Source organism: Mytilus edulis, chromosome 5, assembly GCF_963676685.1.
Source record: "Mytilus edulis chromosome 5, xbMytEdul2.2, whole genome shotgun sequence".
Classification (NCBI taxonomy): Eukaryota; Metazoa; Mollusca; class Bivalvia; order Mytilida; family Mytilidae; genus Mytilus; species Mytilus edulis.
Genome location: NC_092348.1, coordinates 54,677,850 through 54,749,938, shown reverse-complemented (window position 1 = coordinate 54,749,938; position 72,089 = coordinate 54,677,850). Strand labels below are relative to the sequence as shown.

Genomic DNA, 72,089 nt, shown 5'->3' with positions numbered 1-72,089 from the left:
ATCATTTTACAAAATATCCGAATTCGTATTAAAGATGTCATCCTGGAATAATAAAAAAAACTTAATAGGTAAACTTTGTCATATTATAATTTATAATAAAGAAATTTAATTCTATGCAGACTGGTCAAATTTCAAACCCATCTCATAATTTGGGTAAATAATATCTGAATTAAAACATATTTAAGTTTCCCTGTAAGACATAGTTCAGGTTAAAGGTTTCTCAGGTATGGGGTTGATCGCTTATAGAAATATATACAAAAAATCTCGTGCAGGGTAAAATATATATTTGTAATATGACTGAGCAAACACAAAATGCCCCCATTGAGCTAGTTTGTTATATCAAATTTTGAGCAGTTGTCACAAAAGCCCACCAAAGAAGCGAATTGATGCAATATCAATAATGTTAGTAACACTTTCACTGCATGTTTACAATAGCATAACTAATATGACATTTCTGAATGGGGACATTCTCCTCGTATACGTCTTCAAATAAATTGGGAATTATTATTATAACGAGAATGAATGTATGATATTGTGGGCGTTGCAGACAAATACAAACTTGGTATCAAAATATGTGTTTATAAATATTCTACCTAACTATATCTTTTTATTAAACTTTATTGATTCTATTTTGATCAAATATGAACAAAAATGTATACATTGTATCAGATTTCACAGAGAAAAGAAAACAAAACGTAATCCCTCAACCCTACAAAACATATACACACGCTTTAATTGAGATATGGTTTATTTATAAATGTAGATAGTGTTTTACTTAGGAACAAACTGCATCACTGATCTTCATTTTGGTTTAACTGTGGCTGTCTAAGCGAGTCGCTTCTACGGTAATACCATCTAATGATTTACAACAGCCTTATCCTCTTCATCTAAATCAAAATCAATTCGAAAGTATTTCCATATTTTGTCTTTAAGATACACATTCTTTTTGAGATTGTAATATGATTGGATGACCACTACGTCACTGCCTTCTGAAAAATGTGTTATCATTACGCATATAATCTTGTGTCTCCTGTTTTCGCATACATTGTACTGCTTTCACCAAACTTATCATTTTGATCGTTTTATAATTTAATATTTTACTGGCAAACCACAAATATTCTTTTTTTTTAAAGTGATTATTTACATTTCTTGAAATATGCATGGCCTCTTTGTGTTTTTTTTTCAGCTTTTCTTATTATTTTCTCTTCCATAACTGTTTTGTATAAGAATTAAAGTCGCAGTAGTTTAGGGTGTTCAAATCTAATCGATCAAAAACAATTCAAAGTTACAAGAATACGTAAGAATAGCCCTGCTTCTTTCAGAAGGCAGCGGGGTATTGGACAGAAATCGGACTTGCTCGGTTTAATCAAAACACTGTCAGCGATTTCATTCCCCGATTACCATGCAGTCGACACCATAACAAATAATGTTTTCAATGAGCGAGAAGAACAATAACGACTTATAACTGTTTTAACGAAGTCCCTTAACAGACCATTGCATGTTAAAGCCGTTTATAAAGTGAGCATTTAACGAGTGCGCTTTTTCATCACTCAAAGGACACAAGCAACAAGTTTCTCCATCAACAAAATTCACAACTTTGACATATATAAATTTGAATGGCAGCGTCTACTGTACTTGAGAAAGATTTTTCTTTAATCAAAAGAGACTTCAGCAAAGAAATTGCTATTTGGTACATTATATTTTTGGATATTTTGGGTCTTCAATGCTCTTCAACTTTGTACTTGTTTGGCTGTATAACTATTTTGATTTGAGCGTCACTGATGAGTCTTATGTAGACGAAACGCGCGTCTGGCGTACTAAATTATAATCCTTGTACATATGAGAACTATAGCACCTTCTATAAGTATGCTGAATTTTCAGTGGTTGATAGCCACTGCATTTTCGTGTATTTTCCTTTATCGTACGAATACTATTCATATTTTATATGAGGTTTATACACAACGATAGGACTTTGTAATCATCTCTGCCGGGGTATTTATCAAAACGTATATGTGTCCATCTTTAGCCTTTCACGGAGTCGCATCATAATTTGTGTGCTTAGTTAATTGGTGTTCAGTGTAAATTAACAGACATCATGTTCTGGAGTAATGTGTTGAAAAAATAAGAATATAATAAAGCAATTTTCACCGCTTAGTTGCTGAGGAAATATCACCTGATTCGACTGGTATTATTTTGTTACCCCTCATGAACATGAGACTTTGTATCTGTTTAAAACCATTTTAGTGCACTCGATATTTGTTCTATGAATAATTAAGATTGAGACTAAATGTTTCAAAAACTAACTACTCAAAATGGAACGTTCATGATCAAATGTTTGGAAACTGTGAACATTTATATCAAAAGAACAAAGATCAAGTTTGCTAGAGGGAGTTGCAATCTTAGTACAATTACATAATTTACAAACTGAAAATTTACATCCAAAATATATAACTTTTAAAACATACCAACATTACACAAATTGAGTTTTATCAATTTTTACATACAGTAGTTTCACTAAATTGTATGTTATTGTGAATTTAACAGAATATGATAAGGATGTTGAAATTTCGATTGTTATTTTTCTTTAGCCGTTGAATGCATTATTACAATTGTGATGTTCGTTGTGGATCTGCATGCAGTTTGCATGAATTGTCGACTTTTATATTATTATAATTCAACGTAGTGTTGACATATCAGCGATATTTTTTTTCAACATGTCATAAAGCGAGAGGTTTTGCTAGCCATTTTACAACTTTTATCTTAAAATGTCCTGTACCAAGTCCTGAATATAACAGTTGTTTATCAAATAGTTCGTTTCTATGTATGTTGGCAATTGTGTTTGTTGGATCTCAGTGATCCTGCTGTTCCTTTGTTTTCCTCTCATACTAGTAGTTGATGTGTTTCCCTCGGTTTTAGTTTTTAACCCGGATTTTTGTTATCTCAATCGACTTATAACTTTTGAACACCGGTATAATTCTGTTGTCTTTATTTGACTGAATATTGATACACTATATTGTATCTTCATATTTACCCTGTGACTTGTACTAGCATCGGTAAATCACACTGTATCTTTAAATTTAACCAGTGACTTCTACTGGCATTGCTAAACTACATTGTATCTTTATATTTACCCAGTGACGTGTACAGAACATCGGTATACTACATTGTGCCTTTGTGTCAGACCACCAATTACTCCCTCCAATTTAGAACGTATGTGAAAGTAGGCCTACTCGGACAAAAAATAGTGCGTTTGATGTCATTGTTTACTTAAACTAACCAACAAATTTGCAGAAATGAAACTTTTGGTGAAAGGGAGATATATTTAGACCATTTTGAGCCAAAATTCACTTGTCTAGGACTTTGCATTAACAATTCAGGATTAATGCTCTGCATAGTACATCAATTTAAGATTTCCAGAAAACCGGGAGCTATTTTGGTAGTACCTGTGTTTTCAAGATCAGAAATTTCTTATAAGACTTTAACCATTGGTTAAAAATTGGCATGTAGAAAGGTGGTACATGTTCAATTACGGATATACCTGGTTAACTTGAAGTTAAACTTACGGTAAAATATTTAGAAAGCTGTGAAAATTGCAAAAGGAGTAGGTCCAGTAAGACCTTTTTTTGGCCCTAAAATATAGCAGTTTTACAAAATTGTTAAAATGTAAACTTTTAGTTTATTATTGGACAGTAGAATGCTTCTGCTATATAAATATGGGCTGTTTTTTTTACAATACAACGCATAAATATCGGGTACTAACACCATCAAGTCATGCTAAACTACTAAAATCTTCACAATTCTAGCATTTTAGTCAAATTTTAGACGGTTTTCGTGTAAAACGAAATTGGCCGCATTAGTGTTCATCCTTTATATTGAAATGTAAGTTGTATTTTATGATAATTCATAACATATATAATGATTGAGGATGAACACGGATGCGGCCACTTTCATTTTTGACAAAAACCATATGAAAAGCGACATTTTTCGGCATATTTGGTAGATTTTTCATATTTGAGCTTGAATCGGATCGTTTTTAATGACTAAATCAGTTAAAATCTTTCACAAAAACTAATTGATTCAAATAAAATAGACACTTAAGTGTTTAAAAAGTGGTCAAAATCTTTCGTCAGATGAACCTGAAATTTGAGGCCAAAATCGGTCCTTACCGGACCTACTTCTTTGGTTAAACAGATAAGAATTTTTAATTGGTGGTCCGACACCTTAATGTTTACACTGTGACTTGTACTGAACATCGGTAAACTACATTGTATGTATCTTTATTTACTAATACAAGCATATTTTATTGATTGTATCCTATTCACGATTGCAATATTTTAACTGAGTGTGAATTCGCATGGTGGGTGGTGCAAACATAGCAGGAGAAGATTACTGTGCCAACGTACCGATCGCGCTCCTTTTGGAGTTCGTGCTATTCTGTTGTTGTTTGCTACCTTGGTTGTCTCTTTTTTATTTTTATCGATGTACAAGATTTGAACATCAGTTAACTACTTTCGCCTTGACTTGTACTAAACATCTATATTCTACATTGTATTATTAACTTGCTCAGTGACTTGTACACTACATCGTATGTTTATTACCTGTTCAACTTGTATAGATCCTTATATTTCAAAATCAGCGTCTTAACTCAAAAGAATCATTTTATGATTAAAAAAAAGTATCTCCATTTATCGTAGTTTTTGGTTTGTCAAAAAGGGGAGTTGTAGATTTAATCAAACTCGTTAAAATCTTAGTTGTTCAAAATTAAATCTTATCTAATCTCATTCTGCAGTCAAATTGTTACTTATACTTATTTTGTATTTAATTTCGATCAGTAATTGTATTGTCTCACAGGTCACAATAATGAACCTGGAAAGAATACAGACTAAACAAAATCAACTGTATGTCTTCATTTTTATGCAATACTAGTAATTGGTTTACCCAAGCTCAAAATATTCTTCTGTGTTAGTACGTACTGAAATATACACACAACCTTACCTACTGTGTGTCTTTCATTCACTGATAATAGTCAAAACGGTCTCCTTTCGACTTATTTCATTTGCAAAGAAAGCCCTTTCTTCATATGATTGGCATTCCAGTACTTTTTAAGCTGAAAATAGCTTTACCTCTATTCTAGAATCAATATATAATTTTTAATAAACAATATTTAGATATCTTTCTCTTGTTTAGCCCCTTTGTATCAAATTCAATAAAGGATCAAAATCCTATGTTCTTTCAGACTCCTAAAAGAGTTTGGTTGTAGAAAAGGCTTCAAAAGGGATTGTTTTTCCTAAGCCGTAGTTGGCACAACTTTTGGAATTTTGGGTCCTCAATGCTCTTCAACTTAAGTCTTGTTTGGCTTTCTAATTATTTTGATCTGAGCGTCACTGCTGAGTCTTATACAGACGAAACACGCGTCTGGCGCATCAAATCATAAGCCTGGTATCTTTGATAACTATTTTGTAGTGTTGTGTCGTTGTTCTCCTCTTATGTTTGGTGCGTTTCCCTCAGTTCTAGTTTGTTACCCCGATTTTGTTTTTTGTCCATGGATTTTTGAGTTTGAACAGCGGTATACTACTGTTGCCTTTATTTTCCAACTAAATCATGTGTAGTAAAGGTTTTGATTGTATGATTCAAAACGATTTACCTCCTTTGTCTTACACACAGACGAGATATTAAAATATATATTGCTGATGACATTTATTAAAACTGTCTAAGTACTTTAAAGGTAAAACAATCAACAAAAAGTTCAAATTTAATTTATAATTCTAGAACATAAATGAAGAAATTCATCCCACTCATATTCAACATCCCTGTAGTGTAATATAAAACATATGAAACTGATACTTTACATCTTTAATCTTTTTGTACTGAGTATACCAACTTATACATAAAAAAAGGTATATATTGATGTTTTAGCATGTCTGCTAATCGTTGTTTTGTGACTTTCGGTCTCATTGTCATGTTCTTATTATCAAGCAATATCTGATAAGTACCGAAGTACGGGCTACTGTACTCCTCATACATGTAGATCTAACAGTCCCTCAGCAAAGTATCGGTCCAGTGGTAGTAACAACAATAACGGTATCCATTGTATTGCATCAGATGCGCCTTTTTGCGATTTCTTTTCGGTGATGCTCTAAATCTTCCTCAGTCTAAAGAAGCTGTGAGTAGATTAAAAAGAAGCCATCAAAGATCAGCAATTAACACCAAAATCAAAAATAAAAACCACAATTATACTAATACATTGTACTTTACAAAAATCCTTTGACGAGGATCCTAACTTGGGCTTGAACCATGACTATTGGATGGTTAAAACTATTTTTTTAGCCACCATCGGCATCCTCTCCCGTTGACTCTCAAAGTTGACAATGGAAGTATAAAAGACCAGTTCAAGAAGAGCACATAATTTCTAAAATAACGGTAAAATAAATAACTTAAACACAGTCAAGTACAAACAAAACATAAATAAAATATATCATACCGTTTTAAAAAATACTCGCCAATAACTGAAAGCTAATTAAGATAACTTAAACTGCTTATATAAAATATACCCTCCCACACCTTTACATCAGTTCATAGTTGTATTTCAGAGAAGATTGCTTACAGCATAGCCATACCTTAGAGCATTAATATAAATATAAATATAATATGTTCATAGACATACACAATACACAGCACATAATGACATGATCTTGTTCAATGCCTAGAATAAACTACATAAAACTTCAATACAGTAGAACAAAATAAACATTCAATCTAAATCCAGAACGTATTTGGTAAGTGGTATGATGTATTCAGCAATAGTCTATTAACCTCGTTTTGATACTCGCAGCGACGCTGAAGTGGTCAGATTATTATGTTTTCATTAGGTCCGTGATTCTTTTTGCATATTTTGCGTAACTATGCAATTCTTTGATATGTTTACATACTTGTCTGACATATGTAATATTTACTTAATTACATTATTTCATAATACAGTGTTCGGAGGTAGTTTTGGATTATATTTAAGTATGATATGTCTGCCAATCTTTACATGTGCATTCTCTACAACATTTATTTGTCTCTCTATAATTTTTTGTGTGTGTTTGTGGATTTTGGAATAACCTTCACCAATCGAATGGGACTGAGTATTTATTCCACCATGAATAGCCGCATTATCACTCCTTTACTTTATAAAGATGTGGTAAAGGTTCTTATACGTTACAACAAGAAGGTATACTCAGCAAGGGCTTTTGGAAGTCCAATTGGAAACTTCGTATCATAGATTTTACTATGTCCAAGGGTGCAGCATAAGGTATGGTCCTTGTGTCTTGTTCCTCTTCGAAGCAGAACACATGATTGTAATTTGAAAGAATGCCAACATGGTGGTGCACTGGAGCGGTTGAAATGTGGTTTTATATACACTTGCAAGGAATGATGATTGAATTGCATGCATTTCACCAAAGTGTCTGAAAAGAAAACCCGGAAAAAATAATAACTTGTATAAATTGAAAAAGAAAAGTGGACATCAATGTATGCTTATCATATTTTCAGCCTCAGAAGGGAAACAACTGCTGCTGATAAATTCCATTTGCCAATTATGTATAGATACTATTATACCAAAACCTTTATAATAATTATGGTCGTGATTTCGGTATTTTCCAATAAAACTGAATGTTAAATGATGAACGACAAGTTCTGATGACAAAGTAAATTGATGTGATCAAGCAATTATTTCATTTTCATAAAACATTTTCTGTCCATTAATAGAAAGACATTTTGTCAATTTAAGTCGTTGTCAAGTAATCTTTGATCTGAAGCTGGTAGAAACACGAGTAACGAGTTATAGTATGATGTATGAAGCTCTTTACGTGCTTTTATTGGAATTTCCTTAAAATTATTGCAATATCATAAAAACCTTATGGAGACAACCGGAAAGTCGCTTCTTGATTTTATTACACAAAATAAAGATAATTCAACTTTTTCCAGAGATGAAGCAAATTCTTTCTTCGTTCTGCGAGTAATTTCATATTGGGCCATTTCCCGTCGAGTATAAAGTGTCATTAAATATGGGGGAATAAATACTGTTTGTGATGACTTCTCTTATTCAAGAAAAAGGCATATATTGTAGTTTCAATTTTAGTTTGTCACAAACTTGTTTTGAGGTCGCATATAAAATTACTTAAACCTATCATTTTATAAAAGCATTTCTATATACAAAAGAATACAAATATATAGCACTTCAAATACATGATAATAAATTAGTACGAAAACTCTATATTATAGTTCTCATAAGAAAATAGGTGGAATTAGATATACATAAATCACAAGAAAATCCGATGATGTTACACTCATATATAACATTAAAGAAGTTTATATTATATGAAGCTTAATGATAAATGGTTCAGGTGCATAAATATCGTTTTTATACTTAGTTTCTTATTTAATTTGTACCCTCTGTTGCAGTATTCCTGTTGCAAACAGCATCTTGTGTCTATCTGCTTGAACAATATATCATTTGAAATTATGATTTGAATGATAAGATGAAAGAGAACTTTTTTGTAAAGCACTGCAATATTTTTCGGTTTTATTGTTAAGGCTTTGCAGTTAGTATCGCTGGACGAATCTTAATAACAGTTTGACATCATCATCATCATCATCATCATCATCTTAACGTTTTGCAACTTTGTATATGGTAAATGGTTAAAGCTTACTCCTTTCAAAATTCTGGCAGGGCATTTTTCATAATAGCATCAGCATTGTAAAATCACAACTCTGGCATGTCTTTGAATATCATATACATTTCAAACAATTTGATTTACATGAATGTATAGCCATTCTATATATAGATAGCTACAGTTAATGTTGTTTGAAGGACGTTAACAAACACAATGGAACATTGCATTATAGATGCAGCATGATTTCCATCCAAATACCAAAATATACCTTTTACCTTGACACAAGCATTATACATATTTAAAATGTGGTTTTGCCTAATTTTGTCTCCATGATAGTTATTTAGCTAAGAATAAAAAGATACAGATCCCCGTACTGCTTTTAACAATGAAGAACCTCTCTTTTGTCAAAAGGTAATCCAGGACCCCCCTTAGATGCATATTTCATAATTATTTATTTTATCTTCATTGATGCTCGAGGCTAAAATATTTGGGGTTCAAAATCGAAAGCAAACTTTGAAGGCCCATTATAAGAAATTTTGAAGGAGGGAAAGTGTTATCCAAAGAGAAATAAAAAAAAGATAATCAATTGTAACTTAGCGTGGGCACATTTGAAACTGATTAACCGTATTTTACCAACTAGAAAACTATAATAAATGATTGATTTTTATGGATTGGAAACTGAAGTTAAAGCATTATCTGTTTGAACTAATATCATTTTAGCACGAAACTGGTAACTGGTCGAGTGATATTACTCCAAAGCACTTAGCCTTCTATAAGGCAGAGCCAGTGATAAAAACCAAAGGAAGGGTGAACATCATTCTATTTTTAATGTAAAATGAACAGACAGATTCAGTTGAATTCGTGTTTGTTGAAATTTTTTATTTCCGTCGTTTTTCGTACTTTTTCGTGGCCTTTGTCCGTTGGTTTCCGACTTATGCGTTCGAATATGCCGTTGTTATATTCGTCTCTCTTTTTCTATCGAATATTTTACTTTCTTTTATGATATATTCGTAATGACATAGACCCGGCACTTGCGCTGTCTTGACGCCAGTATATATATTTAAACGTTGAAACCCAGTTTATATTTTGCCTCCCCTGTCCAATTGAGAAAATAGTTTGTAGAGTTGTCGCGAGTAACACATATGCATAAAAAATTTAACGAAAGATTAATGAGAAATAAAGTGAAATTGTAATGTAAGATTTTGTTAAAATTTGGACTGAACATGGTACTATGGAGACTGCATCACATCTCTGTTTCGTGAAACCTGCGGATCAGTAAGAAAAGAATCTATTTATGTAATATCATTCATCGGTTGGTTAGCGATCGTGTGATTAAGAAAATAAGAAAATAAAAATTGAACTCGGCCTTTTGACTCGAGCAATATTTTTTTAATCCATCAACTTCCATGAAAGGATAAGCAAAAGTATGCTTTAAAACAAATATAACACGAACCACAATTATCATGGTACGTACACGAAAGCTTGTTTCTCTGTATTACGAACGAATGTTTGATTTCCGACGTGTAGGAGCATATGCGAAATATCCTGGACTGGTAAGAGCTGAGAGTAATGATTTCCGACGTTGGTGTGAGGGTGTAGGAGCATATGAGAAATATCCTGGACTGGTAAGAGCTGAGAGTAAATATCCATACGTAGCAAAGATGAAACTGATATGGCAATCCGTTTAAAATCACCCCCAACCACCGCCCCCACCCCCGGATATCAAATGGCCATCAACTTCAGCAACTTATAAAGTTTGTTAGACAGTTTCTAGTGTTATTTTCCTTTATTCATAATCTTACAAGTAGAGGTACAGAGCATGCATACTGATGTTACTATAAGACTGGGTGACGTATTAAATAGATAACAGAAAGAAATTAAACTGAAGTCATAAACAACTTCATTAAAAAAAATCTCAGAGGATGAAAATGAGGTTTCTTGCCCCAAAAGGTCCGTATTTTTGGAAACATTTTATTATGGCCATCAGACTGTTTGGTTACATGCGTGTTTGCATATAAAAATATGGATATTCAGTCCAGGTTTGACTCCTGATTATTACAGGAATTTACTGATGCCAGTATTTTCGTTTTAACAAAAGTCTTCAAAACACTTAAATTGAAATTGTTTAGTTTTGGTATATCCAAAAATAAAACATGAAATTTAGTTTTTCCAAATCCCAATGCTTATCTATATAAATAGTTTTTTTTTCGCCCTCCCTTTTGTTTGAAAATAAGTTGGAGGGGCAAACAAATGGCGTGGCGTGGGTGGTTGCTAGCATATGTGTCCAAAAATGAAAACTGATGATAAGACACGAAAGGGACTAAAAAATTATAAATATATACGTGCATTTGCAATATCATTAATTTCATTAATTACCATCATCAACTTTATGACATCAAATATTTGCTCTGCAGTCATATAACAACGGCTGGTCCTTTTAAAACAGATGTTTTTAGATTTTGGCGTGGGTGGTTGTTAACATGTATTTTATGAAGAAATTAATGAATTTAGATTGCACGAATCTGCATCAAACGATATAATAATAATAAATTTTGTGTGAATCATATATTTTGTTATATATCCTTCTAGCAGGGGCGAAAATGTTTTATATTCATTAATAATTTCTTTTGGTTAGTTGAATATTATATAAAAAAAATAATAATCTTTATCATTGTTGTTTATGATTTGAAATTGTTGACATGAATCAAAAAGTCATTTTGTAAATTATTTTTTTGACGAAATGTTATCACAAGCGCTGAGTAATTCTTGCGAGTTGACAATCGTTGCTTGAATTGGATTAGCTGTAAAACAAACAGCTTTTTAGATTAGCGCGTTTGAGTTAATGTCATCTAAGTTAGTAATCAAATAAGAAAGGTTCTTTCACAAAACTCAATTGTTTGACATTCTTCAGAAATAATAACTAATAATTATGTCACATCCGACAATTAAAAAACATATAAACCCTGAGGATATTTTCACACTAGAATATCATTTATCTAAAAATCAATAATTGTTCATTAAATAATCATTTGTAGTCTTAAAGTCTTGGAAATGTAATTAAGGCGCATCTTTGTCGGTAAAAAGAGCTCTGCCGTTCTTTAATCTAATTATAAATAAAGTTTTAAAGATAGGCCGTTATTTTAGCACTTGCTGACAAAACATTCATATTCCACATAGCAAAGGCTAATTTCTGTAAGTTAAAATTCATTTCAATTAATTAGCAAAACCATCTGAGACCATTTTTTTTAAAAGCAAGGTGTGTTTAATGGTTAAATATGGATGAGGAAGAAAGTCCCTTTAAAAGAACAGAAATTTTATACGTAAGACATTTGATTAAACATGCAATATTAAAATTAATATCATAACTAATATTAACATTAGCTTAACATGCGATCCCCTGCACTTGCAAATAATGTAATAACTTTCGTTTAAAACTCTAGGTTAAATTGAAACTAAAACGAACAAACACACATAACATTATTAATTGCTCGGTAATAAGTTTTAATATAAAAAATAAAATTACATAATTTAAACCATTTATAGTTAGAATAATATTTATATATAAATATCATTTATTTTGTAACGACAATTCCGCTAATATGATTGTCGCTATGAAAATGCCTAAAGGTTTTAATTATACAAATTTATCATACTATCGCATGTAATTTCTTTTGTTTGTTTACTTACTTAAATATATTTAAATTATTATATAATTGTAGATTTTAAATAATGTCCAATATACCATTTGTTTATTTAAACAATCATCAGACGTTATAACGAAGAACCTGCGCATTGAAAGTCACTCAGCTATTACATTTTACTGATTTACTCATCTCATGTTCCCGAATCTCTTTATTTCAAAACCAATCAAAAACGTTGTTTCTATTTTATTATCATAATCTTCAATGTATCGATAATCATATTTTCTGACATGCGCAAATGAGATGCAGTAATCAGAAAAATAACTAGAGAAACTTTGTCATTTGTTTCTTACTTTTCTTAAAGAATGTCACGGCGTAAACAGACAAAGCCGAGACATATCGAAACGGAATCTGAAATTGCCTCCTTAATCCAGAATGGTAAGTTCATTGATAAAAAGGGAATACACACGAGAAAAGACGGAATACACAACTTGTTTCAAATGACAGGTGATCGGAGTGATTACATTTCATCCAGATTCCTTAGGGAGGTTTAAATTCAACTTGGGTCAATAATTTAATTTCATTTGGAAGCAAGCAGGCGAACGGTAATGTATTACATTTAGTTTTTCTTTATTTACAAATACTCCTTTATTGCGGCTTGTTTACCTATTTTAAAAAGTCCGCGAAATTTACACCCGACTTGGTCTTAGCACGTGGGGATTAACAGACTACATTCATCGAGAGCTCAGCGAACGGTAAAGTAGTATTTTGTTATTTCTTAATTAAAGGTGCTAAACTTAATTAATTGTGGCTAATGATTATCAGTATTATTACAATAATTATTTTAACAGGAGTGTATATATAAGGTTTCATGCATAAGTTATATTTGACAAGTACGGAAGAAAAAAATTACGGAGATTTTAGATTTAAAAAAACCCTCTTTGAATCTTAAGATGACGGGACAATGTTTATTTAATATTTGATTGAAATATATTTCGTACTTTCACTTAATATTTACTATTGACTAGGCATGCTTAGGTAACTGTTATACATGGGAATGCATTAATCTCTTTATAGAATTATACAAATTTATAAAGCAATTGTTGATAAAAGGAATATTAATATTTATTGATACAGTGTCTCGTTTAATGTAGCATATACAAACATTTGATATTAGGTACAAATATTAAGATTTTCTTTTCATTTGATAAGAAATTAAGCAAATCATGCACAATTTTGCTTTTCATCTGTTTGATATGAACGTCGTATTTATAATTACTTCAAAACCTAGACATAAAAAAGGAGTAAGTTTGCTAGTATTGAACCTGTATAAAAAAGGTACAATATTGATCTAGCTTAATACAGAACACCTGAAATATTAAAAACCTTTTGTAAAAGATTGCAAGATTTATGAAATAATAAAAAGATCGTCCCAGTGCTTAAATAAAATTTTGAGTCCTCTTTTCGTGGACTTAAGGATGAAGGAATCATGTTGTAAACAGGGTGAGAAGTATTAGAAATTTAAACAAATGGGTCCTTAAGATTATTATAAATCATAAACTAATTCATATCAATATCCGCTAGGTATGTAATATTTCTAAAGAAAACTAAGAAAATTTGATAACTTTGTATTGAAAGGGAAAATTGATAAGACTATTTAATGCCTCTTCTTAAGAAATTGTGGAGTTTTTCTCAGTGACGACACACTCAGGGTTGCTACCTGGATCAAGGAAATTGCTATTTATTTCATTTAGTTATATATTTCATGTAGTAATTGACAATTTTCAGATAAGGGTGTAATTTACCCAAAGGGAAGCATGTCAAACAAGCAAATCCAACAAATTCTTTTTGATTATTTCTGTATCTACAGTTCTGAAAGGGGGGATAAAAAATGTGAGAAAAGGCCCTGAGGATCATGTTATCTATACAAAATAATTAGATATAATTATCATCTAGATGATATTTACATTGTAATTGATCTCATACTTGTGAAATGTACAATGTACATGATCTTTAGAAATTGTCAATTTCATGAAATAAAATGAAATTGACAAATATTTATATTTTTATTGTTTTGATTTTTATCATATTTGCATTGAGCAGTGTAACATTGTTGCCAATTTTAATACAAAGATAACAATGTCATACTTTTGTCCACACAATTATTCAAAATCATGAACATTGTCATTATTTATTTACTATGTGTGCAAGAAAATTTAAGTGATTGAATCTGAAATATTTTTTTGGTAATTGGTAAGGTTGGAATTGGAGTCAATTGTTATTTTATACTTTTGATAATGGAAGTTGGATATTAACAAGTTTTCAAACCAATTTTGTTAGAAATAGATGACAAGCTAAGATAGATATTGAGATGGGCAGTCAGATATGAAATGATAGATATGCGAAATTGACATTTTAGACAGAAAGAAACTATACAAACAGCTGTTTAGCTGATGATTTTCAGAAAAATTTTGACAGACTATTTAGCAACATTTGCTAAATTGGCAGTTCTGAGTTTGTTAAGAAAATCATAACAAAAATGTTGGCATCATGACTCAAACAAATAGATATTTTTTTTTGTATGCTGATATTATCTGCATTCTTAAAATAAAAATATTTGTTATTTTAAATCAGCTGTTATGGTTCAAAATAATAAATGTACAAATTGTAAAGATATCTTATGAAGATAAGTATGAAAATTTATTGAAATGATAAATGTCACTTTGACTTTCTTTGTTTTTTTAATCACATATTTGTTTAAAAGAAATGGGAAGAATGAAATTCAAAACATGCAGGGAAAAAAAGAATAAATACTTATGTCACAAATAATGATGCAATTATCATTTTTCATATCATCTTAGCGTAAATAAATAATTTTTCAAAAGTCAGATTCACCTGTCTTTGCTTCTTCAATGGACTTCAAATGTCTGGAAATCTAGTTAAATTTTAACTCCAATTAGGTTTTGTTCAATTTAAAATTGAAGTTTAATTTATTTAAAGTCTTAAAGTGCAGAATCATTGCCAAGTGAATTTAGTGCTTCACAGACGAGTAATGATTTCATTTCTGTTGCATTTTACAAACAAAGACGCCAGCAGAAAAAGGGGTGAAAATTAGTGTTGGGATTTAGAAAACATGAGATCATTATTGCCTCATTGACTATAAGTATCCCACACAGTATATACATGTTATGACTTGGGGAAATAAAATTTTAGTTGCTATATTTTGAAATTCATCCTATAAAATCTTGGAATGATGTTTGATTTTTTGGAGATGATACCAAGAAGTATAGACTTCATCCCATTAAATAAATATTTGAAGTTATATATGTGTTTGAAGGGAAAGAATTAAAGAGAGGACATTGTATAAAAGTTTACAAAGGAAGTGTTGTAATCTAAGATTAAAAGCATTACAAGGTTGATATCAAAACTTTAATGGAAAATTGCAATATCACATTTTTGACAAATTGAAACAAACTCCAATTAACAGCTCATGGAGCAAAAATTTTGGGCAAGGCATCCGTTTATGAAAATTTATGTAAACAAATCTTAAGATCACTAGGAACAAGCTGATGAAGAAGTCGACATTAATGTACATAATTTTATCTGCCAAAATATTTTGTCTTATGACATTCTGTATATGTTTATAAGTATCGGGACAACTAGTGATAAAAGTAGAAAGTTATCCAAGCAAGTACTGTTGATATTACCTATATCGTAATGGATACAAATTAGACAATTTGTATGTAGTTTGTAATACTATGATGTTTAAAAGAGTTTTTGATAGGGTTAATTTGTAAGTAAATAGAGAGTGTTTTCTTACTAAGTTTGCATGTATCACAGCTTAGGTAGCCACTTTAATAGAAAAATATAACTATTGAAGATTATATCTTAAAGGCCCAGTGTTTTAAGTATGAAAATAGAAATAGAAAAATGAAGGTATAGCAAAACTATCTGGGTATTGATTGATTTCAAGTTGAGTAGCTTTTTTTGTTGCACATGTTTCTTTTAGAATTAATTTGTACTTGCCATATTTATTACACCATTTTTTCATGCAAGTTTTATTTTTCTGCTGTTTTTTTTTTTTTTGCAAAATCTTGGAAGTTAAGAAATTGTTTGAATGGCACTCAATTGAAACTGTCAAGTTTTGCATGGTGTTCCCAATCAAATTTGTCAGTAATTACTCAAATCTGAGATAAAATGTACTAGATAATCTTAATTTGACAATTTATAAGTAAATTTTATAGGACTAAAGTGTGCTTTATAGTCTGAGAAAAATATTTTTTTGACAGGATATTAAACTGGAAAATGTCAATGATTTTGATTCTTAACGACATATGGGTGTATGTTGATTCTTGTAGATTTTCAAACTTTTTGTTTATTTGAAGTTATGATACCAGTTGGTATTTTATACAATAACTAAAATACAATAACACAAAAACAATTAAGTCCATATTAGCAAAGTATAACTAATTCCCCTTTGAAATCATTTACTTTGAAGCAGCTGGAGTGATTTCCAGACAGAAATTAATAATTTGCTACTTTTTCATTGACAGGCCAGAGAAAAGGCATAAACTTTTGCAGGTATCCTTGTGTCTAGAAACAGGCTGATGGTCGCTGGGTAACTTATGTTTTTATAAGTTTTGATTTATGCTGACAATATTGATATTCACCAAAATAAAATAACTTTTGCATTTGGGTTAACATTTTAACTTTTGTTTGCTCATGAGTTATGTCTGAGCGATAAGATATGATGTTAAGTACATTTTCAATAGCATGGATTGAAAAAATTAATCAACTGAATTTGTCTGCATATATTCATTTAAATGATTGATAGAGAAATTTAAAAACTTTGAAATTAACACTTTAATGGTTTGATTGTTATTGGATTTTGTTGGTTTTAACTTTTTTCACCACATTTAATTTATTGCTATTTGATAATTGTTTAAAAAATTTGTTGGTTTGTTTAATATCTTCATTTGTATCAATGGCAATTTATCAGTGAACAAGATGCTAAATGGATAAACCAATATTAAATGTAATTTTTAAGTTTTAATTCATTAATTGCTATTTATATATATAATATAATATATCCTTTCAAAAAGATACATGTACACATCTCAGATTACGTTTTTTTTTTTTTTTTTGGAAATGTTTAAATATCAATTCTTTTTTTCATTCACAATTTTAGATGTATTCATTCATTCTTTGTATAGCTCTTTTAATGCTCTTAACCATCTTTCTGTCTCAGCTTGATATATATCTGCTTTAGTTGCCAATGATTTAACATGAACAGTGTGTCTTCAAATAAGAAAACATTTACCTTGAAAACTTAATTTAGCAGAATCAATTGTTTTGGGCGACATTTATACTCCCCCTTCCACAAAACTTGATTTCTTTACACACATGCTGTAAAAACAGACCAATAATTGACAAATATTCAGAAACTGATCTTCTTTAAGCAATGACTAACTATATTTTATTCTTTTCATTGAAGCATCAATTTTTCTATTGAAACTTTTTATTAAATGAGATTTTTCTGTTTACGTAAATTTCATTTAAAGTAAATAATTAAAATATTTTTATTTATTTATGTCAATTGTGGGGGCTACAGTTAAAGAATAAATGGGAAGTGCTGACCTTTTCCTGCTCAATTATGTTTCATGATTCATTGAATGAAAGGAACCCATTCCCAAAAATCTGTTTTAAATGACATTGAACATGTTTAAAATCATCTGTGTGGCCACATTGACACACCTTCATGACAGACCACAGTGACCTATGTCCACCCTGGGTAAAATAATTAATGTCTCTTTAAAATATCATTTCAAATGATTCATATTTCTTGTTTAATGCCTTCACAGACAATAAATGACCAGTTAACATGGTTAAAATGTAGGTGTTATTTAAAAATTGGATATATAAAATGACCATGATTCATCAGTTTCAATAGAAAAGGATGGCCAAAAAATAATAAGGTTCAACAATTTCAATTTTGACATCTATTATCAATTTTTAAAGTCCAAATAATTGGGGGTTCATCAAGGAGCCATGCTTCAACATTATCATTTTTTGCATACATGACTGATTAAGAAATTCATTCCTTCCTCATGTAGTAGTTTAAAAATCTTGAATGAAAGCAGTTAATTTTGTTAGTTTAGCAAATTTTCAAGAATGAGATTATAACCTTTAAATTCCTTCCATGAAAAAGTTTCAATTGTAGGTACATTACAAAGACAAAAGTATTCTAAAATCCTCTTATCCAGAATTATTTTAATTTTTCTTGAATAATAAAGGTGGTTATCTAAATTCCTTTGAAATACCAAATATTTATGTAAAACAAATTAAATGAGATATAAAATTTTTAATGTTTACCTTAGTTTAGGCCCCAGGGATAAAAAAGAATTATTACAACAGCATATAGGTGGTCATCTATAGAAATTGCCTGGACACAATGGTTTATGGTGGAATTAGCACACATCTATGACATCTTAAATTATTTCTCTGTAGGGATTCTGTCCATATTGCTTTTATATAAAAATGGTCATTAAAATGGACATGAGATATTTTGAATATAATAGCCAAAAACATCACCTTTGTCAAATTAGAGAATGGAAGACTTCCTGCTTAATTGTAAGAAACATAATTTATGCTCTGTACTAACATTGTGAAAAAAAATTGCATAATATTCTACACAATAAATTGAAAAGAAGAGAAATTATTGTGGGAGAAAATAACTGGGATTATAAATTAATGTTGGCATTGAAATCTGGACATTAAAAACTTGTCACAGTGGACAATGGTCAAATGTGTCATTTAAATAAATTAAAATTCCATTACAATGTTATCATACCCATCAAATAATAATTGCATCAAAGTTTGCTATTATTACAGGGATAATTTCTCAAATCAATTTAATTTTAAGATTTCCATGATAACTCTCTGTCTCAACCTCACAAGACGATGTAACGGGTAACCCATCTGCAGGTGCTGTGCCCCTTCAAATGCATCCTCAAGTCATTGACGTAGGATCTTGTTCATTGGTTAGTTTGAATTTATCTTAAGCATTTTATTCAAATGATAATCTTTGATACATCCAATTTACAGTGCATTGGCCTTTGATAAGGGGAATTAACTCTTAAATTGTTTTTGCTTTTTTTAAATATCTTTCAAAAATACTTTTAAAATTTGTCATACGGGATTAATTTAAGACGCATATTTTTGTATCTATGAAAACTTCAAGTACATTTTAGATATATTTTTGTAAAAGTTCAAACATTTCTGAAAGCTTGACATTTCAACAAAGACTATAATAATTTATATGGCAAGCGATTAAGTGGTGCACCTAGATGAAGGAGACAAATACCCACACCAGGAACCCTTTGTGGCCAACAATAGTGAGATTAATTTTGCAAAGCTTGAGATATGTATTATAGAAACATGAATGATATATATTGGTATATTTTAAGTATTGGCAATTTATTAGGAAAATGTAACTAGGAACGAAAGGGACGACCAGGTGAAAATATTGAATAGGTTTATCACTAATCGTCATAAATAAGTCAAGCAGAAGGATCGATGGCATTTTGAATATTTCTCCCTAAATGCTTTTGTCAACAGTTTCAATTAAATTATATATGTATGATATTGATGCAAGTTTATGAGTGGAAATATGCATGAACATGTTTCTTTCACCTCATATTTTAATGTCGCGAAGGAATAATGTGGTATATCAAACTGAAGGCAGTTAAATTGCTAATCGTTTCTTCAGTGCATGTTCATATATTATTCAACAGATTGAATTAAATATCACACGATTTAAACTTTAATATTCTAAATTACATAATGCAACAAAATTTAATCAAAATTTTATTAAACTTTGCAAATTGAGGCATGCAACAAATATCATAGAGGGATTAAAAGATATTAGATATTTTCCATATACTATTAGATTCAAATTTAATATGAGTTATGAATTATTGAATCAGAAAGTAATTAAAAACAGTAACATGAAACTCAAATTTTATGGGAAAGTTGTGAAAAGTCATGTAGTTTACAACGAAATTCTTTTCTATATTAAAACAAACATTAAAATGTTTGTAATTACGTTTTATTGATGTTTCTTTACAACATTTTAAAAATAAAGGTATGTCCTATGGGTATAGGCTTTGTCAAGTAATTGCCAAAAGTTTACATTTCTTATTAATCATGATGTAACATACCAATTTTTATTTCAAATTATGTAAGGAGAAAGCTTTATCCTTGAATATCAGACCAGAGAAAATTTTTATTATTGAAAGATTATCTGGACTTTTTGTTTACCCAAGATATCTGATAATGACAAAAATGTTTCAATTGTCAGAAATAACTTGATCAGTGACAAGGTGACAATATCATTCAGAAATAGGAGAAAAAAGAACACAGGAATTTTGTCAATTTTTTGCCAGGTAAATTAATTCAGGTGTTTATTTGACAGGTAATTTATGTGTTTTTTGACAGGTTACACTTATTCTCTACATTTTACAAAATTCTGTGACTTTTATTTGAAGGGGAGATAACTCTGAAAACTAATTGAATAGTAATTGAATTAGAAAGATGGAATTCCTACATTTTCACTTCATTAAAAATAAATTAATTCTTACACTGTTTAAATTTGCTTTTGTAATTTCAAGTTGTTAATATACAAATGTGTGCAAGCTTGCCGTTTTCATGCAAGAATGTTTGTTCTGAAAAGAATTTTGCCTTATTCTTACTGTCCGTAAGGGACATCACTCTATTTGAAAGCAATAGAAACAACAGCTATGTAAAATTGATTATTTGGAAACTTTTATGGGACAATAACTTTGTATTGTTTGTGCATCAATAAATGTGCATGAAATTTGAATTTTCAGCAAAATGACTCATTAAACAGCGATTATGAAATGTTTCTTTGATATCAAATTATGAATATAAATTGATCGATAACAGGCAAAATGAATTGGTAAGATTGATATGAAATTGCAACTTAAGGTGTATAACAATAAAATATTCAATATGGTACACTTGTTCAGACTTTTATTTGTAAATTTAGCTTACATAAACAGGCTTTATGGAGAAATTAAAATTTCATATTGTAACTTATAAACATCAAAGGGTGAGAGTTAATATAATGGCCTTAGAACTTATGCTTGATTTTCGCTAATCTAAACAAAATAAAACGATAAGTGTTAATATTTCACAATATCCACAGATATTTTACATATGTGCCATGTTTCACAGGAAGGACAATAACACTTTTTCATTTTCTTTGATTTTTGAGGAAGTAAACAATTAAAAGCTAGGGGGGAATGTTTGATTTCAGATTTCAAGGTTCTCATTTCTTTGATTTATGAATTTATTTTGACTTTAAAAATGTTTAATAGTTGAAGATTCACTTGACAAATTTTAAATATTGTTAACAGTTCTTTTTATGACATATTCAAACTATAGATTACTTTTGTACATTTTATAAATGCTTCAGGCATTTATTATTCTAATTGTATGATTCCCAGGATCTTTGAAGATCCAGGTTCTGTAGATGAAAAATTGGTAACAGGTTGCATTTGATGATGATGCATAAAATCGTATCGGAATCTTCCCACATCATAATAGGCATATATTTCATTGTTACAAGGCTATCAAAGTCATTACTAAAATTCCTTGCTTCCATATTAATTTCCTGAAATTATGTTTCAAAGACTGCCATGAAACAACTTAGATTCTTGGAGTAATTGTTGCAGTTATCTCAATATGATGATATTTAAAACAAAAATCTACCTCACAAGTAGCTTGTCATATCTTGCACATTATTAAATGCAGTGCTTGTCATGATTCATTTAAAGGGACGTTAAGTTATTCTGCAATGCATATTTTTCTCAGGGTCCGAACATTGGTCCACGTACTTGTTGACTTCAAAAATGTCTTTTGGTTTGGAAGGAATTTTATTTGCACAGAATGCGCTGATGAGTAAATGTTCTGCCTTTATTGACTTATTTTAGTTTTTTTCCCTTTCATCTGTAGTATATTATAGTTAAGACATATTGTTTGTTTTACATTTAATTTCTAAGGTCATTTTCTTCAAAATATTGTAGTAAAGTTCTTGTCTGAACCTTTAAATAAATCCTTAGTGCAGACTTCCCCATTGTTGAGTACTTTTAGACTTTGATATAGTTTATTGTATTAAAATTGTCATTTTTATTAACCTGTTTGTGTTATAAATTTCAAAAGTTCTAATAAATATAACCATACATTTGCAGTAAAATAGATTTTAGTCACACCTAAACTGATACAAGAAACCTCAGAACCCAGTGTGTGGTCTGACATTCATGTCATAATGTTCTAAACAATCAAATATAAGTATTTTAATTATTAACTTTAAATTTAAATGTGATTAACTCATAGATGATTATCTGATCTTGATAAATTTATGATTATGAGTCAAATCAGTCCCTGAGAGATTGTTTAAATAATGAATAATTCACTGATGAATTTAACTTTGTGACCCCCAATTTGTGTAAAATATCAATTATCCAGCTTTTATTTGCTTTTGTGGATGTTGGAATTTTAAAAGGATTGTGCTGTTGGAATGTTTTTATATTGAACTATTGATTGATAACATCACAGCCTTTTTTCATTTAGAATTTCATTATTTTTTCTGATATTTTGACCAGATTGTTTTTGTTCAAAGTTATTGACAAATCTGTCTCAAGTAGGCATCAAGTATCATTGTTGGAAATGGCCACAATTTAAAAATGGAATTGTTCAAGGCTAGTCTTTAATAGTTTTTTTTTCAAATCTTGGTGCAATACCATTTCATAATGTTGGTTTTTTATTTAAGGATTTTTCTTATGATTTTATTGTAAAGAATTTGATTAAAGGGAAATAACTTTCTAGAAAATAGGAGTATATTTTAAAACAAAGAGTTATTTCCCTTTTGAGCCTAATGTATCATTTTATCAAGTGATTTGTCAAAAGGGGGCACCACTCACAGCTAGAAACATAAATTCTCAGCAGGAAATGATAGTTTAACTCTGGAAATAATCATGTTTAGTAATGATTATCTGTGATTCCTGCAGACTAAACTTATCATTATAATGGTTGAAAATTTGTCATAAATTGATGTTATAGGTGTGTGGTTAGTCTGGCTTATGAAGAGAATTCACACATGGTTTACATCATATCTTAATGTTTTTGACAATTATTTTCTCAATTTTCATCTTGGAGGCAATTATATATTCTTGATTTATCCAGAATATGTAAAATCTGAAGTATTTACTTACTGATGTATACCACTGTAACCACTTTTACCTTTCTATCAGTACCGTTTTGACACAAATCATATATTATGTTGCATTTTAATCTTGCATCATATTTATATGAATTTTTAAACTATTTAATCATTTGAATCATGCATTTAGGTATTTATGAAATTATCAGTGCATAGGGTACGTCAGAAATTAGTTAAAATTTTTAGTAAGTAAATTTATTAACTGATTAAAAGGTTTACGAAAAAATCTTATCTAAAATTAAGGGGTAATAACTGTTTATCTAAATGTATATTACATTTCCAACATAGTAGAAATTGTCAACAATCGTACAGTAGTACAGAGCTATCAAAGTTTTGTGGCATTTGTCAACATCAGGTGAATGATTTTACAAGTGATCAAAGAATCTCCCAGATAAACCATATTGATACCAATGATTATTTAGAGTCTATTTATCAGCTATCAATACCAATGGAATAACTGACCCTCAACTGAAGGGTCGTACAAGCTCTTTGGTGTTATAGAAATCTAGACTGTTCAGCCATCATAGTTTATTGACAAGAGCTTTAACATTGTTGACCCCTAAGGCTAACCTGGTGTTTACCCCCACTTTACAAACATGTAGTAGGATCAAATTATTATATTTGTCAAACCAATTAAGATATGGAAGTGTGAAGCAAGTTGACAAATCAATTTGATGATTTTCTCCCCTGCACAATACATTGTATTATTTTGGGGATGGTTTTTAATTTTATTCAATATTTTTTCAAAGTTTTAGTTATGTGTTTTTTTTTTGTTTTTTTTTAAATATTCATTGAAATTTAAGAAGGCAAAATTGCAGTGTAAAAAAGAATGTATGAATAACTCTTAAATACCTTCTCGTATCTTCCTTATGACTACATGTAACTTAAACAATTCTTGTTTTATTTGCACATTTATTATATTACATGAAAAAAGTTTTCACAACTTTTTGTCGCCAAATGTTTATTATATTATTGATGAAATGCAAAAACATGCTTCATGATATGAAAAATTAACATATAATCAATTCAAAAATCGGAAAACTGAAATAAAATCTGTTCTTGAGACAAAACTGCTAAAAACTCTGTTGTAGTTTTACATTATATTCCATTATCTAAGATATTGAATTTTGCCAACAAAATGTTATTTTTCTATTGACCTGTCAAAAAACATTTTCAATTTTATAATCTTAAGTTATATCTTTATCTCCAAAGATGCTATCAACTGTGCAGTAAGTGATATTTAATAGTACAGAAATAAAAAAAGACCACATTGACTGCGGCTATGACATGTAGGGTGGTAGTTCAACATATATTGTAAATGGTAGGACTTCCACCTACCTGAGGTCAAATTAAACAAAACAGTTATTGAAATAACAACAAAAATCATGTAAATTTATATCTGACCCTGAGATTTAGTTGTGATATAGATGTTACTATTTCGTATGACACAATATGTAAGCTTTAATTACTGGCAGTGCATGAGACATTGCATTTCTTTTCTTTAAGTTTGACATGACACCTGTAACGGTCATGCAATATTTATATAGACCTAAATGTAAAAAAAATAAGACAAGGGTTTAGATTTAAATATTATGTGAGGGCTTTGACATCTGTATTAATGTCTCTAATTAAATAAACTGATAAAAGTTTACCTAAAACCCAATAAAATGATAAAAGGGAGCGCTTTTTTAAGGGGACGTAGCTTTTGGAAGTCTTTAAATAGACATCTGTCTGCTTGATTTATAGAATAAGAATAAGAATAAGAATTTTATAAATCTAATCAAGAACCCACAAAGGGCATCATTTTACAACACAATATGATTGGAAAATATATATATGTTAGTTTATCCAAAAATTCCCCAAAAAATGGATAGGAGGGAGCCCTTTAATAAGATGAGGACCTGCATTTGGGAACTATAAAAAGGCATCTGTTTGATTTCGTTTATTTCTTTTTACTATAAACTTTAAGATATATATAACTTCACTTGAAATTCTCGAACTGAGAGGATGTTTTATGTTTGCTATGTTAAGCAGCAATTAATTATCTGACGCAGTACAAAAGAACATCTATTTTGCTAACCTTAATTCATAATTCAAGTGAAAACGTACTAAAAGAAGATACAAATTTGTAATTTAATATTTTTGACACTTTCAAAGGCACGTTTTGTGTTTCAATTTAACAAAAAATTGTTTTATTGTAAATTCTTGAAAAAATAATATTTATTTTTAAAAATGATCTGATGATCTCAAATTATATTTTATTAGCTCTTCCTGCACCTGTAGAAAAGAATATGATCTTCCCCAATGTTAAGTATACCCAATCATAAAATATAAGTAAGAAATACTTTGACACTAAATTACAATGATATCATCATTAAAATATCTCATTCTATAAAACTTATATGAATATACAGTGTTAAATATAAAAGAATTTGAGGTAATAATTTATTGAAGGATTTTGGGTTTTTCAATTTCCATAAAAGTGGAACTCTTTGCAACTGCAGTTGTTTTGGAGGCAAAACCAAGGAGTTGGTCAGGATCATCTTTCATGTTTAAATTAAGTTCCTTCAAAAATGATGATAGTTCAAATCATAGGGAACAAAAAAAGAGTACTTGATTGTAATATTATGCAGGAGAAAATTGAGATGCTATACCAGGTGGTAGAAACAAATTTCAGCAATTTTTTTTCCATGACACTTTTGCCCTATACTTAAATCTCTTCATATGCGGTAATTTATCCAAATTTTGATCAGAGGGAAAATGCATCTAATCTCCTACTTCTGACAATGTCAAGTTTCCATATTAAAATTTCAAATTTGCAATTAAAGGTAAATTTATTAGTTTTACATCTGGTGATGGTAAACCCACCCAGGAACAGATAACTGTAACAAATCAGATCGTTTTTAAAATAACATGAAAATGATATGAAAATAACCCATAATAAATAAAAAGAAAATAGATTAATCATGTATTTCGATACTGTATATAAAATTTTCTATAAGGCTGGTCATTTTCATTTTATAATCTGTGAGTCACATTTTGTACCTGGACACAAAAACACCTGTCTAATATATACTTAGTTTTGAGGTGTATAATATTATGCATCAACAAGTATTATTTAGCATTAGAGGTGGTCCAAAGGTGTCTGACTTCACAAATTTATTGCATATTTATTCTTTTACACCCTTTTGTTATCCCTACTTACAAAGGGATTTGTTAGTTCATTGAAATGTCTTTTGATGTTTTACTCTGTTCTAACCAATTGCTATGCAAATTAAATTATGTATTTAATTTTTCAATGAATGTAAGGGGATGTAACTCTTTCAGTTTTGATAAATATTAAAATTTGGAATGGTATTCGGTTACATATACAGTATAAGGGTGCAAATGACATCATGAACTTCATGCTTAAAAGATTTTCCCCCCAATCCAAATTATTTTTGAAGAAGGGTGAAAACTTGAAATCAAAATGTTCAACTCAATGAACAAGAATTTTTCTATTATATACCAAAGACAGGCCATATGGCATGTGGAAATCAATTTATCATTCTCTCTCATAACTTGACAAACTGTTCTTCATTTTTTCAACATCTAATAACAGCTTTCAGACTTGACAATGATAATCCTTTTGATTTTTTTTACATCATTGCCACATTAAGTGTGTTATAATTATGTCGAAGGCCTGCATGACAAGAGTGTATTAATATCGACTTTTTGAACTTATAATTATAATCACACACATTCTGTAATCAAAATTCAAATAATGAGTTCTGAGATTTCAAAAATCATATTCATTTGAATGTTTTATCACTCCCGGAAGATGAAATTTTCACAGATCATATCAAAAAGAGTCATCAGATGTCGACAAATGTTGATGGTGTCTATTAGTTTTATATGGAATGAATTAAAACTTGCACATTTTCATCAATAAATGATAGAATCGTCAAGGCATATGGTCAAAAAGATTACAAATATTCAATATTTAAATTGTCAGTTCTCTAGTGTGTTGTTTGTAGTATTTTATGATATCTATGATCATAATTGAATCAAAACAATTTCAGAAGTATGTTTACAGGGTAGATGAACACGGAGATTAATATTGTACAAGGGTATTAATTTGAAAAATAATAATATTATGCTGAATAAATAAAAGATATTTAAGTGAAAATAAATATAGAAATGGTATTAAAATGTGCTTTAAATTTAGTCGAAGTTTTATCGGAATACCAATCTGGATTTATTTTCACTTTTAACAATTGAAATTACATTGCATTAAAAACAGCTACATTTAGTGATTTTAAAACTTTGATATTTAAAAAAAACCCATAAAAGATGGAATGAAATTATAAGGATCATCTATTTTGATGCTGAATTTAAACTCAGCAAGAAAATTATGTCCAATTATTAGCCTGAACAAGATTAACAAGGCATATCATAGACAAGATACCTGTACCAATCATCCCATGACTAAAGTGTTACCATCTGCTTGTTTTTATACCAAACATTGTCTACCAGACATCAAACTTATTATGTGGTTTCACAGTTGATTTCAAATTTGTAAATTGGTCAGAATAATAACACTGTCAAAAATTTGATTTGTCATCTTTGGAGGTCTGTGAGGGCTTTATTTAAGGAAGAAATAAAAGTACATTTAAATAAGTGAAGTAAGCTGAAATCTTGTTATAGATAACATATACCCATTTCAGGTATCCAAACTGTGAATCGCTAATGATGGTCACATTTATAATGCAGGAGAAAACTTATTGTTAGATGTTAACATTATTGATAATTCTTTCTTTCCATATAGCACTATTATTATGAATAGGGGTTGAATTCTTACTTTTCAGAATAATTATAATCTGGAAACCAAAAGGTTGTACTGCAAATAGTACAGGTATGTTTGGATATAATTGATGGTTACGTTGCTGTTATTTTAACAATATGTTTTATTGTGTTTTTCAGGTTCTGAGCTTCCAGCCCTTTCCCCTCCCTCTCCTGTCCGTGTTGATGCCCATGTTTGTGGAAAGTGTCGCGAAGAATTCCTTGAACTGCCCGACTTTATAGAACATAAAAAACAGTGTTTGAAAAACAAACCTTGTGTATTTTTTGACGCTAGTGAAAGTGAGGACTTTTCCGATAGTGGACTTGACTCTAACTGTCGAGAATCCAACTTAGACAATAGTCAAACGTTCCTGCCTGACGCAGCAGGATCTGACGGAGAAGGAAACATGGAACATTTTGAAGAAGAAGAGGAGAACAATGAAATCAGTGAAGATTTTGTAAATGACAATGTGGATGATGATGAAAACAATGTGATGATGAATGATGAAGATGATATATCTGATCATAGTGACAATGATGAGGACGATGACGAGCATAAAGATCATAATCAAAATGTTGATTATTCAAAAAAAGTCAGACACGAGGCTGACATGAATGCCACATTGTCTCAGTTAATGTTCCCATTCGGACCAGGATTCCCAAACATGGATTCCAATGTGACATTAGAACCATTGTTGGCAACCAAAGCTGCAGTGGCCCAGTTTGCAGAAAATAACAATTTGCCACCGAATGATATTGCTGTTCTTCATAGTACATTGTACAGTCTACAACAACAACAGATTTTACAGTTACAACTGATACAACAGTTACAGACACAGCTGATGATGGGAATACCACCTACTAATCTACCCATGGGACATTTCCCATTCCCTATGGGGTTACCAATGCTGCCATCAAGAGAAGACTTGAATGAGGATGATGAAGACAGTGATGATTTAGAAAGTGAAAAAGGTATGCAGATTGATAGACATTAAATTGTTGATACCGTAGTGCTATTTCATACCCAACTTATTGTAGCATATGGTTGAGTTCTGTCAAAAGATAATATGTTTGCTTTAACTAACTTCTAAGTGTGTAAGCTTTGGAAAGTTTAAAGGTTTGAAATTTGTTAAAAGTTTTGTAATGTAGGTCAGCTTATAGATGTTACAGTCATACAAGTCATTTCTACAAGAACAATTAACATCAGTTAACAAGTTGTTCATAAATTCATTGAAATTATAAAATATGATTTTTTTTTCCACCCAAAATTATTCTGATTTTTCACATAATTTTATTTTTTCAATATTTATACAAATTTAATCTAAAGGTGAAGATGAGAAACCATTAGAAAAGACAGGTGAATCTAGAAGTGCTTGTACTACACCATCACAACCACCTCCTGCTGTATCCATGGCAACATCAACAGAAACCAGTCTGCCATCATCTTTGCCGTTGCCAGGAAGTAATTCAACATCAAACAATGGTCCACCATCAGAATTTGCCAAACTTACAAAATGTACGTACCACTATATAATATTTTACACTACTGTTTAATGGCAAGATTTGCCAGTTTTTGCATGAATTAATTTTTTTATTGCATGATTTTTGGTCCAAAATTTAAAGAAACCTAATCCAAAAATGTATGGAAGACTTACACAAAAGGCAGGTGAAAAGGGAAGTGTTGATCTCTGTACTTAAGATCCCACAGAACCCAACGAGGCAGTACTGTCTCTATAACATGTAAGACATTTTCAAGTTGGTAATAAATTAGATTTTAACCACTTTTGAAAAAAATAACAAATGTGTGATTTTGTTGCTTTTGTTACGGCTGTGGGTGGTCAACAACATTAATTGTGAAAAGTTTGGTTAATCCAATTGTTAAATAATCCCACAATTCATGTGAAAATGATACCAAAATAAAGGTATAATTTTGTAATACATATAAAGATGATATTTATGCAGATTAAGGTGTACTCTACCAGGCATCTATTGTACACCTGGTTTCACCTATAATTTGTCTGTCATAAAATATGATTTATGCATGAGGTGACAAGTAAATGGCAGTATTTTGTGTAACTATATGATTAAATATAATTGACGAGTAATAAATTTATATCCTTTCTTTTTCTTACTTCATGGCAAGATGGGACAAGATTTCAATTTTAAGTATCATAACCAAGAATTATTTTTTTATTTAAAAAATTCTTTTAAGGTTAAATCATGTTCTTAAATGTCCCACATATTGGTTTAATTTAAAAAAAACCTCTAAAATATGAATCATTTTTTTTTAAAGGAGTAAAGGTACCCAAAGATACCAATGGTAAAACATCAAAAGTTCAAAAAGTTTTTTTGTAGATTTTTAAAAGTCCTATTACCTGAGATTAACTATATTCTGCTGTAGGTTTTACAACTGATTAGTAACATATTTGATGATATCATAGTTGGTTTAGAGTATTGAAGCAGTCACTAATCAAAGAAGTGTTTATATGAATCTTTTAAAAAACAATAAATTCATGTCTCACAATCAAACATCAATTCAAAATTTAAAGCTTTTAGAAAAAAAATCATAGTTTTCGTTTACTGTCATAGCATTTAACCAACATTTCTTGCTATCAGGTTTTCTGAATGATCTGAAAACTATTAGCACTGAAATGTCTGTTCTACTGAAATTCAATGACCCTTTTAACAAGTCTGTTTGGAGTTTTTGTCAAAGTTGTGAAAAAAGAGATGGAGGGCGGGGGTGGGGTTCTCATCTATGTGACAGCAACCCTACAACAGAAGTACGGTACAGGACTTAGCTAACGCTGAAGACACAAAGACATATTTATTCCAAGTAATCTCCTTATGGATCCATTTAATGCATTTTATTAAATTTAAATGAAAATAAAGTTTACTTTTTTTTATTCCTTTTTTAAACTGCGTAGGGACTGTTTTAAAGGTTAAGGTCATTAATGGCAAGTAATTAGTATTAAAGTTTAATTATAACAGAAAATTTATACCGTCTATTTTGGGTTAGTTTACAATTTATGAAATATTGATTTATGCATATCAATATTTATCTGTAATTATATATTGATAGCAGAAGATCACAACTCTTCTGGGAGTTTTATTACCGCCAGACAACTTTTAAAAGCCAAGTTTGTGATAGAGTTTAACTCAATACCACAAATCTGATAAAATATTTGTTTTTTTAATGGAAATGTACAGTTAAAATGGATTATGCTTAATTTAAAGTATTCAACCCCATGAATTTATTGGAAATCTTGATATACTAGTTTTTCGTGAATTACCTCTTTTTTAGTGGCACAAATTTAGTGTTAAAAAAATACAAATTTCCTCTCAATTTTCATTGAAAACGATAAATTTTTTTTAAGTTCTCAAAAATTTGAATATCTTTGTGATTAAATTAATTTGTTTTTGCTTTTAGAAAGATCAGATTTCAATTTTTGAGACTAATGGTTTTTTTCCAAATTAAAAATAAGGGCTCTTTCCTGGTAATAAAAGTAAAGACATATGCATCCAGTAATATATTTTTAATGGTTATATAATACAAAATCATAAAATCAAAATGATCTATTTCGCAAGAGCAGAAATAATTGACAATAAATTTTAACTGTATTCATAGAAAGTCATATTTAGTTTGTTTTTTTCAGTTTGTTACCATGGATTTTGTAATTCAAGTTTGATATGATCAAGAAAATATGCAATTATAAGTCTTTTTATTATACATGTTATATTTTATAGCTGTAGAAGATATCCATAATTTTATAAAATGAGAAACTAACAACTGCAAAAAAACGATAATGAAATTAATAAGAAAGTTTTGTGACTTGATTCTTGACATTTTTCTTTAATTGATTTGTTTTGAATACATCTTTTTCTTTGCATTTGAAAATAAGAAGGCAAATCAAAAGATCGTCAGAAAAATCTAAGTCTGTCATACCAAAAAATTGTGATTCTTGTTTTTTGTTTGTTTATAAAACAAGTTAATAATCTTATACATAATAACACATGGACCATTTGCCATAAAAGTGGAAAACATCACTCAAAGTATATTACCTTTCATTTTTCATGATGCAAGTTCTCTCATATTTTTGTGATTTATTTGATAATTACAGAATGATACATTTTCTTTTTATTAATCCGATATGGACATTAATTTTCCACGATGACTTGATCAAAGGTTTATATCTTTTTTTGCATTGTGTGTTACCCTTTTGTTAGTTACAGTATTTTTATACAAACATATTACGTATCATAAGATATAAGATGTAACACTCCATGATAAAAGTGAAAGTTACAGAAAAAAATGACAAATTACAGTATTTTTTTCTTGTGATATTGATTATAGAGTACTTCATACTCATCAAAGTATATTGACACAGTGTTGTAATCAATTAATGAAGATAAAATATGATAGATTGTAAGTATAGACAAGGGATTGTTCTCTAGATCCAAAAGAAATTTTAATGCACCATTAGTTTGGGATCCATCAGATTAAAAAATATTGACACAAAATTCCCATATTTGCCTTTAATCAAAAGATCTGTTCAGAATGAATTGTTTTAATGTCTTTTTTTTTGGAAAAAAATCTGACAAATGACTGCATGATGAATTAATATAACAAAATTGTCATTTCAAATATTGAAATTTTGTTCCGATAAAGGCCAAATTATACTGTCTGGTGATGTTAAGCAAACAAATTGTGTCTAAAAGTACCAGCCTAGATGAAGTATATTACAATGATTGGACTATCCAGTAGTAACAGAAGGTCTCTTATCTGGAATAAAGGCTTTATGCCAAAGACAGTCAATATGAATATTTCTTGTTTTCTCTTGGCCTTATAGTGGTATATTGCATGACTGAAGTTATTTTCTACTACAATTTTGTGGCAAGCTGAGTGTGTTCCTTTATATGTCAGCATTTGGTGCTATCCAACAATGCTTCATTTTAAGATCCAACAAAATTCATCATTTCTTTGAGCTGCCAGTATCAAGAGCTAAAGTTATGCTTTATATTAAGTTATCTCCCCTTTATGCGACATGTACTAAAATCAACTGAAGAATATCAGTTTGATTTAATAATCTAGAAATTGAAAGATTCATAATGATATTGGTAGATACTAAAACCCAGACAATTTGATTATGGCGGGAAGTCCTTATAAATGATGGAATTAGCACTAAAAAATAGACCTAAATTTAATTGGATATTTATATTTCTTCCCAAACAAACAATAGAATAAAATTTCAGAAAATGAACTATGTTGTTAAGAGATGGAACTAACAAGAAAATTCAATTTTATAAAAATTTGAGCAAAACATTTTTTCACGATGATTTATCAAAACATGACTGTAATCAGAAAAAGGTTTGATTGTGAAGCTATGAACATTCCAATATTCTGTAGATTAACTCAACAATTGATGCAGGTTGGAATTTTTACCAGTATTGTATGAACAATCAACCCCACTCAGACATGCTAGAATCAATATGATGATATCAAATATATATTTCAATCAAATCAGTAGGGTCAAAAGAGGCAGAATGAAGATCCCATTATAATGTGTTAGGAGTTAACCAAAGAATCACACTAACACGATTATATCATAGACTAGGCATCAGGAAAAACACAAAAATTGGTGATGATCAACATTGACATCAGAGTGCATAATAACATAACAATTTTATTTGTAAGGCGCTAGGGTCATGACAATCAATTTTGTATCAAACAGGATTCCGTGAAAGTCACGAGGAAAATTGATTTATTAAATTTGAAATGATCTATTACCAGTGGCGATACATTTCAACAACATTCATATTTTCATCAATAAAGCCGTAATCTGACGTTTGAAAGACACGACTAAATATGATTTTCTTTTCCCAACAGACCAAGTAATATTGGCAAAGTTACTGCACTTCTTGCCGACGTTGACAGGTCAGAGATGATTTATGGAAAATACATCCGATTTATGAAATTACTGTCACCGATTCGTATACCAATAATCCATGTTTTAGCTTTACAGTGCTTTGCTAACAGAATTAATGGTCTTGTTAGTGAGGTATCCAAGCACATCTTGTATATTGGTCCATTGTCCCCTACGCAATATACCATACAATAAAACAATTGTTACTTTTATGGAACTTGACAATGAGATATAAAACTAAAGTGCTGAAAGGAAATATAGGAAAATAATTTCTTATTTTTTCTACATCCGTGTAATAAAAAAAATAAGATCATCCTCTTTCATGCTTTAACTTTTGGAGATTCAAAAGTCATATAAGTGAAAAACTGTGAATAAATACATCTTATTTTATTATAAAACTTATAAAATTAAAAAAGACTTTTGAATTCACGCAGGAATGAGCTAAATAGATTCCTATGTTCAAGGGAAAGGAGAAAATTGGAAGTATTTTGTTACTCTTAATGAAATTAAGTTTAGGTATTACAATAGAATGTTAAATACCATGTGGTTTAAAAGTACAAGTGGCATTCAAGCAGAAGGTTTTAAGTATTTTGTTGAAAAAAATTGTAAATTAGCATATATCTGTTAAAATTATTAAAGACAGATTTAATATTAAAATTTCAACAAAAAACTCTTTAATGGATAAAATTAAGATGAGATACAGGACACTTTAATGTTATGTGGAAAATGACAGCTTTAGAAAGTTGTCCTATCAGAAAATCTGACAAGAGACGAATAAAGGGATCATACTGTCAGAATCATCTACAATTTAAACCATTGAAACTGCTAAGTGAAGGTCAGATTGAAGCGTGACGGAGCTCACCTCTCTAGTCAATTTGTCAGTAGGGTTTTATACAAAATCATAACCTTAAAATCTGTATTGGTTGGTAATGGCATAATGAATCATATAACGATAGCCTGTGAGTTCACAATATTGTGATTTTCTGCTCGATGGGTCAGAGATTATGAAAAATTACCCTCGACAATTAAGAACAGTAACTCACTTGTTCAGAGATAAAGATTTGATATTGATAAACTGAAATTAGAATATAATCCTCTGGTTTGACAAATACAAGGTTAGATATCATTTTCGAGATTTATTTTTTTACGCCGTTTATGAAAATCATACTTTAGTCCTGTTTGCGGCAATTTTATATCAGCAAATTGATATTTTAAAGTATAAGTATATTTATTTATTTTTTGTTTTTCTCTTAATTTGGCACTATGTTTCAAAATTGAAGTTTTTTTTAATAATTTTTGTGCTGTTGGTTGGCTGTATCAATGACCCATATCTCAAATCTCCTTTTCTTCATTTAACTAGATTAATATTTCAAATGGCATTGAAGTATATATTTACACTCATTCAAAACCTTAGTATATAAGACTAAAAACAATTATGACATGTGAGGGATGCATTAAGTTTCTTGTGCTAAAAATCCCCCATGTAGATTTTGAGAAGTGGGTATGGATCATGCTATTGTCTGAAACTCTCTTTGTTCCAAGTATGCACACACGTTTTATACCTTAAATTTAAGTAAATAGTCAATATTTTTTGGAAAACATTCTTACTGGAGATCGAAATTGATCTAGTAGAAAATTTGCCCTGTCTCTTACTAACAAGAATAATGTTGCTATCAAAGTCAGTAAAGAATTTGTGTTTATTTCTAAATATTGATTCAATATTGAACGTACAGATCAGATTTACCTCCATGTCAAAATTTCAAAATGGCATGTCATAACGATAATTAATCCATCACTTAATTAATCTAGTTATGACAAGAAACCTAAACATGGGTGGTAGTTACCCGTTTCTTTGTGGAAAAAAATATCGTGACATGTAGATCATAAGCTCGATATTTTTGATGTGTCACATTTTATGAATATATTTTTCTTATCAAATTTTATAGAATATTTGAATAAAAATACTTCATTTTTTCAAAGTACCTGACACGGCAAGGGCATTTCGGTCCTTGTTTTATGTTTGTTTAGAGGTTGGGTTATTGATTACTCGACTGATTAATTTTTTCTTTTAAATATTGCATAATCAGATATTTTTTAAAAGGATAATCTTTAAACTATCAATGCCACCTTTTTAAACATTTTTAGATTTAAATTTAAATCATTTAATCAGTTAAATTAATCATAAAGCTTAACAAGACAAGTGAAATTGTTTGCACTAAACTGCAAGTACGTTTAATTAAAAGCAGAATTCTAGTTATCTATCAAAGTGTAGTTAAGTAAAGTTCCACTTTATAACCATTTTTCTGTGATTGGAAACAAAAATCCTTAGCAACAAATGGAGAGGTGGCACTGAAAACTTGTGGGTTATCTTCCCTTATTTTTTTTTTAATTGAAAAATAGAGTTACTTCCCTTTCCTAATTTTCTAAATTCAAAGAGTTTGATGATGTAATTAAGTTTGTTATGTAATTAGCAATTGTGATCCAATTCATTTACATTTAAAATCAACAAAATGATTAATTTTGAGCAGGTTTTGAGTAATGATCTGTTGTATATCTAGACTTTGTCTAAATTGTATAGATAAATGTCTTGTCTTATATATTTACTTTCAATTCTGATGTTTGATTTTCAAACCATATGCAAGAAATTAACTTTGATATGTGGCATTTTCTGTTTATAAAAGAAAATAGGTTTTTCTTAAAATGATGTATATACATAATCTGGTGAAAGCGTGCATTCTGGAATAATTTTGGCTGACGGTATATTATTTTTTGAAGTGGAAAAGTTTGATAATTTGCAGAGATGCATAACTAAATTAAACACTTTTGAGATTTTTTGGGATTACTCCAGAAGAATGAAATGTGTGCCGGATGTTAAGTTCTGAACCTGATTATTTGTAAAAGACAATTTGCCCCAACCCACACAGCTAGCCTCATCAAAATCTAATTATCACCCAGTAGATGAAATAATTGCTTATCAATCTGAAAAATTATTTTATAAATGGTTCATACTTATCACACCTTGATTCTCTTTCTTGTCAATTTTATCATTTTTTTTGACAGTCATTTATACTCTACTGAAACACACTTTTAATATTGCCTTTGATTTATAAAAATATCATGTGACTGTTATATCAACAAGTTGCTGTGTGAATAAATTTCAAAGGAGAATTTTCTCTGTAAAACAATACAAAAAACATAACAACCCTTCAAGTGCCTCTGATGCGATTTTCTTTCTTTTAGACTTCAAAAAACAATAATATTTGCAGGTGCATGAACATTTTTATATTATACAAATATATTAAAAATATAACATGTGCAGGGAATTATTGATGTTAAAAGAGGTGCATTAACTGTCAATCATTTTAAGGCCACCCACTGAATAACGGTATCCTTGTTAGCAGTATAAAATCTTTTCTGACAATTTCTGCAATATTGAAATAACAATTGTTTTAACACCTGATTATGAATTTTGATGTTAATGTGTTGGAGAAACTGAAATAAGAAAGAATTAGAGATATTGTATTTATTGTACATGTACTATGGCCCAATCTTACAAACCCAATGATTTCAATCCTTGCATGAGAAGCCAAGGTTCGACAGACACCAGATACCAATAGTACCAAAATGTGATAGCACTCACTGGACCCTCAGTCTTTCTTACTAACAGAGTCAAAGTATTTAAATTCAAAGATACTAAAATTAGCCCAAGTGGTCTTTTTGATATATATAAAAAAGAAAATTATATTCAATAAAATACAGATTAATTCAAATAAACTTTCCCATTCATTTCTTTCCATAAAAGGACAGTTAAATATAGTTAATCTTAAGATATGAAAATTCAAGTCAATAAATCATATATCATATTATATAACATCAAGGATGTTTGAATTACATGCTAAAACTTTTTGTATCTTAGCAAAAAATCCTCTCTGTTGGTATACTGCATACAATCATTAATCTTTTAAAAAGGTTTAGTGGTCAGGGGTCATTTCATTAAAAATCATATATGGCAGATATTAACATTTAAGTACATATCAGCCCATAAATCATAAGACAATTTTCTCATAAACTGACAAAAAATATTTGATATTTCTTGAAGATGACAAATTGTCATAAAGGATTGTATGGAAGATGTTGATAATATTGTAAAATTTATTACCAAAAGTCCTAGCTAAAGACTTAACAAAACAATTCAAACGTTATAAATTAATATTTATTGATAATAATTTATTAGAAATCTGAAGTTTAGGTACTTGAATATTATATATTTTAGTCATCTTCTATATGTTGTGCATCTACTTTTTCATTTCTTCTAAAACTTTGAAGGTATTTCATATATTTTATTTTTGCTGGTTATATTTTAATTAAGTTGAAAAGCAAAAAAAACAAATGATGTTGAAATAAATGATTAAATTTGTTATTAGATATGAAAATTAAAAGATCAAAAGGACAGAAATAATAAGAGATATTTTGTAATGTTACATCAATGCCTGGATACTAAAGTCTAAAGATTAATTTAAACAAGATTAAAGTACAACAGAATATGTTTATTCATTTTATGACAAATATAATATTTTTCCAGGATGAGATGTCATTAAATACTTTCAACAAAGAATTTTTGATTAAGATTTAATGAAACACCACTGAATTAAGAGATCAAAGGTCCACCTCACATTTCAATAAATTCATGGTTAATTAAAATAACATAGAAAAGGGGACTATTATAAGTCCTTGACTTGCATGTTCTTTTAACATTTGTCAAATTTGTGATAAATGATCTGGTCATCTCAGTACCCTGTTCTTCTTTCTATCTTATGAACAATCTCTCTAACAGATTTGGCCTCTTGATCCCAAAGGACCCTGGCACCTACATCTACAACCTAACATTTTAGAAAAAGTTAAAATAGATATGTTTTAAATTAAAACAAATTTCTTTTATCATTGTCACCTAATATCAATATTATGATTGAATTATAAAGGCATTCATTCAAAATGCCATAAATTTGGATTGAATTTCAAATGTGGTGGGATCTACCTAAAACCTAGGTCATGGATCTAAACAGTTTGCACCCAAAATACCTACATCCATCAATAATATTAATAATACAGTGTCAATATTTATCATACAAATAATAATTAAATGGTAAAATGATATAAATACATCTCAATTTAAAAACTCCCATTGAGGAAACCCAGTTCAAACAGAATTTGAAATCTTTGTTAAAATCATGCTCATGTACTTGGAAGAGATTTATTAAATTTGATATAGAATTTCTTGTTCTGACATTTAGCTAGTTTATCATAGATGGATGGCAGATATTTAGCTTACTGCTGTGGCAATTTGTCATATTTCACAACCTTACAATAAACCATAGTAAATCAGGAGGCTCAAGATGCAACCCTAAATGAATGCTGTAAATAGACTTTTAATCACATATTCTTGAAGTTAGGTTATTTCCCCTTATATTCACAGCTGAGTATGGTTGAGTTAAGGAGAAGGAATGGAAACCAAGGAAAGGGGTGCACTGTGATGCTAGGGTGGGTGTAAAATTTGTACCTTCATTTTTCAATCAACGTACAACTTTGTTTCTTGAAGTCTTCTAAAAAAGAGATCTTCGACTGGTCTTTTCAAATGGTGGCTAATATTGACTTGCCTGTCCAACTCAATGAAAAGATGGTTTTGTAAAATTGACTAATGGTAATTCATTGTAAGTTTTACCTTACTAAGACTCATAATGTTTAGATAAAGTGTCCACTTGCACTTTCTAAATCATTTCTCTTCATAAAAAACTTTACTGTTTTAATTATTTTGAGCACTTTCGTGCCTCATAAAATAACTGAGGAAAAATGACATAGTTAGAACATCATTTCTTCAATTTGTAGCTCATCTGTTCCCCAGAGTCAGTAAGACAGATTCTGTGAAGAAGATTAAATGTGAATTAAATATAATAATTCACCAGAGTAGAAATGACAACACTGCTGATTCTAATAAAATTCAGGCTGGAAATTTGAAAAATATGATCTTTTTTATCAGACATTTTTGACAGAATTATATTCCTCCCTCCTGCTAAACAGCTGCACTTCAATTTTCATAGATATATAGTTTTTGGAAAATGGCCATTTTAAACAAACACATGGATGAATTCACTTTTATAACTTTCTATACTAAAATTATTATTTTAGAAATGGCAATAACTCTGACAGTGGCACATTCCTGCCAGCCCGATCCATTTGTCATTTCTTACAATACTGATGGGCTCCCACAATACGATAAAAGATGAAAATTAGCTGAGATTTTTTTATTTCATTTTTTGGCAGTTGGAACACGTACATCATGATTCTAGTTAACAATCTGCTAAACATTCATAAAACTGTTGATATGATAGAACATGTGGGAACAATCATACACATTTTGTTTAAATATATATTTTCCTTTGATTTTTATAGAAAAGGTTGTCTTTAAAAAGAGATGGAAAACATCTGTAGAAGCCAAAAAAATCAAATATGATATCTGGCATGATTTAATGTTGTATTAAAAGAAATGATGTGAGATTTATTTCCTTTGCTCAAAATATTTGAAAAAACTTGATTTCTTGTGCTTTTAACAAATTCTTGGTTTCTGTGTTAGCATTTCCAAACAGGTGTAAATAATTCGCACACTTGATAATCACCGTAACTTAAATCTTGCAATGTTTTTTGAAAATTTACCTTGATAGGGTCGTTCACATTTTCCGACCACTGTATAGACAATGGGCCATTGAAACAACATTGGTGCAGAAAAAAGCTCTTGGTCATGGGATGAGGGCAAAAAAAGATAATTTTAGGCAACTTTCTTTGCAATTTTAGGCACCTTATTTGCCCCACTGAAAGTTTTGCCTTTGTTGCTGTTGGTAGTAGAGCTATGCTTTGAGGACAGCCATTTTTACAGCTAGACTTTTTACCCATTGCTGTGTGTAATATTGAGTGGACTTCAAATTGTTGGTTGTTAAATTAAATTGTCATTATATTCATCTAAATGCACAATGTTCAGTTGGTGAATGCAAATTATCTTTGTCCTTTCAACAGTTCTAAAAATTGAATGGCAGTTGTTTTAAATGTTCCCAAAAGGGATTGGATCCACCACATAAGTTGCCTCATTGTGGGAGATAGTTATTAGAAAGCAAATTATTTTGAACCCTTTCCAAGAAGTTTCTGTGAAGAGTCAAACTTGTTATTGTTAGTGATGATAGGAAGTTTTCAGAGGGTAAAAAAATAGAGAAATAATTATGCTTTTGATATATCTTAAATATGATTGAAATGATAAAAAAATGTGGAGATTAAAGATGCATAAAACCTTTTATTTAGGTTGATGATATACAAATGATGTATCTACAGATTATTTTGATACACAATGCATTATTTTACTGAGAAAAAAAATCTTTTACAAAGATTACCGATTTTTTGATTTGAACAAGCCTAATTCTTGTCATTAATAGCAAGAATTCAGATACAATTTTATTAATGATTAAGTAGAAGCCTATAGTACATTCCATTGATTTTGACTTTTTGTGTTTCAGTGGTAGAGAGGTCCCAGTATGTTAGTGAGGATCCTTTCTTTAGACACAAATGTCGACTTTGTCATAAAGTGTTTGGCAGTGACAGTGCATTACAGATACATATACGTTCTCACACTGGTAAGGAGTCATTTTTGAAGTTTCTTTAATGCACTTTGGCAAAAAATAAACTTAAATAGTCAAATTTAGTAGCACTCGAAGTAATAGTAGTGATTTGTTTAGTTCTGTCTGGTAAATCTCTCTAAGAATGGTCCATTGTTCTGCTGCTTTTGAGACCATAGGATTCAAAACTATGTTTGTTTTCTACTCTGCTGAAAGTAAAATGGAATACATATTTCAAATAAAAAGCTGCACCAGGAGGCACAAATGGTGCACAAATGGTGCAGTTAGGATGGACACATTTGATTTCATGCATGGTATTAAATAAATATACAAATTGTAATGGTATAATCCAGATTCATTTAAGCATTATTTTTCTGGGAGAGTAGGAAAAACGTCTAGTCAGGCAGTTTACAAGTCAAGTCTAGTAACTCTGGAATGACTACAATCACACAAATTTAAAAATCATAAAGAGATTACTTTAATTAGTTGTGACAATTTATAAAAGTGCATAACCTTCATTAACCGGAGTCTTCATGAAACCAAATATTGGATACAAAAAGTAAGGATTCATAAATGATACCATATGGGGAATAAGTAGTACTACATCAAAACTACACTGTCATAAGTCACAGATAAGTATAATTTAACATGACTGTTCTTTAAAATCTGGTGTAAACTTCAGCATGGTACCAGTGGATTAAAGTTGCAATTTGTTTTGGATTTCCTAATTTTAATCTTAGTCAATACCTAAGGTCCATGCTTTCATTCAGATAGATAACTAAAATGCTATGAAAATGATTCTTTGGCTGCTTATGTGCTGCTATTGTTGTAAACAGTTTTTTACCCAGTTGTCAATACTCAGCCATATATCAAATGGATGAAGAATCCAGTAATTAATAGGAAAATAAAAAGTTATTAAACTATTACATACACCAGTCATCTCCTTACAGATGGCCTCCCAGTCCTCTGGGCTTTTGGACATAAGTTTTGGCAATATTTCATACTCAAAATGCTTTTTGATATTAATTTATTAACGAGTTTTGCCAATAGGCTCGAGATGAAATATTCTATTTTTCTGCAACTTTGCACTGTAAATGATGTTAGTCATAAATAGATGACGGGATGTGAGGAAAATACGCATTATAAGGGATGAATTATTTCTTTTTCATGTAATATTCATCTCTTGTGTAGTTATGATGAAATATGTCAACATTTGAAAGAGGGCATTTATTGTACAAATTCATAAATAATCGTCCCATAGAGACCTTTTTCTTTCTTTGGGCTTGGAAAATGTACATGTTTTAGGAATATTGCACCTAGAAGGACTTTATCATGCAGCATATTTATTTGCTGGTTATGAAAATTAGTAACTCTCCAATCTTTTCTGATTACTTTTCACCAAAAGAATATTCCACTACTCTAATAGAAATTTTCATGCACTGTAAGTGAATTAGACCTGCGTCTGGTGGGAGAAATTCAAAGAAACATTATATTTCATTTGTTAATGATTATTAGGCGATTTAAGTGTAATTAAGACAATTTGTTCAGCATACTGATGGTAATAACACCGTATTTGGCATGCGAGACAATGTGAGAAGTCAAGAAAGGGCATTAATCAACATGATATAAAAAAGATGCTAGTAATTCAATTATTGTCGATTTATTGTAAAATAGAATTTTGACTCGGATTAATTGCAGTAGAGAACTGGGTGCTGTGAGCTTGAAAGTAATAATTTTTCGTTGTTTTGTAAAAATGGCAGTTCATTACAACTATAGCTATAACAAAATTGTTGGAGAATTAGATTAGTTCCAGCTACCATGCCCTAATCAGCAGAAAAATGAATTATGCTCTGAAAACTTTGTCATCTGTTATGAAAAAAGGTCGTAATTTTCACCACATTTTTATGTAAAGTGAAAATTCTGTTGACATTGCCTGATGACAAATGGTCATCATTTTCTGAGAAATTTTAGATGAGAATGTTTCAAAGAAGAATATCATACTCACTGCGTTTATTTTTGGAACGATGTCTAGAATTTGATAGGTCATTAGAAAGCATCACGTCTAAAAAAACCTTTATCATTTATTTTTCACCAATTTCTGTTAATTCAACCTTCTGTAGCATATTAGGTCGTATATTACATATTTCATTACATAAAAAATGATGTAAGAACGTCATGAGTCCTCCTAAAAGTAACACGGTATGGATTGTATTAGCCTCTGGGAGATGTGCAGTCTGGACTATCATCAGACAGGTACAAGGCTAGTTATTATGACAATTTAGCATGTTCATACAAAATATTTTTGTCAGAGTTGTTTGTTCGTTTTTGAAATGTCATTAATTTTTACAAATTTTTTAATTGTCAAAATTGTACAACCGGAAATAATTTGTTTATTGGAAATAACTTGCATTTTTGAATAAAATAATTTGCATATTTTATAAGCCTGATAATTTTTTGAATCTTTGGGAACATAGAAAACAAGACCAGTTAAAGGACAAAAGTATTTTATTTGTAAAGCCTCGGCCTGAGATTACAAGACCTGATGAAAATCTGGAAATTTCTCACAAGAAAGTTATGGGAATTGGAAACCATCAATAAAGGTCAAATGTCATTTATAATTGTATGTTATGACGATTTAGAATTAACAAGTAAAGTGGTCATCATATGGGCAGATTCTTTTCTGACCACAAATTTGCTGAGTAAATTTTACCGTAAATTTTCATCTAACGTTCCATGGCTTTTGAAGATAAAAATCAGTCAATTAGCTTAAATAGCAAAATTTACATATTTTGAATTTTGATATCAGAAGACCTGATGCTTCTTTTAATTTCGAAGAGTTTCTTCGAAACATATTCCATTAACAAACAAAACCCAACACAAAAAAAAAAGATATTTTCTATATATTGGAATTGACGATTGCCAGTCTCGATAAATAAAAGAAGATGTTAAATTTGAAGCCAATGCATATGCATTTCATAACTCTTTGATTGAATTCCCACCCTTCACATCAGACGTGCAAATGGATGAACAGTTACTAACACTAAGGCGGTAATTACCAAACGGAAAAATCTTAAAGATTAACTGAAAATTGTTATTCTCGATAATCAGAAAGGTGACCCAGATGAAAGTGCTATGATTATCTAATTCTCCGATGGACAGTTTGAGATGTTATGGTCATGGCTGGATAGAGAATAAAGGCTAACTTCTCAGATGGCAGGTGGTCCTATGACAAGTTTGAAAGATGGCTAGAAATTAAATGCTAATAAAAGTGATAAAATATTTTAATGTCTGAAGATGAGGGATTTTAATCCTTTATATACTTATATTTAAATACACAGCACGGGTTCTTGGGGTTCTAAAAGGAATACGCCACTCTGACCATCACCATGTAGCTTGGTGGTCTATCCGATACTTATTCAAGGTTAGCTGAAATTTTAAAAATAAGCTTGCTTCATAGCTAGGATGAAAATAAATAAATGATTGAAATTTAAGTAACCCACATGATAAAAACTGACCACTGTTTTCGGAAATCGGCGAGGGATATTCCGAAGTACCGTTTGCAGAAAAAAATATCAAAGAAGTAAAATTGACAAGAAATCGTTTACGGAAAGCCGATTACATATAATATTTTATATTTATATGAGTAAACATTTGCGAAGACCTAAGTTTAATACTTGTTTTCGTTACTATAAAGTTGATTTTTTTTAAATGACAATTTTTTACTTGTTTGAGACGTCCTATCTTTTGCCTTGTCACATTGATAAATTATTTAGAGGACACCCCATTTAACCCCCGTTAACAGTCTAAGAATGAAAAGATAATATTTCATAATAGGTAAGTTTTGTTAAAGAAGTGTCATGTCAAAATCTTTGGATCAGCTTTGCAGATGGCCAAAAGCTGAAGATTTGCAAGAGGCAATAACACTCGAAAAATTTGCATGAGAATTATATTTTAAAAATCTACTGAAAAATGGGAGAATTAATAATAATACGGTGTCTTGAAATGTCTTATTGAAGTTGAGTAACATAGATCACTCGCATAATAAGGAAAGGTTGTTATAACATAATCCGTAACTAATGGATAGGGATTTCCTTTAGAAATCATTTCAGTTGTAAGAAAGTTTATAACGTATTATTATCACATTCATTTTAATATTTGAAATGTGGAAGTGGGTCTGTATTATACGATGAAGCATGACACTTTCAAGTATCGAGATCTGCAGATGTGGACGGCTTGTTTACATTCGTGCATGTCTGTGCACTGTTGCAGGTTTCCGCCAAAAAATAATTGTGGTGACAGTAGTATATCTGTTCAAAAGTTCGTGTTTTATGTTTCTTCCTGGACTCCAATTTTCTGTGTAGTTGCTTTGCAAATAAATGTATTTCGACGCTGTCAAGTCTCGTTGGATTTTCCACTCATGAATTATAGATGATACACGGAACTTTATTAAAAAAAAACAAGGTTGTCCACCACAACATTATTTGAAATTTTGAATGTAAATGTATAATTTATCATTAAATCGAAAAGTTACCATTAAAAACCGTAAAGTCATGTGTTGCATGTAAATTTAGTATTGCAAAATCGAAATTAGATTTAAAAGCATAATATTTTTTATTTGATTTTGCCCCGGTCAAGATGAACAAAACAGGACCTATGTTTTAACGTGTGTGGCCAGTCATATTATAATTTAAACGATTGGGTCAAGGATGTTACATAACCGAAAGAGGCTTTGAAAAGAATCTTTTTATGACCAACAATAAAGTTTTTGCCATGGGATATTAAATGAATATTTGATTAAAATTGATTGTAAAGTTCACGAAATTCATCTTTTATTTACATTTTCATATCCATTTTCATGTTTTGTGAGCGTAGTTATTACCTGTGTCCACAAAGCCTCGTCATGGGCAAACACACCTCTGTTACCACATCAAAAGAACGGTCAGTCTCCAGCACAAATTAAATTGGATAGTTCTTTGTAAAATTTATTTTTCAATAATTATGACATATTTGATCTAACGCTATGAAAATAGAAAATAAAAATTTGATCTTCTCTGAGTATTAATTAATACTTATAGAAATGAGGTTTCTCTGATCTTCAGCCATAGAACCGAATTGACCAACTGTGAAATTAATCTTGTCTCCCTATATCATAAAGAGAATTGATAACTATAACATCAGATTATAAATTGCTCTTTATCCTTTCATAAATAATAGCAGGTCAGATTGACCACTAGACGAAATTATATAACTGTTTTCATGTTGGTTAATATAGGAAAACATTTGCGTAAAGTCACCGAGTACATTTACTTTAAAGTTATAATGGACCGAATCACTTTAAAACTTTTAAATGTAGATGAGGTGAATTTAATGGCCATTCGTATAAAATCCATATTAAAAACGATTGCATTTACAATCCAAAGGGAGTATCTCACTATTTTTGTTCAATTGAGTAAGCAATGAAATGTCGTCTGTCCTTGTCCTAAAAATGCAATGACAAAATTATGCACTTTAACTTTTAAATGATGGATAAACCCAGATATTATATACTATTAAACGGGTTTTAAAATGTACAAAGATGATTTATTTATCATTTCAACGTCACAAAATTTGTCTGCGCAAAGGTTGAAAAATGAACTAATAATTTTTTTCAAATATGTTTTTTTTTTATATTTGTAGGTGAACGACCATTTAAGTGCAACATATGCGGTAATAGATTTACTACAAGAGGAAATCTTAAAGTCCACTTTGAACGACATAGAGCAAGATATCCGCACGTCAAAATGAATCCTCATCCAGTTCCAGAACACCTAGATAAAGTTCCTACACCGTTAATGAGTACCTCATTTCCGTCGTCACATCATTCAAAACCAGAGCCTAGAACTCCAGAAAAAATGTTTCCGTTTTCATTACACTCGTCATCAGCCACCTCAGTGTTCACCAACAGTATTGTATCCAAGCTTAACAATCTCCCTGAAGAAAAGCTGTCGTCTAGTCTAACATCGAACTCGTCATCCGAGACGTCGAAATCATCAAAACCGGGAGAGTCTAGCACAGAAAAACAATCTACTTCTAAAGAGGATCACGAGATTCCACCATTGGTTTCATCCAGCTTGCCATCAATGAACAAACCTTCTCCACCACATCGTACTATGTCACTACCAATGCCATCTATACCTCATGTTTCAATGGCTAGTCCGTATCCTATAATGGCTTCATTGCCATCAGCACCACCATCTCTCATACCGTCGTCTCCATTTGGACACCGGGATTCCATACTGCCGACTAAAATGATAGAACATGAAGAAAGTTTGGAACAATATATGGAAATCGATCGATCTGAGACTTCCAAGTTACAACAGTTAGTTGATAATCTTGAAAACAAAGTATCGGACCCTAACCAGTGTGTAATCTGTCACCGAGTTCTCAGTTGTAAAAGTGCTTTACAGATGCACTACCGCATTCATACCGGCGAACGTCCATTTAAATGCAAGATTTGTAGTCGATCTTTCACAACAAAGGGCAATCTAAAAACACATATGGGTGTTCATCGTATGAAACCACCAATCAGGATGATGCACCAATGCCCCATTTGCCATAAAAGTTTCACAAATCTGTTAGTTCTTCAACAACATATACGAAGTCATGCAGGGATTCCGACGATGCCACCAATGCCAGATATGAACCATTTCCAAATGTACCACAGTATGAATCAACATATGGTTGACATGGCATCGAGAGCTTATGATTTGTCAATGAAAAGAGAACCAGAAAAAGAACTTGATTTAAGTAAATCAGCACTTTTTAGCACAGATAGACATGAAGAGCGTAGACGTGAAATGCACGAAGATGAGAGTATTCACGGAGACGATGGAAATGAAAGCAATGATGACTGCAACGATGAAAAGATGAACATAGATGATCATGATATTTCTTACGACGAGGATAAGGAAGTTGGAGAAAAACAATACGAGATGGACCAACCATCTGGAGATTCTGGGACAGCTAGCGACGGACAACATAGTGGAACTGAAGAACAACGAGAAGAAGCTCGGCGAATTCTAGAACGGCCAGCTTCAGCATCGTCTTCCTTGTCTCTTGACTCTGGTCGATCACCAAGTCCAAGATCAGAGGGCCATTCTCCACCTTTCTCGGCCACTTCAGCTGCAATGTATTCCAACTTTGCAAATATGCATTCAACACCAATTTTCTCTACTTCCTTAGCAGCGTTGGAGAACAGTGTGAGAAACATAAACAGTTCAATGAATGACTCGTCTTTGAGCCGTATAAATCAAGCCTATCTCATGAACAATGGATTTCCTATGAGACATGGGGATAGACACTCGACGCCACCCACACACAACGGTCTCAATACAAGTATGTCGGATTCTAGTAGCATAAGTGGAGAAGGAAGCAAGCCAGGAACACCAGCACTGTCTGTCACCAGTGATATGTCAAATACCAGCGGGTATTTGCTAGGTGGGCTGGATTTGAGAGGAGATGCAGGGAAAAGACCTACAACTTGTAATATTTGTTTCAAAACATTTGCATGTCGCAGTGCTCTAGAAATACATTATCGTAGCCACACTAAAGAACGCCCATACATATGTAAAGTTTGTGACCGATCTTTTACAACAAGAGGAAATATGAAACAACACATGTTGACACACAAAATTCGAGACTTGCCAAAATCATTTGACAATAGTAGTAATAATAGTGATCTAGACAATTCTCTTGATTCGTGTGACATTGGTGACATTGAAAATCAATCTTCAGAAGAACTTGCTTCAGAACAAATTAACGATAAGCCAAATGAAAATGTGAATAGTAACAAAACAAATACCGCTGACAACAGTCCAGTAAAAACTTCTCCTAGTCATGAAAAAGAGGAAGACAAGTCACAGTTTGTTAGAAATCAAACTCCACTAAAACACCAATGTCGAGTATGTCAAAAAGGATTTTCAAGTGCAAGTGCACTTCAGATACATATCCGTACACATACTGGGGACAAACCTTTCAAATGTAACGTATGTGGGAAAGCATTTACAACTAAAGGTAATCTCAAAGTTCACATGGGAACACACATGTGGAATAACAGTCCATCACGAAGAGGACGCCGTATGTCAATTGAACCTCCCTTCATGATGTCTCACAAAGAAAACCCGTATATGCCAGGATTTGCACCAAGAGCACCTGATTTCTTTCCATTTCAATTTCCGCCGTTTATGAATGGAGTTCCTCCAAAAATGAATGAACTATCAGTAATTCAGGGCATGGCCGCCGCTGGAATGAGCCATCTACCAATGTCACTTCCAGCGGATATGACGTCACCGCATCAATTGTCTAAACATGATAGCAAACCTGATACTTGGAGAAAGGATGAAGAACTGAAAAAGGAATCAAACGGAGAACTTGATTTGAGCATGAAATCTGCAAATAAAAAGTTTTCACCGTCAAGTGACACTCCTAGTTCATGGTCATCATGGAAAACGTCTTGTCATCTTTGTGGTCAGAACTTTTTGTCACCTACAGCACTTGACCATCACATGCAAACATTTCACATGAAAGTCGATTCACATAACGTCACAGCCGTTAAATAAACGTAGTTGTTTCAGACAATATTGCATTCCGTAACAAAAACGTGACACTTGCAAAAAGTAAACAAATAAAGTGACTGTTAAAGACTATGTTGTGTTGTAGCAGTATTAAGCAGCTGTTGTTGAAACAGATCATTGACTGTTGTTACGACACGGGACTTGCACAAAAACACTGTGGTTGTGAATTATATATGTTAATAACATTGAGAACTATCATTGGTTCTCCCAAAATGTGTAGGTATAAATTAGCCTTTGAAATTTTATCTTAATTGTATATATTTGATGTAGATATTTCTAGTCTTTGAAAAAGTAATTGAACCTCACACTTTTAAGTTTATACATCTTTTTATATGAATACTTAAATTTTCTTCTTTTTATGAGCTGGATAAATTTCTTGTATGCTTTAAAAAGTAGATCATATTTCATTAATTTCCGATGCTTGCATGATCTCTACGCAATTTGAAAAGGTGCATTTATTCCCAAGTTATTGTGTTCTGTTTATGTGACACCACATTTATACCCAAGCACAAAAAGTGTTCTTGCCAGAAGTTGTATTTTCTCAAAACCACCAAAGATAAGTAGTAAGCTGTATATACTAATTTAAGTTTGCAATATCTGTAGGTGTTTATGTGTTGCTATTTGTATATGTTTAAGATTTTATGTTTATGTATTTGTTATGTTTGAGAATGAGATCCATATATAAATTTTTTACATTTTTTTCATTATGTATTTTGAGAAGGTGCTTAATTTCATTTGTTTATCCCCCATTCTTCCATTCAATACCTTTTTATTATTTTTTAGTAGCTTTCTTCCATATCAATTTACTAGCCGAATGTTCGTCTGCTGCTTTTTCAAAATTGTTTTTGATCAGATACAATACTTTTCAAAGAATACAAGTAAAGAAATGAAAGCAGTAAAGTCGATTTCTTTAGTGAAAGCATTTGAAGAATTTTTATGAAATCCTTATTTGTATTTCAAAATTACAAAAAAATAAATGGAATAATTTTATCATAGAAATCCAATGTTTTCCAAATCGTATACATATCCGCATGTAAATTATGTAATGTTTTTGCATTTACCGACACAGAAATTTACATCTGTGATTGGTGTTAATGAAAATGTATTTGTGGCATGAAATACACTATTATAGTCATTTTCATTATTTTTGTTATTGTCCATTCTTTTTATGAACAAGAATTTGTAGTCAGTTGTTCATATTACGTCTTAAAAGGACAAATAAATATGACCAATACATGTTTGATTAGTTATTTTATGCCTTGGCATTATATTCATAATAACAGTTAAAAGATACCTTGCTGCGGTTTATGGACAACCAGAGGATAGTGCCGAACGAAGCAAATGGTAAACAAAACAATAAACAAAAAACACACGCACAACTTAATTCATTGTTATCCCAGACTATTATTTTCACACAATCGTTTTGTTTCGTCCTGAAGATGTATAAAATATGTTCCACCAATATTAAGCAAATACCAATATACCGTTGATTAACTATTGATAATTTAACAACAAGAGAAATGTTTTTTATTGAGCATTTATAAGATGGAAGCATATGACATTGGTCATTTTACTACTTCCATTCTGTCCTATCGTCATAGACTATTACATCTCCGCGATCAAGGTAAGTTTCCGCTAGTTTTGGTAGCAAGTATAGATGGTTTTAAATGTATTAAAAGAAGACGAAATTAAGATACGTTGACGTTTGAAAAACAACATACGTTTTTTACTAATATTTCAAGAATTTCAATAAATCGAATACTTGTTTAAGTAGAGCTTGCAGCTTCACATTGGTGACTCTATATACAAGTTACTTTTAAAAACGCCACGGCTAAAAAATAAAACACCACCGACAAACAAAAGTACACAAAACACACCATAGAAAAATTAGACTGATCACGAATTCAAAAAATTGATGGTAATATCAGTAACTCTGGAAGGGCGGCAGACAATGTCACAGATGGGACACGCGTCTTGTTATTCCTACCTTGTCTTTGATGCAGATGCCTTATATGTTATATGTCCGTTGTCCTTGGTCTCATTTTCATGGTTCAGCGATAACTTATAGAATAACTATATATTTGGAATTTGAGTTACTTGGAAGATCTTCATGTCTGACAGGTAGTTTTCCTCTGACCTTAACCTCATTTCATGAATCGGTGATCAAGGTTAAGTTTTTGTGAGCCAGTCCGTATCTCCAATACTGCAAGCAATAGGTCAACCATATTTAATGTATATAATAATTGTAGTCGTACATGTCTGACAGACAGTTTCATTTGACCTTGGCCTCATTTTCATGGTTCATTGGTCAATATTAATATATTATTGTGGTTTGGTTTGTTTCAAGCAATGGGTCAACTATGTTTGGTGTATGGCCTGATTTAAAGGTGTTCATGTTTTTCTGTCATGGTACATCTGACCCTGGTCTTATTTAATGGTTCAATAGTCGGCAATGTTAAGGTTTTATGTTTAAGTGTTTTTATACGACCGCAAAAATTTAAAAAAAAATGATCGTTTATTGGTCCGAAGACGGATGGTTTCCGGATAATAGCTTTAGTATAAGTATATAGAAATCAATAAAATTTAAACATAAGGCTTAAAATCCACTAAATGACGGTTGGGATTTATTTTGGGGGTTTTGGTGCCAATAGTTTAGGAACATGGGGCCCAAAAGGTGTCAAAATAAACAATGGGGTTTTATTCTTGAATTCTTGGGGTTCTTAAATATGCTGAATCTAACCGTGTAGTAAGTTTTTATACGACCGCAATTTGAAAAATTTTTGGTCGTATATTGGTATCACGTTGGCGTCGTCGTCCGTCGTCGTCGTCGGTTTCCGACGACTTTTAGTATGAGTGGATAGAAATCTATGAAATTTAAACACAAGGTTTATGACCACTAAAGAAAGGTTGGGATTGATATTGGGAGTTTTGGTCCCAACAGTTTAGGAATTAGGGGCCAAAAAGGGCCCAATTACGCATTATTCTTGGTTTTCACGCAATAACTTTAGTATAAGTAAATAGCAATCAATGAAATTTAAACACAAGGTTTATGAACACAAAAGGCAGGTTGGGTCTGATTTTGGGAGTTGAGGTCCCAACAGTTTAGGAATTAGGGGCCAAAAAGAGGCCCAAATAAGCATTTTTCTTGGTTTTCGCACCATAACTTAAATATAAATAAATAGAAACATATGAAATTTAAACACAAGGTTTATGACCATAAAAGGAAGGTTGGGATTGATTTTGGTCCCAACTGTTTAGGAATAAGGGGCTCAAAGGGTCCAAAATTAAACTTTGTTTGAATTCATCAAACATTGAATAATTGGAGTTCTTTGATATGCCGAATCTAACTGTGTATGTAGATTCTTGATTTTTAGTCCAATTTTCAAATTGGTCTACATTAAGGTCCAAGAGGTCCAAAATTAAACTAAGTTTGATTTTAACAAAAATTGAATTCTTGGGGTTCTTTGATATGCTGAATCTAAACATGTACTTATATTTTTGATTATGGACCCAGTTTTCAAGTTGGTCCAAATCGAGGTCCAAAATTTAACTTTGTTTGATATAAACAAAAATTGAATCCTTGGGTTTCTTTGATATGCTGAATCTAAACCGGTATTTAGATTTTTGATTCTAGGCCCAGTCTTCAAGTTGGTCCAAATTGCGTTCCAAAATTAAACTTTGTTTGATTTCAACAAAAATTGTATATATGGGGTTCTTTGATATATGCTTAATCTAACCATGTATTTAGATTTTTTATGTTTGGGCCCGGTTATCAGATTGGTCCACATTGAGGTCTAAATGGTTCAAAATTGAACTTTATTTGATTTCATGAAAATTGAATTCTTGGGGTTCTTTGATATGCTGAATCTAACCATGTATTTAGATTTTGGATATTAGACCATAATAGGTAATGTCCAATTTAAAATTTAAAGCTTTTAAGTTTAAGATCTTAGACAACATTCATTATGTGTCAGAAACCTGTGTTGTGTAAACTATTTAATCACAATCCAAATTCACAGCTGTATCAAGCTTGAATGTTGTCTCCATACTTGTCCCAACTGTTTAGTGTTCGAACTATGCGGTCGTATAAAGCTGCGCCCTGCGGAGCCTCTGGTTGAAATTTGGTCCTCATTTTTCAAATTGGTCCACATGAACTCCAAAATTAAACTTTGTTTGATTTCATTAAAATTTAAATTATTGAAGTTCTTCGATATGCCGAATCTAGCCGTGTATTTAGATTTTTAATTTTTTGGCCCCGTTTTCAAATTGGTCTACATTATGGTCCAAAAGGTCCAAAATAAAACTTAGTTTGATTTAAACAAAAATTGAATTCTTGAGGTTCATTGATATGCTGAATCTAATCCTGTATTTGGATTTTTGATTATGGGCCCAGTTTTTAACTTGGTCCAAAATTTTACTTTGTTTGATTTCAACAAAAAATGTATGTATGGGGTTCTTTGGTATGCTAAATTTAACCATGTATTTAGATTTTTGATTTTTGGGCCCTGTTATCAAATTGGTCTACATTGAAGTCAAAAGAGTCCAAAATTAAACTTCGTTTGATTTCATCAAAAATTGAATTCTTGGGATTCTTTATATGCTGAATCAATACATGGCCATGTATTTAAATTTTAGATATTGGACCATAATTGGTAATTTAATTTGTTTAGGTTCATTAGATCACATCAATTCTCTGTCAAAAACCTATGTTGTGTCAACTTGTCCCAACTGTTCAGGGTTCGACCTCTGCGGTCGTATGAAGCTGCGCCCTGCGGAACATCTGGTTATCAGACAGTATAAGCAATTGGTCAATTTTATTTGGTGTATAGAATAACCACATGGTGTACAGGTCTGTCTGGTTGGGTTCACATGGCCTTGACCTCATTAAATGGTTCTGTGGTCACTGTTCAATTTTCGTTATTAGGTGAGTAGTAGGGTGTGTGGAGTTTTAGGCACCCCAAAAACGCAGGGCGCGAGGACGCAGCCAAATATGGCCAAGCCCCGCCCCTTTATCGAAACGTCCCCTCCGGTTGACCAAATATGGTCAGCTGACTAGGACGACTGACCATATAAGGAAAACATGTCCAAATAAGGTCAACACTTTATTTTCACTCAGAAACCGAGATAAACGCACATGACCATATAAGGAAATAACTCAGAGTATCAAATGACCATATTAGGAAAATATGTCCAAATAAGGTCAACACTTTATTTTCGCTCGAAAATCGAAATAAACACACATGTCCATATATGGAAGTATGATATGACCATATAAGGAAAATATGTTCAGACAATGTATGTCATTCAAAAATCAACCTCTTGAAAGCGATGGAGAGGGGAGGCAACTCGGGAAATGGGAGATAACTCTAGACGAACCGACATTGGTCTAGCATATCATTCTGTTTAATCATATATAGGAAGGAGTGATGTATGGCGTCCACAATAACGACGTGTCTAGTTTTAAACGTTTATTTATTCACAAACAAATTCATTGGTAAATGTTTTTCAATTCGGATTCGATCGTCTTTGGGTCTCGGGCGGTGGCCGCAGTGGTGGTGGCGGCGGCGGCGGAGATGTTTATAAGAGGAAGAGGATCGAATGCTTAATCAAAACCATGGACGAGTTTTACTTATTCGTCAATAGTGGAGACTCGCTCCAACTTTTTCCCCAGAATAGGGGAGGACAGTTCAGAATACGTTTACCTAGATCACACTTAATGAAAGGAACGTGGGAGTGTGCTCTGTTGGAGATGACCTTTGTACCGGCTTTTGAAACGTCTACGCAGAGGATGTACGTGTGTTGCGATCTGGTAAGGGATGAATCTTACGTCAGAGACACTTACCTGCCACTGCTTCAATCCGTAGCCATCAGAAAAGAAGAGACCACGGAGATAATTTTCGAGAGACCGCTCTACCTCGCGTCGAGGGGAGGCGAGATGGAAATATTGGAAATCACCTTGAGCGACTTCGCGTGTGCCGTTGCAAAGATGATCACGTGTTCTGCTTGCTTCATTTCCGACAAAAGTTATAAGAGGGAAAGTTCCACCCTTGAAGTGAGGATGGAGTGTCCTAGCTGTCAAAGAATGTTTTCGAGAAGAGACGTCATGTTGAGACATCATCGAAATAAGCATGGTACTGGCGTACCACCACCGCCGCCGCCACTGCCGTCACCACCGCCGCCGCCGTCACGGCAAAATGCGACGCAAGAAAGTTTTCGTTTTCAACACCCGTTCACCATGATCGTCTCCGGTCCGACCTCCTGCGGCAAGACGTTTTTCGTGAAGGAAGCATTGCGAAAATCCACGTGCAACCCGGTGCCGGAGAGGATCGTCTGGCTGTACCGACGATGGCAACCCCTCTACGACGAGATTAGAAAGACGGTGGTGCCCACCGTGGAATTCGTTCGCGGTATCCCGATCGAGTTGGAAGCCGATCACTTCTTCGATGCACGGACCAGAAACTTACTCGTGCTGGACGACCTGATGTCGACCTCGGCCAAAGACCGTCGCATCAACGACTTGTTCACTGAAGGATCGCATCATCGGAACCTGTCGGTGGTGGCTGTGAATCAGAACCTGTATTTCGGGAAGGATCCGACTCAGAGGAGAAACTGTTACTACCTGGTCCTCTTCGACAATCCAGTCGATCGCCAGCCCGTCACCACGCTAGGTAGACAGATGTATCCGAGTCAGAGACACCTCTTGATGCAAACGTTCCGAGAGGCCACGAGGAGACCCTTCGGATATCTTCTGGTGGATCTGAAGGCCGCTACACCCGAACATTTGAGATTACGTAGCGACGTCTTGGGCGGAGGCGAAAAAGACGCCGAAGCCGAGGACGAAGACGTCGATTCCACCGGAAGCGAATCGAACACCATGGAATTCGGGGAAGAAGACGTCGGAAGCGAATCGGACCTGATGGCTTGCCGCGCATGCGGACTGGTATTTGCGCACGCCCGGGGACTCGAGATCCATCAAGAGAGGGACTGTGGCGACGAACCATCCGCCAAACGATGCAGAACGGAAGACGACGGCGTGGAGGGAACCTACGGATACGAACTGGAGTGTTATCTCGAAGACCTGCCTGCGACCGTGTGTTGTGTCGATGCACTGCCGGATGAAGTCTCGAACAGGCCCCGTAGTTTCGTCGTCAACACGGACGACTGCGACGGCAAGGGCATTCACTGGGTGGCGTTCCACTTCCCGCGAGAGGGACCCGTCGAATTTTTCGATTCACTCGGACGTTCTCCGGAGTATTACCTTCGTCGCTTCAGGAACGTGCTCATCGCCAATGGACCTCAATACAGATTCAGTACGACTCAAGTGCAACCGGGATCATCCGATACGTGCGGACTCTACTGTGTACATTACGTGAAGATGAGATATAGAAACATTAGCATGGAAGACATTGTGAAAGATTTTTCGTCTAGAGACTTGATGAGTAACGACGACAAACTGCTTGCATTGTACGAATGAATGTAATAAATATATATGAAACTGACATCTGCGTTAGTATTTTTTCTATTTGCCCCGAACACGATACGATTAATCGGTGATTGCTATTCACATCATGAAGAGTTGCTTCCCTTTTTTGTATCAGAGTTCCTCGATACGATCACGTGACCTTGCCTCGTTGAATTGTCACTCCACGAGAGATATATATACAGAGGTGCTTCCCTTGTTTTGTACCAGAGTTACGTTCCTCGATACGATCACGTGACCTGCTGTCCATATATGGTCATATATGTTTATTTTGATTTTTGAGTGAAAATAAAAGTTTTTTTCCAAATTTGGTCATCATTTCCATATATGATCATAGGGTATCTGGTCGGTTTCCATATATGGTCATGTATTTTATTTTGATTTTTCAACGGAAATAAGGTTTTTACCAAATTTGGTCATGATTTCCATATATGGTCATGTATGTTTATTTTGAGTGAAAATAAGGTTCTTACCAAATTTGGTCATAATTTCCATATATGGTCATAGGGTATTGTGGTCGCTTTCTATATATGGAATTCATCATATGGTGGTCCAAGAGTCATAATCCGACATCTGGTGCTTCTGTTTTGATATATAGCCCTTCATACTAGAATTGGCAAAGATCTACGTGAGTCATACTGTTCATATGACGTCAGCGCCTTAGCGCCTTGCGTTTTTGTGGTTGCATAAAACATCATAACAAACAGAAAAAATACTTCTCGAATTTTCATACGTACATCATAGTATTGTCATGTAGTGAGTCATGCCCCGATCTTGCATCCTGATGACTCATGGTTGCGTCATGAACAAATATGACCGGCGTCCATCCGTCGTGACTCATCTTCCTTACTTCCGATGAGGTCATTAGGGCTACTATATGCCCATATATCATATCGGTTCGTCTAGAGTTATCTCCCTTTTCCCGAGTTGCCTCCCCTCTCCATCGCTTTCAAGAGGTTGATTTTTGAATGACAAACATTGTCTGAACATATTTTCCTTATATGGTCATATCATACTTCCATATATGGACATGTGTGTTTATTTCGATTTTCGAGCGAGAATAAAGTGTTGACCTTATTTGGACATATTTTCCTAATATGGTCATTTGATACTCTGAGTTATTTCCTTATATGGTCATGTGCGTTTATCTCGGTTTCTGAGTGAAAATAAAGTGTTGACCTTATTTGGACATGTTTTCCTTATATGGTCAGTCGTCCTAGTCAGCTGACCATATTTGGTCAACCGGAGGGGACGTTTCGATAAAGGGGCGGGGCTTGGCCATATTTGGCTGCGCCCTCGCGCCCTGCGTTTTTGGGGTGCCTAAAACTCCACACACCCTACTACTTAGGTGTTTTTTCAAATTCTATAAGCAATAGGCTAACTATATTTGGTGTATCTGAGACTTGCAAGATATATTTTTCCGTCAGGGTTCACCTGACCTTGACCTCATTTCATTGATCGGTGATCAAGGTTAAGTTTTGGTGATCAAGTCTGTATCTCAGAGACTGTAAGCTTTAGGTCAACTGTACTTCGTATATGATGTTCTGAATGACCGTGACCTCATTTTGATTGTTTAAATATATTTGGTGTATTGAATGAGTGTAAGTTTTACGCGTTATGGCTCATTTGACATTGATCTCATTTTTATGGTTCGTAAGTCAATGATAAGTTTTCATGGTTATGTCTAATGATCAGATTCTATAATCAATAAGTCAACTATATTTGGTGAATGGAATTATTGCATGGTATACAATTTTCGATATCAATTTTTTATGCCCCACCTACGATAGTAGAGGGGCATTATGTTTTCTGGTCTGTGCCTCCGTTCGTCCGTCCGCTTCAGGTTAAAGTTTTTGGTCAAGGTAGTTTTTGAAGAAGTTGAAGTCCAATCAACTTGAAACTTAGTACACTTGTTCCCCATGATTTGATCTTTCTAATTTTAATGCCAAATTATAGTTTTGAACCCAATTTCATGGTCCACTGAACATAGAAAATGATAGTGCGAAGTTCAGGTTAAAGTTTTTGTTCAAGGTAATTTTTGATGAAGTTAAAGTTACATCAACTTGAAACTTAGTACACATGTTCCCTATGATATGGTCTTTCTAATTTTAATTCCGAGTTAAAGTTTTGACCCTAATTTCACGGTCCACTGAACATAGAAAATGATTGTGCGAGTGGGGCATTCGTGTACTATGGACACATTCTTGTTTTCTTCTCAAATACTAAGTCTATAAGTAATAGATTCGATGTAGTTGGTGTATTCTGTGATTGGAAGGTGTACATTTCTGTCTCGCAGGGTTCGTCCGACCTTTACTTCATATACATGGATCAATGATTATGTTCAGTTTATTTGATACTTGCAGTAAAACCTTCATATTAAAGACTTTTAACAGAAATTCTGTCACGATAAACTAAGCAGTCGTGTGTACTATTGTTATGAATTGGATTGAATTTTGTAGCTTTCAGTAGGAGCTTCGTTGTATACGCCAAAAAGACAACAATTTAACGACACAAAAATCTAAAGAGGTCAAAATATATTTACCTTCTTAAAAAGACATCACTATACCATAAGCCAAACTAAAGACAACTACTGATGAAGGATTACTGACTTGGGACATATTTTAGGAAAATTGACCTATTTTATTTAAAGGTATTGAACGCTTTAACATACACGTCTACCAATCAGCACTAGTACTATATAGAATTTTAATATAGGAAATATATATGATGGGATAAATCGCTTTAAACTTTATCATTGTCCTGAAAATCAGTTAAGATCTCGTTCGATTTTTTTTTAATTAGGGAAAATCATAGTTTATAAACAATGAATCTATGAGAATCCTTCATATGCATGATTTCAAAATTATCTAGAATGCTTTTCCAGTTTAACATGAAAGCATATCAAAAGTTTAGCTCGCCTGGTCAACAATACTCCAGTGTGTAGTTCTTAAACTTGTCAACCCTTAAACACACTAAATCCAGATAAAACCGAAAAAAAAACATGAATGCTTAATTGAGCATTCCTTTATAATAACGCCTCACACTCCTTCATTCTGATTTACAAACTTTAAGAATTGATTCTTCTAAATTGAAGCATGGGAAAATTAGACGACGCAAAATCACTTTTTGGCTCACCTGTACTTAAGAGGCAATGTGAGCTCCTATTTCTTTTATGACACTAATAGGCCAAATCCAAACTTTACCTGGATACTAACGGGTATGTAGTTTAAAAATTGTATTCGGGAATGATTCATCGACAAACATTGCCGTTGTTGCTAAACATAGAACATGGGTTACAATCGGCAGTTTTGAGCTTATATCTCAAAAAGCAAAAACAGCAAACCTTACATGATTACATTGGTCAATAATTCTTGTTCTATTTTCTGCGGAATATTTTCAGAAACAACCAAGTTTGGAGTTATTGTCAATGAAATGTCATTTTATTTTGCAAATTTCGCAATTTTCGTTTGTAATGTCGACAAGAGTTATTGCCCTTGAAAAACATATTTCATTACTTTTTTGCGTTTTTTGCAGAAACTGTAATAGAAAGAGAGAAATTGTAATGAATTAAAGATTTTTGTAGCCAAATATAATGTAAAGATTAATCAATTTTGTGGACATTGCCAATCGACCGTTTACAGGAGTTAATGCATACGATTTTTTTTTATCTACTGTTTGACTATTTGTAGAAACCATGATTATAGACAAAAAGTATGGTAAATAACAATGAACTAAAGCAAAGAAAGATCTACATATAAGTTTCATAGTCTAAATTATCTACAGGCTCATTTTATGAGTTATTGCCTCTGAATGACCATTTTTACCCATTTAATAAAAATAATATAAAGGAAAACGTTGATTCGATGCCATACAATTTTAAAAGACACCAAATAGGTTCCTTAATCCGAGATATTTTTGTTGATTACAGAAGTTTTGTTTGTTGTATGTCTTTGGTAATATATATATGCATAATTAATTCATTATTTGTCTATGGGGTCACCAAAGGTTCTCAACATCTTAATAAAGTAATTCGAAAAACTAATCAGAAATAACACGATGTTTTGATTTATATCAATTATATAAATCAAAACATAAAGGTTATTCCTGATTAATTTCTTGAATTATTTCATAATTAAAGGCGTTAAGAAACCTTTGGTGACCCCACAGTTTAAATGTCTATCGTAGGTACGTCGTGAACAGTGGTCGTTACAGACAAACGTTCATGTAAATTGTCCCAGTCAATGGATGCATTTAATGTGTCAATCAATTGCCACAGCCACACTGTTTTGAATTTCATTCTACAAACTCATAAGTTGAACACACTTACAATGACATGGCTAAAAAGGAAAACAACCAGACAAACAGATCACAAAAAAACACAACAAAGAAAAAAACAAAGACTGAGCTTAACAAAACGTCAAACTATATCATCTTGCACCACCGGCACTTAGAACTTGACACAATGTCAAACTATATCATCTTGCACCACCGGCACTTAGAACTTGACACAATGTCAAACTATATCATCTTGCACCACCGGCACTTAGAACTTGACACAATGTCAAACTATATCATCTTGCACCACCAGCACTTAGAACTTGACACAATGTCAAACTATATCATCTTGCACCACCGGCACTTAGAACTTGACACAATGTCAAACTATATCATCTTGCACCACCGGCACTTAGAACTTGACACAATGTCAAACTATATCATCTTGCACCAAAGGCACTTAGAACTTGACACAATGTCAAACCTGATAACGTTAATAAAAACAATCATTCGTGTTATTTCTACGGGTATTTTTATGTGGCAGCATTTGGTATTTTCGTATAAATAGAAGATGTCATATGATTGCTAATGAGATAACTCTTCACAAGAGATCAAAATGACACATATATTACAACTAAAGGTTACCGTGTGGCCTTCAACTATAAGCAAAGCTATAAAAGGCCTCGAAATGACAAATATAAAACATTTCAAACGAGAAAACCAATAGCCTAATTAATGTACAAAGAAATGAACAAATAAAAATATGTAACAGTGTTACACAGCAGCAAAATACAACCACCGAATTAGTGGCTCCTGACTATGTACCAGCACATGTATACATACAGAATGTGGTGGGGTTAAACATGTAAGCGGGGTCCCAAACCTCACATAACCTAGGACAGTGGTGTTACAGTACAACATAAGACGAACTATGAAAATCATGCGAAAAAGGCTTAACTCATCAAAATAATACAAATAGAAATACATCTAACAAAAACCGTGGCCGGGTACTTGTACATCCAAGCAACAAAAAAGCACTAAGTAAAGATCTGAGAGTACTCACAGTTGCTTAAAGATAGTTCAAAGCCAATAACATATAAAAAAACATGCATATAAGACTAAGTTATCAATCAGTACACATCCAACATCCAAATGGATTTAGTGTAAAGCCGCCATAAACAGTCAGAGAACACTACATTGTGTAATGCGGCTAATGCCATGATACAGGTATCGACAGATTGCAGATCCATGAAAGTGCATATGTATATAACAATAACATTTAGTTAGCTTTTTATTTACTAGTACTGATAACAAAATCAATATTAATACCACTAAAACAATATTCAAAGATATAATTACAGTGATGAGTTGGTAACCTTTTATAATAAGTTTATCTAAAGGATCGTCGCGGCATAGTAAATCTAAGTCGAAACTTAGTAAAACTAACTTTATGTCCAAGAATAAAAACCCTACAAAAACCCTAGTAAATTTTCCATTTTCAATATTTCAAATCTTACACCAATATGTACTTGTCTGTTTCTTCCAGTCTTGTTCTCCTGTTGTAAACTCTCAAGTGGCGTAATTCACCCAAGTAGCTGTCATATTTGAGTTGCTACAACTATAGAATGTTATCTAAAGTTATGAAATTAACAATTATGAACAATACAATATTAACAACCTCTATTTCCATAAATAACCAGTCTATATTCACAATTTTCTCATTTGTTGATATCTTTGTAAATTCAGTTATCAATCCGTCAAATTATGATACAAAATATGGATCAAATGATCTTGATAATCGGAATAATGTTCTGACCTATGTACAAGACAATTATTATTAGAAATATAAGGGGCAATTTGGGTAATTTTATTGTCGGTATGGATTTCTTATTGTAAAAGAAACGACTAATTTATCAACATATGACTACAGCTCGCATTTTGTATATTCATAGCTAATATGATATCAAATGTTATTAACGCGGTCCATTTCCACAGCCAGGCAATAATATGTGATTGCGAATATTAATGTGGTGATTATACATTCCCTCATATAAAGTTATATTAAAATGATACCCATTTGAATTTCATAAGTTTATTAATGTAAAGCCATGCTGGTACGTGATTTAACAAGTAATTTCGTTACTTCAAACATTTCATGATTCGTTCCTTATTATCATTTGAATTTAATAATAATAATTAATTCTAGTAAAAAAATATTTTATTTTCTTCTCATCATTTGGCGGTCGATATGGTAATTCAATTCATTCTTTTAAGGATGTTTGCTGCTCAGTTTCAAAATAAATAACTTTTCATAAAACTAGTATATATTGATAGGGAATTAATTGAGGAATCAAAAAAGCAAAAAAAAATATAAGGGTCAATGTGCTTGTTTTCAAGATATTAGCCATTGGAATGTTGGCGGGAAAATGTTATCTCTTGATTTGTCATAGCTTTATCAATGACCATTTAAAGTTCTCAAAAACTATTAAAAAATAAATAAGATTTTATAAGACTTTTACAAATGGCTTATAATTATACATGTAAAAAAATATATAAAAAGAAAAAATGGAGGTTCATAGGCAATTTTTTTTAAGGCATTCAAATGGATAAAACCAGAGGATTTCGAAAATCTGACAAAAATTCCAAAACATGACAAGCAAACATCCTTAAAATGTTTTCTTTCGTTTTCATCGTTACAGCTACTAATGGACTGACAGTGTCCGCGGTAAGCCACTAATCAGGCCTAGCCAGTGGATTTGAAATTTTTAAATGACGAAAAAATTATGAAATGAACGTTACCCACGTTTTATACTCTCAAAAAGATTTATAACCCAAGAGTACCTGTGTAGGTGATGGTTATTCTTTTCGTAACACACGTTGTCTATACGGACATCATAACACAAGTGTTGAAGAGTTCTACAATGCAGCGGTATACATAAGAGTAAATTATCTTTCTTGGTTTTATTTTGTTGATTGTGTATTACTCTTTTACCATTCCTTATGAAACGTTGTTGCTAAATTGGTCTGTGGTCAGCTAGGCACTCTAATAACAATGGCAAATCCTATTACTATTCAACTTGTCTTCAATGTGTATATATATGAAAACCCCCTAAAAAAACTGTTTCAATAAACTGCATATCTAGAAATTCGTGGACTCGGAGGACTGAATCAAAACTTCCAGTTCTTGTAAACAGGATAAACGACGGTGAAAGAGAAGTAAAACACAGAAGTTTAATGACAAAACAACTGATGGCAGCAAAACAAGTGGCGAAAAAAGGATTGGTCCATGACTGAACAAGCAGGCTAAAACATTTTCTAATCCTGCATTGTATACCAATATGTTCTGTTCTTTTAAAATGATAAGTTTTCTGTTTGCCTTCTAATTTTCTGTGTAACATAAAGCCAGCCATGAAAAGTGCAAGATAAGATTCAGAACAGTTTTGTATCGAAGGAACAGTAATTTACAAACGTTTGCCAGCAGTTTCGATATGTTGAACATTTTAATTGATATCAATTGATAATCGAAAAAAATGTATCCTTTGTATTTTGGGATATATGAAATTCATAATTCTAATCAAGTTAGAAATTCAATGAAAATGATTATGGATGTACATTCAAGGGAGGATTGAATCACTCTAAAATAATCACTGCTTCAAAACCAAACTATAATATTTTAGTGTCGTTACCTGAAAAAATACTTTGATAAGAATATATTCACACTTCAGTCAATAATGAACAGCAGCAGCCTTCCTAGTTGCTTTAAGGAAGTACTCAGTTGGGAATTTGATTAAATAGACTTGTAAAAGGTATGACTGTTTTTATTGTAAATATCACTGGAATTAGTATATGAATACCATCTTTCAACCAGTAAGCAATAGTTGACGATTGTATTTTGTAATCCATGCAATGCATGAGCTCTGCAGATCAATAGTAATAAAAAAGTAGAAGAAGAAAACTAAGAAATTAATTTGGAATAAGGTAGGTTCTTACTGCTAAGTTTAAGGTACTTGGTCGTTTTTGTTTAGTTTTCTTACCTTTTTTGGTTGTTTCAGTTTCCTCTTTGTTAGCTTGTGTTTGATTAAATAATTTGTGGGACTATTTACTAAAATATTACACATTCATGTCATTTGCAAATGATAACAAAGAGGACTGTCCTGAATAAGCTTTATTGGATTCTAACACAGTTGTAGAGAACACAATTGACCATATCTGTGGAGGTGATAGACAAATACTAGTATGCAAATAATACCTGTAAAATATCGATTGGCATATATCCTGGAGTACACGTGTTAATATTTTTAACAACCTAAGCTACAAAATACAAGGTTATGCTGTACATTGAATATGAGGTACCTTAATTTGCATCTTTGCTAGCCAAGGGTTACGATCCACTTCCGTTCTCTTGTTGCGCCTGTACCAAGTCAGGAGCCTCTGGTCTTTGTTAGTCTTGTATGATTTTTAATTTTAGTTTCTTGTGTGTAATTTAGAGTTTAGTATGACGTCCATTATCACTGAACTAGTATATATACTTGTTTATGGGCTAGCTGAAGGACGCCTCCGGTGCGGGAATTTCTCGTTGCATTAAAGACATATTGGTGACCTTCTGCTGTTGTCTGTTCTATGGTCGGGTTGTTGTCTCTTTGACACATTCCCCATTTCCATTCTCAATTTTATATAGACATGGTCCTTAAGAAGCTGCACCGAACTCGCAAAGTCAGTAAGGAGTAATTCAGAAAAAAAGAAACGTGACTCATCGTACCGGTTGTTCCACACATTACATGTAGACCAGGAAAGGGGAGGTAGATCTAGTCATATTGTCATATTTCATAGACGACTGCCTGTTCCTTAAGAACGTAAGATGACCTTGGTATATTTTTGGTATTTTGTGCACCACAGCACTAAATACGAAGTGCTAAAAAGGTAGCTATAAAATAACAAAAATAAACAATTAAAAAAGGATGGCTAATTTTCGACTTAATAGCCCCCAAAAGAAAGAAAAAAAGATGACAAATGACAAGCATTGAACTACAGACCTCTTACTTGGGACGAGAACACAAGAAATATGGAGGGACTTAGCATTTTGTGAGCGTTTAAACTCTCCCCTTATCCGAGACAGTCATATTAAGGCACACTATAAGAATAAGCTATAAAGTTTTTAATTTGTTAGATCTATACTAATCTCAAAAACTACTAACAGAAGAAGACACAAAATACTGAATTAAGGACACAGTATATTGATTGATTAATTGTTGGTTGCTTAACTTTCAGTGGCAAATATATCATGCAGGTACGTGAATTATAGTTGTGGGCGTCAGCTATTTTGTCGTCTGACATTCACGACTTGTCTTGATGCTGTTTGTATTTTCAGCCGACCTCTATATGTTAATGTTTTTAACATATTTATTAGTTTGCTGTCCCATTAACGTTTTCCTTACATCATCTTATATATCTATATTTGTCACTAATATACACTTTCCACGAATTTTAAACATTTAATTTATTTATTCCTATAACTTAAGATCTAGACAAAGAACGCGAATGCTGATAACCTGAAGAGTTTTCTACAGGGACATCTGCCTTTCATGAAGAAATATCTTAATTTTCCATAACTTAACATATTGACATTTATGATAATATTAAAAATGTCAAAAGTTGTCTCTAATCTGTGTTTACCTGCATTCTATAAGAGATATACGCAAAAGTACGAAGAATAATTACATCACCTATTTTTCATTCTGTATGATTTGAAAAGAATGAATTTTTGATGCATGGATAAAGGATATTAAATATCGTTTTTACTACCAGTAATAAATTTAAAGTAATAATTATGTATAATAAACATGTAAATAAAAAGCCCGTTAGTGACAATCAAAAACATCCAGTATAATATGGATAAAACATTCTTTGGAAACCCTTATAATAAGAATCATATTTCATTATGACATTTTAATAAATTTCATAGTTACGAGCAAAAAATGTTTTAAATTACTCGAAGACAAAGCAAAATCATGTTATGTATATATTTTCATATGATATTAACACGGAAATTAGTTTGTTTGGATTTTGTCAGAAGAGAATTCAAAGATCAACTGAGTAATATTAATTATATGGATAAATATCATTACATTTAACTAAGAATTCTCAATAAGTATGATATATGCGATGTCGTTCTTTGCGACCATTTTACGACTTTTTTTGGTATTTCATTTTGTTTATATTTCTATTTGACTTTTAACCCCAATTTTTAATCAAACCGCTTCTTTTGAACCCCATCTATTTTTCCATTTCCGCTTAGTTTTCGGTAGAATTTTGTGTCTCATATATAAAAAGCTTTTGAAATATGACATCACAACGAAAATGTATATGGAAGCATTAAAAGTACAAATGCCTGTCCAAGGAAGTAAATAAATTACCCGGGATATATATATTTTTTTCCATTTCGATCAACCAATCAGCGCTATTCATCATTGCATTGCATTGTAGATATATTCCAGACTACCAGATTACTTTCACAGTTTACACGCCACAATAAAGCACTAATTTGCTATGAAATGATATTCCCCACTTTGACAATTATATCCAACATATCAACGTAAACGTAACCGCAGGTTATAATTGCACCTGAATCTGACGTTAAATAAAAACAATTCACTTTCGATCACAGACCTTTCTTAATTTTTTACCCTATTTTTGAATAACAGCCATACATATTCATGTCATATGGGAATATTTAGATGGAAATAGATTAAACAAATATAATATTTTTGTTATTTTATCGTAGTTAACGTCAGAAGTTACATTCCTCGTTACGTAAAAACGTCTGCCGCGGAGACGTTTATGATATATAATAACTTGAATCTCTCAATGATGAAATAAAAAACCATAATATCGCGTGTGGAATGCCTTTAAAATAATTCAATCGGGGATCGACTCCTTTCAATTTAGACGTCCTGTCATGTATGTTTTAAATTTTTAATCCTCACAAAACATAAACATGTCCAATTTTTTTATTTCTCATAAAAGTAATTGTACTTTTGCGTCCTATAGACTATACCACTAGTCGAGACTCTCTGAAAATGTCAAGACATTGTATATAATATTTTGAAACTCATACGAGGAATCTGGAAATTTTTTCGTTTCAAATTTATACTAAGTACATAGCATTTTTCTCATCATGATCTAGTTTTTAATGTCACTGTTATTCTTTAGATCAATGCTACGAGAAACTGTCAGTTATATTGTTTTAAAGGAGGTAAGAGCTACAATTGAAAAACGGTGGGCCTGCAATTTTGGATTTAAGAAATATTAATGTCTTGTATTGTCTTTAAGTTCTGTCATGAATAAATAATACGTTAGTGTGTTGTCCAGGAATGTCTGGGCAAAACACGAAAAACGACAAAACCTTACAAATTATCACAGAGCAAACTGAAAATTTAGGAACATGAACCCAACAATAGACGGGGGGAGGAGACGGGGTTAAGAGAGAACTGTGGGATGATCTGGGGTGCTCTTCAAAAGATAAGCAGAACCTGAGACATATTTACAGTACAACGTAAACGTAAACACCAAAGAAAACGTAGGTGATTATTAAAAAGGTGTGTCTGAAAATGAGCTTAACCAGGATATGTATGAGCTCATAATTCTTCATACGTGATTTTAAAATACATGGTCTCAAATCAAGGAAATAAATTAAATTCTTTGTCAGGTAACGTAAATGTCAAATCTGAAACTTAGGAGATGCAAACGTCTGGATTAAGGACATTCGACTGTCTGGGGGTTAATTGAATTAGACAATATAAAAGTCAAATCCAGTCATGGGATTTTAATATTTTGATTGTTTAAAAAATTAAATTTAAAGTTTTGATTTCTGGTCTTAAATTGAAAAGATTTGAAAGTTTTGTTTTCGTGTAATGAATTGTTTTAAATTTAAATGATTTAGATTATTTTGCATAAATTTAAATGATTTAGATTATTTTGCATAAATTGAATTGATTTGCATGTTTTGCAATGAAATGAAGAAATCTTGTTAACAGATTTTGATGTTTTGCTGTAAGATGAAGTAACTAGAATTGAAATGATTCAATCCCCCCAAACACATCTGACTTATAATGAATTTGACTTTTGTTTTTAACTAAATCCTTTTTGTCATACAACTTCTGACGTTTCTATGTATTTATACATCCCTCAGTCCACATATGTTCGAGAGTGAGCTTTACTGATGACGGTATAATATATAACCAGAAAGGCGCTTCAGATATCTTATTTACATGTGATTGCTTTTTCTTAAATTGAATGAAACTGAATGCTTATCTATGTCTTGCCTAAAATTTGTAGTGATACAAATCTGATATGAGTGTCTTCTTTTGTAGATCCAGACGTCTTACCATTTACTGATTGTCTGGTCTCGTGTTTTTGGTCTAGAACAGAACATTCTAAATAGCTGGTACTGGACTGCATGCATGCATGCGTATGCCTTTTTACACCTTTTTAATCAGTAGATATAAAAGGCTTTTGATCCCAATTTTAGAAAATGAATTCCCATTTTAGTTTGAGCTGTCAAATAGGAAAATGCGAAGATGGAAATTTTGATATCCATGAGATGAAAGGATAGGTAAACACCATGTTTAGTTATGATCAGGTACAGTATGTATCGTGACGAGTACCCTTTAACCACAATATCTGGTATTCTTAACATTCAGAAGATCAAGGTAGTAATGGGATCACCATTTAAAACAGATGATAACATAAACCTCTTGTTTAGGAACAAAACAATGAAAGTAATACAAATATGATATCTATCAACAAACTACAACCACTGAATTACAGGCTCGGAGCCTCCTGACTTGGGATAGGCATATACTCTCAGAATTATTCTCAGGTATGTACTTAGTGTTTTTTGTTGTTGGGATGTACAAGTACTTGGTCACGTCAACACTGTGTTTTTGTTAGATGTATTTCTATTTGTATCCATCTGATGAGTTAAATCTTTTTAACTGATTTTTGTAGTTCGTCCTTATGTTGTACATAGTGTTACACCACTGTCCTAGGTAAGGAGAGGGTTGGGACCCCGCCACATTCTGAATGTATGTGACTGTTCCAAAGTGAGGAGCTTGTAGTTCAGTGGTTGTCATGTATTTGTTGCTGTGTTACATATTTGTTTTTCCTTATTTTTTTGTACATTAATTAGGCCATTAATTTTCTCGTTTGAATTGTTTTATATTTTTGATTTGGGGGCCTTTTATATCTTAGTATGCGGTTTGGGTTTTGCTCATTGTTAAAGGTCATACGGTGACCTATAGCTATTAATTTCTGTGTCATTTGGTCTCTTGTGGCAATAATACCACACCTTATTTATACAACTCGTCTAAACATCAACCCAACAATGTTAGATCTGTAAATTTGCTTTCGCAAATTTTTGGTTCTTCCCTCGCCGGGATTCGAACCCATGCTACTGTGATATCGTGACACCAAATCGCCTGCACTGCAGCCGTCCCGCTAGACCACACGACCACCTGGGCTCTCAAAAAAGAGCTTTCGCTGGCCGTTTGTTACCTTTCTTCGTCAGTTTTAATCTAGCGGCGTACTACAGTATATGATATATAAGGCATGAAGATGTTATTGTTACAGATCAGCTAAATTATCTATAGTAAAGGATCCTACAAATTAATGTAATATACAGTCACAGAAAATAATTATATTTATAAGTACGTCTGAGTCAGTGACAA

At 31.9% G+C, this 72,089-nt stretch overlaps 1 protein-coding gene across 6 annotated transcripts; it reads left to right on the top strand.

Annotated features, from left to right (window-relative positions):
* The first annotated feature begins 12,494 nt into the window (after nucleotides 1-12,494).
* LOC139523949 (sal-like protein 1) lies at nucleotides 12,495-51,845 on the top strand. Of its 6 annotated transcripts, none has more exons than XM_071318384.1 (5): nucleotides 12,495-12,736; nucleotides 28,563-29,393; nucleotides 29,749-29,937; nucleotides 41,899-42,015; nucleotides 47,674-51,845. In XM_071318384.1, the coding sequence occupies exons 1-5, from the start codon at nucleotides 12,664-12,666 to the stop codon at nucleotides 50,592-50,594; spliced, it is 4,131 nt and encodes a 1,376-aa protein (XP_071174485.1). In that variant the 5' UTR covers nucleotides 12,495-12,663; the 3' UTR covers nucleotides 50,595-51,845. The 6 variants fall into 6 exon arrangements, with proteins under 6 accessions (XP_071174485.1, XP_071174486.1, XP_071174488.1 ...); XM_071318387.1 differs by having other exon boundaries at nucleotides 12,726-12,903; XM_071318386.1 differs by lacking the exon at nucleotides 12,495-12,736 and adding an exon at nucleotides 16,852-16,916.
* Nucleotides 51,846-72,089: the final 20,244 nt, after the last annotated feature.

Coding starts and splice junctions, on each gene's coding strand:
- LOC139523949 (XM_071318384.1), top strand. CDS start 12,664: ATGTCACGGCGTAAACAGACAAAGCCGAGACATATCGAAACGGAATCT. Junction 12,737..28,562: donor TGCCTCCTTAATCCAGAATG/GTAAGTTCATTG, acceptor TGTGTTTTTCAG/GTTCTGAGCTTCCAGCCCTT. Junction 42,016..47,673: donor ACATATACGTTCTCACACTG/GTAAGGAGTCAT, acceptor TTATATTTGTAG/GTGAACGACCATTTAAGTGC.